The sequence below is a fragment of the Hordeum vulgare genome, chromosome 4H, assembly GCF_904849725.1.
Source record: "Hordeum vulgare subsp. vulgare chromosome 4H, MorexV3_pseudomolecules_assembly, whole genome shotgun sequence".
In the NCBI taxonomy this organism is placed as follows: domain Eukaryota; kingdom Viridiplantae; phylum Streptophyta; class Magnoliopsida; order Poales; family Poaceae; genus Hordeum; species Hordeum vulgare.
In genome coordinates, this window is record NC_058521.1 from 182,563,624 (window position 1) to 182,635,712 (window position 72,089).

Sequence of the window (72,089 nt, forward strand, 5' to 3'; positions counted from 1 at the left end):
GAGTGCGACGTTTAGTGCACACTCGGAGAAAGTTTGTACTTAGGCGATTCTGGATCGCAGCTAAGTCCCGGATGTGACATTTAGTGCACACTCGGAGAAAATTAGTACTTAGGCGATTCTGGATCGCAGCTAAGTCCCCGAGTGCGACGTTTAGTGCACACTCGGAGAAAGTTTGTACTTAGGCGATTCTGGATCGCAGCTAAGTCCCCGTGTGCGACGTTTAGTGCACACTCGAAGAAAGTTTTTTTTAAGACCGGAGTCTGCCAACGCGGAAGAATTTTGAATCTGCAAAAACTCAATCTGCTCTGTATTACTTCAACGATACTTGTTCTTTACATTGCTTCAGTGGACGGTCACGTGTAGAAACGCTTCAGGAGATCTCCGTTCCATGATCGTGGCTCATCCGTTTCCCTGTCGAGGTTGTATAGTCTATATGCACCGTTGTTCAGCACCTTGGAGATGATGAAGGGTCCTTCCCAGACGGGAGCCAACTTGTGAGGTCTCTGCTGATCCACTCGGAGCACTAGGTCGCCTGCTTGGAATGTACGACTCCTGACGTGCCGCGCGTGAAATCGCCGCAGATCTTGTTGATAAATGGTTGAGCGAGTCAGTGCCATCTCGCGCTCTTCTTCTAGAAGATCCACTCCGTCTTGCCTGGCTTGCTCTGCTTCGGCTTCAGAGAAGAGTTTGACTCGTGGAGCGTTGTGAAGCAAGTCACTCGGAAGGACTGCCTCTGCTCCGTAAACGAGGAAGAACGGGGATCGCCCTGTAGATCTATTTGGGGTTGTGCGGAGACCCCACAGCACCGAAGGTAGCTCGGTGACCCATGCGCCGGCAGCATGTCCCACTTCTCACAGGAGTCGAGGCTTCAACCCTTGAAGAATAAGTCCATTCGCCCGCTCTGCTTGCCCGTTTGTTTGGGGATGCGCCACAGATGCAAAATCCACTCGGATACCTTGGTCTGTACAGAAAACTTTGAATCTGTCCGAGTCAAAGTTTGTGCCATTGTCAGTGATTATGCTATGCGGTATCCCGAATCTGGAGATGATGTCCCTGACAAACTTGATGGCCGTAAGGGCGTCGAGCTTCTTGATGGGTTTGGCTTCAATCCACTTGGTGAACTTGTCGACTGCCACCAACAGATGAGGGAATCCTCCTTGGCATGTCCTGAATGGACCGACTGTATCTAATCCCCACACTGCAAACGGCCAAACAAGAGGGATTGTCTTCAACGCAGATGTTGGCTTGTGGGACTTGTTTGAGTAGAACTGACAGCCTTCGCATCGGTCGACTATATCCTTCACCATTTCATTCGCCTGCAACCAGAAGAAGCCAGCTCTGAATGCTTTGGCGACGATTGCCCTTGAGGAGGCATGATGACCGCAGGTTCCCGAGTGAATTTCTTCCAGGATTAACTGTCCCTCCTCAGGGGAGATGCATCGTTGAAGGACGCCTGAAACACTTTCTTTGTACAACTGGCCATCAATGACGGTGAACGACTTCGACCTACGGACGATCTGTCTGGCTTGGACTTCGTCTTCTGGTAATTCTTGCCTCAGGATGTACGCAATGAACGACACAGCCCAATGGGGGATGATAGCAAGAATCTCCATGATCAAATCAACCATAGCAGGGACTTCGACTTCAGTCGGATCTGTCGAGATCTTTGCTTGTACTGGTTCCTCTGTGAAAGGATCTTCTTTAACTGAGGGAAGGTGAAGGTGCTCGAGGCAGACGTCACTCGGGACTGGTCTCCGAGTGGATCCAAGTTTCGCCAATTCATCAGCTGCTTGGTTTTTCAGTCGCGGAACATGGTGGAGTTCCAGACCTTCAAACTTTTTCTCGAGCTTCCTCACCGCGTTCCAGTATGTGGTCATGGTGGGGTTCCTTACGTCCCACTCCTTCATCACTTGATTAACCACCAAATCTGAATCGCCATAGACCATCAGGCGACGGACGCCGAGTGTGATGGCCATGCGCAATCCATAAAGGAGAGCTTCATACTCTGCCTCGTTGTTGGAGGAATCGAAATGTATATGCAACACATACTTGAGTTTGTCACCTTTTGGCGATATGATCACAACGCCAGCGCCGGAGCCATTCAACATCTTGGACCCATCGAAGAACATTGTCCAATGAGCCGAGTAGATGTGAGTCGGTTGCTGTTGTTCTACCCATTCTGCTATGAAGTCAGCCAGAGCTTGAGACTTTATAGCTTTCTTGGCCTCGAACTTGATGTCGCAGTATAACATCTCCATTGCCCACTTTGCCACTCGGCCCGATGCGTCCCGATTGTGGAGGATTTCCGACAACGGAGCATCAGAAATGACAGACACCGAGTAGTCTTGGAAATAATGAGCCACCTTCTTCGCAGTCATGTAAATCCCGTAAATAAGTTTTTGATAATGGGGATACCTCTGCTTGGAAGGAGTCAGGACTTCGGAGACATAGTACACTGGCCGCTAAACCTTGTATGCTTTGCCTTCTTCTTCGCGTTCGACTGTGATAACAGTGCTGACGACTTGATTGTACCCGCGATATACAGAAGAAGGGGTTCTTTACTGAGCGGAGCAGTAAGAACCGGCTGGGTGGAAAGTAGGACTTTGAGGTCGTAGAATGCGATTTGGGCTTTGTCTGTCCACTCGAAAGTATCTGATTTCTTCATGAGTCGGTACAGAGGTAGCGCCTTCTCGCCGAGTCGACTGATAAACCTGCTCAAAGCCGCTAGGCAACCCGTGAGCCTTTGAACATCGTGTATTCTGACCGGCCGCTCCATTCGGACGATGGTCCCGATGTTTTCGGGGTTGACATCGATCCCTCGTTCAGAAACGAAAAAACCGAGTAACTTTCCGCTGGGAACACCGAATGAACACTTGGCTCGGTTGAGCTTGATATCGTACCTACAAAGGTTGGCGAATGTTTCTGCCAAGTCAGTCAGCAGGTCTGAACCTTTGCGTGACTTGACTATGATATCATCCATATACGCCTCCACATTTCGACCGATCTGGTCAAGGAGGCATTTTTGGATCATGCGCATAAAAGTTGCTCCTGCATTCTTCAAACCGAATGGCATAGTGATGTAGTAGAAGCACCCGAATGGGGTGATGAAGGCTGTTTTTAATTCATCGGGGCCATACAGACGGATCTGATGATAGCCCGAGTAGGCATCAAGGAATGACAAACGCTCGCAACCCGCAGTCGAATCGACAATTTGATCAATGCGGGGGAGCGGAAAATGGTCTTTCGGGCAGACCTTGTTGAGATGCTTGAAGTCGATGCACATTCGGAGAGACTTGTCCTTCTTGGGCACCATAACAACATTGGCGAGCCACTCGGAGTGGTGTACCTCGCGAATGAAGTTGGCTGCCAAACGTTTAGCCACCTCCTCTCCGATTGCCTTCTGTTGTGCGCGGCGGATCGACGAGCGTTCTCGGACAGGCCGAGCAGCAGGATCCACATGCAGTCGGTGCTCAGCCAACTCCCTGGGTACACCTGGCATGTCAGCGGGCTTCCATGTGAAAATGTCCCAGTTCTCAGGAGGAATTGGATGAGCTCGGCTTCCTATTTTGGATCGAGGGTGGTGGAGATGTTCGTCGGGGCAGCGATATCGTTCGTCGGATGGATGTTGACCTTCTTCGTTTCTCCCGCCGACTGGGATGCGGATTCCGAAGCTGGCTTCTTCGAACGCATCAAGTCAGCGGGGTCGGCTGTCTTCTTGTACTCGTCGAGCTCGAGGACAGCCATCTGCTGATCGGCGATCCTCGACCCCTGCTGTAGACACTCCTCAGCCCGCTGCCGATTGCATGTGACAGTGATCACACCTTTGGGACCTGGCATCTTCAGCTTCAGGTACACGTAACATGGACGGGCCATGAAACGCGCATACGCCGGACGTCCCAGAATCGCGTGGTATGCACTCTGGAAGTCCACCACCTCGAACGTCAGCTTTTCCTTGCGGAAGTTCTCGTCGGAGCCGAAAACGACGTCCAACGCGATCTGGCCGAGTGACTTGGCCTTTCGTCCAGGGACGACTCCGTGGAACTGCATGCTGCTCTCGCTAAGTTTGGACATCGGAATGCCCATCCCCTTGAGAGTGTCGGCGTACATGATGTTCAAGCCGCTGCCGCCGTCCATGAGGACTTTGCGCAGTCGGACTCCTTCCACCACCGGGTCGATGACCAGAGCCTGCCTCCCTGGGGTGGGTACGTGTGCTGGATGATCCGACTGGTCAAAGGTGATCGCAGTCTGAGACCATTTGAGGAACGTGGGGTTGGTTGGGGTGGCCATGTTCACCTCCCTGTTCACCAGCTTCAGTCGACTCTTGCTTTCCACGTCGGCAAAAATCATCAGTGTTGCATGGACTTGGGGAACGGATCCTCCTTGTCCTTCTCATCCTGCTCATTGTCCTTTTCACTCGGCTGCCCTTCGCCGAACCCCTGGATTAGGAGACGACATTGCCGAGTGGTATGCTTCAGAAATATGGTGTTGCCTTCTTCATCCATCTTCATGTGGATTGGACATGGCTGGTCCAGGATGTGGTTTCCGAACTGCTTCTTCTTGGGGGTGAACTGAGCCTTCCCCTTGCCCTTGAACTTGGCATTGGTAACGGCTGCGGCCTCTGCCTGCGGAGTGGACGGTGCTTTCTGCTTCTGCTTCCGAGTGTTGTTCCCATCTCCATCGGCGACTGCTTTATGCTTGCCGCTACGAATGCGGTCTTCTTCTTCGCCATTTGCATAGCGTGCCGCTATCTCCATCATCTTGCTCATGGATAGGTCGCATGTCCGACTGAACTTCAGGTACAGATCTCTGTACCGCACGCCTGCCTTGAAGGCGCAGACTGCTTGGTGCTCTGTGACGTTCTCCACCGTGTGGTAGAGGGTCGTCCAACGCTGGATGAAATCGCGCAGGGGCTCATTCTGCTTCTGGACACAGTGTTGGAGCTCCACGAGACCAGCCGGGCATTTGCATGTCCCCTCGAAGGCCCTGATGAAGACTCGGGCCAGATCTGCCCAGCTGTAGATGCTTGAGGGAGCCAACTGGTTCAGCCACGCTCGTGCCGAGCCGTCGAGCATCAGGGGGAGATGTTTCATGGCGACCTGGTCGTCCCCACCATCGATCTGGACTGCCACTCGGTAATCGTCCAACCATGTTTCTGGCTTGGATTCTCCTGTAAACTTGCTGATCCCCATCGCTAATCGGAAGTTGGGAAGGATGTCAGCCGAACGGATAGCTCGACTGAAACACTCGGGGCCAGAGACGATGGTCCTGCTTCCACTCGGACGGTCTCTATCGTGACCATCACGGTGGGCTCGGCTCCTGTCGACCTTCCTCTGGGCGATGTATCCTCTTGCGTCGGGCCTTGGATCATAAGTGTCACCGACCGAACGCCGATCGTCATGATGTCGGGGCCCGTAGGGCCCACCCCGCGGAGGGGTGCGTGAACGGCGACGATCTTCGGGATTCATGGAACGGCTGCCTCCTTTGCGTCACTGATGAGAATCGGGGCTGAAAACTGACCGATGCGTGTTCGCGTGAATAGAACTGTTGTGGATCCTGTTGTGCGACTGGGAGACCGCCGAATTCTGCTGCTGCGCCGTGTGCAACAGGGCACGGATCTGCTCGATCCCTCTGCCAGCCTCTGAATCAGTCGGCTAGAGGGAATCGGCTATCTTGGCGGCGGCAGCCAGGTTGAGGACGGGTGTGCGGAACACCTCCACGTTGCTCTGACGAGTGCGCCGACTGGCAGAACGGCGGGGCTGACGGCGAGCGTCGGATGTTTCGCCGACCTCGTGCTCGTTTCGACCGGTTTGGCGGGGACTTTCATGGGAATTGGCCATGTGTACTTCGGCTGCAGGCCCGCGACCCAAGTACTCGAAAGGCAACTCAGTCGGAACTGAGTCCGAGCGCTGGGACGGCAGCGCAACTACAACCGATTCGAGGACCGCCACTTGTGAAGACGTGTTCTGGCGCGCCTGGGCGTGTTGCACCCAACGCTGGAGCCGCGGATGGCGAGACCGCTTGTTGCGGCGCGTGACGGGGGCGTAGATCGACATCGGAGCCAACTGCTGGAGAAGAAGGATGCTGCGGGCACCGGCACGGAAGTGCGTAGCCCCGCGACTGGGGAGCGCCTCGACGTCGAGAGGGGCATCCCGAAGCCATGCCGAATCATCGACGATGAAGGAGAGAGCGCCGAAGAGGATCTCATGACCCATGCACAAATCTCCACCGAATGACATGATGAAAAGATGTAGTCGCAAACTCGCCGGAAGTCGCTTAGACGCCTGCCCCAAGGTGGGCGCCAACTGTCGTGGGTATAAGTCCGACAGTAGATGTGTAGGGTACGAAAGGATGGGCATAGCCTTAGCTACGACGAGGTTGTATGAGTTCAGGCCCCTCTACGGTGGAGGTAAAAGCCCTACGTCTCAGTGCTCTTGGGAGCTTGATATCGAGTGGAATGTGGATTACAGTGAAATGCCAACCCCTGCACCAGTGGAAAAGGGCGGCTTATATAGAGTGCGCTGCCCTTCACAACGGTTCGGTGCACAGGGGTGGTGTAGTGGCGAATAAATGCCTACGTTACAGGTAACGTATGCCTTAAATGCTAATAATGGTACATGAAAACGTATGACCGTTGCCCTCCAGGGGGGTTACGATGTACAGAGTGGAATCCAGTCGGTAAGTTTGATACGTTCCGAATGCTCATCTCCGACTAGATGATGGGAAGTCCTTAATTCAGTCGGAATTGACTAAGGGCCTTGTCCCTTATGAAGGGTAGTCCTTGGGTAGGACCTATAGGGCAGGCCTATGACCCTATCCTGGGACTATAACCCCATCATTAATAGCTTCTCCTAATGTGATTTCCATAAAAGTACCACCCGCGATGGAATCTAAAAGATTTCTAGAAGGGAAATTCAATCCCACATAAGAATTTGTATAATCATCCATAAACTCAAACCATGCGCGAGGCAATTCCTAATCATTAGTTTCATCCTCTCTCAAGATTGTGCAACATGCTCATGATCAAGTTGCTTAAAATTAATTATATCATTCATAAGGGAGATAATCTTAGCGGGCGGAAAGTACTTGGAAATAAAAGCATCTTTACACTTATTCCATGAATCAATACTATTTTTAGGCAAAGATGAAAACCAAGTTTTAGCACGATCTCGTAGTGAGAAAAGGAAATGGCTTCAATTCAACTATTTCATTATCCACATCTTTCTTCTTTTGCATATCACACAACTCAACCAAAGTATTTAGATGGGATGCGGCATCTTCATTCGGAAGGCCAGAAAATTGTTCTTTCATAACAAGAATAAGCAAAGGGACATTAATTTCATAAGATTCCGCACTTGTGGCGGGAGAAATTAGAATACTAATAAAATCATTATTATTAGTATTGGAAAAGTCACACAACTTGGTATTATCTTGAGTCATCGTGACAAAGCAAGCAATCTAGCACACAAGCAAATAAAAAGCAAACGAAAAGACGAGCGGAAGAAGGGCGAATAAAAAGGCAAATCTTTTGGTATTATCTGAAAATCGTTTTAGAAGTGGGGGAGAGGAAAACGAGAGGTAAATGACAAATAAAGTAAATGCAAGAGATGAGTTTGTGATGGGTACTTGGTAGGCTTGATCTTACTATGTATCCTCCCCAGCAACAACGCCAGAAATCCTTCTTGCTACTTCTTGAGCTTGCGTTGATTTTCCCTTCAAGAGGAAAGGGTGATGCAGCAAAGTAAATAAGTATTTCCCTTAGTTTGTTGAGAACCAAGGTATCAATCCGGTAGGAGGAACAAGCAAGGCCCCAATCTTTGCACCTACACAAACAATCAAACACTTGCACCCAACGTTAAAAAAGGGTTGTCAATCCCTTCACGGTTATTTGCAAGGATGAGATATGATAGAGATAGATATAAAAGATTGCTAGAACGAAAATTAAACAAAAGTAAATAAATGGCAGCAATATATTTTTGGTATTTTTGATTTATAGATATGAAAGTATAATATGGAAAATAGACCCAGGGCCATAGGGTTCACTAGAGGCTTCTCTCATGAAGGAAAATAATACGGTGGGTAAACAAATTACCGTCGAGCAATTGATAGAAAAACGAATAATTATGAAGATATCCAAGACAATGATTATGCATATAAGCATCACGTCCATGTCAAGTAGACCGAAACGATTCTGCATCTATTACTATTACTCCACACATCGATTGACTCATGCTGCATCTAGAGTATTAAGTTCATGAAGAACAGAGTAACACATTAGGTAAGATGACATGATGTAGAGGGATAAATTCAAGCAATATGATGAAAACCCCATCTTTTTATCCTTGATGGCAACAATGCAACACGTGCCTCGTTGCCCCTACTTTGTCACTGGATGAGGACACCGCAAGATTGAACCCAAAACTAAGCACTTCTCCCATTGCGAGAATTATCAATCTAGTTGGCCAAACCAAAAACTCGAAGAGACTTGCTAAGATATAAAATCATGCATATAAGAATTCAGAGAAGATTCAAATAATATTCATAGATAATCTGAACATAAAACCATAATTCATCGGATCTCGACAAACACACCGCAAAAGAGTACTACATCGGATAGATCTTCATGAAGATCATGAAAAACATGGTATTAAAAACAAAGAGAGAGAAGAAGCCATCTAGCTACTAGCTATGGACCCATATGTGCGTGGTGAACTACTCACGCATCATCGAAGGGGCAATGAAGTTGATGTAGATGCCCTCCGTGATCGATTCCCCCTCCGACAGATTACCGAAAAAGGCTCCCAAATTGGATATCACGGGAATAGAGGCTCCTGGCGGCGGAAAGCTATTTTTTGTTGCTCTCTTGTCATTGGGGGAATATTTGAAAATTTATAGGAGGAGGATTAGGGTTAGGAGGCCTGCATGGGGCCACAAGCCAGGGGCGCGCCCTGCAGGCTTGTCGTCTCCCGGCAGGTCTCCTGCCTCCCTCTCCAAGTCTGGTAGGTTTCTTCTAATCTAAAAAAAATTATTTCGAAGATTTTATTTTGTTTGGACTCCGTTTAATATTCCTTATTTGCAATACTCAAAAACATGGAAAAAACACACTAGGCTCTAGATTAATAGGTTAGACCCAAAAATAATATAAAATAACATATTAATGCGTATAAAACATCCAAACACGAATAGTATAATAGCATGGAACAATAAAAAATTATAAATACATTGAAGACGTATCACGCTACAATGAAGCTCCGTCGACAGGCGATGCTTCGTTGAAGCCACGTTGTCGTCGATCATGGGATGGTTCTCCTACAGCAGCGCTGAATCGGCAATAGTGGTTGGCGGCGATGAAGAAATGATCACACGCATAGCACGCAGCTGCACGCGATATTTGGGTCTGTTGACTCGAGAGAAAAAAAATATAAGAACAAGCTGATATGTTGACCCATTTACAGCTGAATCGAAGGGCTACCGACCCAACTGATGTTTGAAAAAGATTAGTCGGTTGATTTATAGGAGCAGCCGCCGTAAATAAATCGGCCGACTAGGAATGGCAGCGCCCTTCGGTGGACCACCAGCTTCCTTCTCTTGACTCTTTCTTCCCTTTCTCGCGAACCAGCAAAACCAAGAGAGAAATCGCGTGTTGATTTGACGAGCAGACCGACGCCAACGAATTGGGCATTCGAGAGGAGGAGGACGTTTCTAGACTTAGTCCACCGGATCAAGAGAGGAGAACAGTCATCCTCGACGTTGCCGCCGTCGCCAGCAAGGTGCGTGCCCTGCTCCTCCGATCCTTTCCCATCCTTTCTCCAGCTCCGGTGAAATCTGCGGCTGCACCGGGGGACCGGTGTCGATTCGGCGTGTGGGGCATCTGTCGCCCCCCTCGCCTGCTACGGCGGTTGATTTAGAGGTTGCAGTTGTGGATGTGTGTGTTGGGGGCTGGTAGAAGCCGGCGACCTCCCCTGCTGGCAGAAAACCGTTTCGGCGAGGGCTCCGGTTCGCTCACGCCTTCACCTTCCTTCTTTGTGCAGTCTACCGGAAATCGGATTGTTCTCCACCGCCGCGTCGAATCATGCGGCGTTCGTGGACTTGGTAGTCAGGCCCTGGATTTGGTAGACAGAGTTGGGTGAGACGCCAGCCAGAGATAGGGTTTACATGACGCTCTCTAGTTGCCTGATTTTGAGTATCCCCGTTGATTTTTAAAGGGGATTTCTGTACTATTCGCATCTGCTTCCCTCCATTTTTAGGCACTGATAACCGCCGCTGCACCCTATATTGGTCACTGTTATTTGTCCCGTCACTACAATACTTGTCTTATGGCCTGCAACTGTCTCTGCTAGTATCTGAACGTCTTACGATTGATGTGGTCATTTGTTCCAGGAGTTCGATCTGTTGAGGGGAGTTTTGGATGGGCGACCATGTGGTGGTGAATGTGGACGGTTTGGCGAACACCAAGGATGATGGCGTTGCTGAGAAGCCATCTGAGGCTGTGTTGGTGGCTGCTGTTGATATGGTGGAGGATGGTGGCGAGGATGAGCCACTCATCCCGGCTGCGGAGTGCCGCATATGCCAGGAAGAGGACAGCATCAAGAATCTCGAGAAGCCGTGTACGTGCAACGGCAGTCTGAAGGTTTTGATCCTCTCCAATTTTATTCTCAAATCTCTCATATGATTCTCATGTTCCTGGAAGGCTGGAACTACTGCTAGGCGTTTTGTTGTTTGTGCACTGAAAATGTGGTTGGGGTTCTTAGTTTTTGTGCTTTATTTCAGCATGTGTTAGCCATTTCCTTTGACATGTGATATGGTTTATAAGTATGCTCCGACATGCTTTGAATGTAGTAGGCACTAGCCGATTGTGTGTATATTTAGGATAGTATCATGTGGGTATTTTCTTTTTCTTCCGTATGGCAACAATAGTTTATTGGAAGGATCCACCTATAAAGGACACTAACCGGAAAAATGCCATGTATCAAAAGTTTTGACTCATCCTATAATTATGTCTAGTTGGGCCATGTCATTTATGTTCCTCTATGGTGCGCCTGTGTGTGTCAACTCTTTTTCTCGGATATTGATGCCATGGTCAAGTTGGATGGCCTGCCACCTATTTCTTAACAAAGAACCGACTTTGATCTTGTATGGAGAAACTTACATGACAGTGAAGTTAATAGCGTTGTCGAGCTTTGAACAAAGTTGTCAAGCTTTGAACAAAGGAGCTTTAAAATCCGTTTTACATCATTAAGGGACAAGCTATGTTCATCTTCTGTACTGTATGCATAGAGTAAAAAGTGAAGAATAATGCAAATCTTGTATTGCCACTATATCGTTCCAATGTTACCTTGGCGCTAGCTTCCCAAGAAGCATGCGGCAATGAGGTATATGATAGTTTCACTAGTCAAAATTTGTACAATCTACACCAAGAATAAAGCGTGATTGTTTCACTTAAATTATTTTAAGTCTTAATACTTCATATCTTCTTCTAGTGTGAGCGTTAAAGGCTACTGAGATCATCTGACTCGGCCTTAATAATACCTACAACCTAGTGCATCTTTGTTAGTTCTCATGATCTTTCAGATCATTCACATATTAGCAGCATCGAGTTGTGTGGTTGATTTTGCATCCACATGTTCCATTATTTCACATCATTGCCTCACCAGTAATTTAGGGGCTGTTTGGTTCCTAGCCACACCTTGCCACACTTTGCCACAACTTACCTTAGGCAAGTTTGACCAAGTTAGGTGGGTGTTTGGTTCTAGCCACACCTAAGGCAAGCATTTTTTAATGAGTACTAAACCCCACATGTCACAATCCAAACAGCCCCTTAACCCTGTGTTTTCCGGTTCAGTTTATTTGAATGTATAGCTGATCATATGGGACTCATCTATCAAGTTCAATCTTTTTATATCGATTGTAATAATGATTTATTGACATTGGAACTGCTGATCCTATTTCTTTATCTTTTGCGTTGCTTATGTATGTCAATTGAATCCCATTACATGAATCGTGTATGCATGTTGTCCTTCTGTACACGCGGAGCTGCACGTCATATATGTAAAACTTAACTTGAGCTATCTATATTCTACTTCCATCCTTGTAAATCATATAAATGTTTTTATGTTTGATCTATCAAATTATGTAGTATCTAGTTGACAGTTCTATTTCTCATGTACAGTATGCTCATAGAGCGTGTGTGCAACGCTGGTGCAATGAGAAAGGAGACATTACATGTGAAATTTGCCATGAGGTTAGTATTTTTTCCAGTTCACACCATTTGTACACGTTTCATCTTTGTATTGATACAAATTTTGAATAGTATGTTAACCTGCATACAATCTAGAACGGCAACCCTGGTTTTTCTGCTTCATTTTTTTCCGTGTGTTGTGACCCGTTGACTTCATGCATCACAGTAGTTCCACCAGAATTTCCCTGCAACACCACTTAGCATTCCATGTTGCGTGCCTTATGTTATGCTCACATGAAAGCCTCACTCCATGGAGCTTTATGCCTTTATGTGCCACCACCTAGAAATGCTGTCTCATTTGCTAATGCACCATGAGTGTGCAGTTTCTGTATTGCGGACCTGGAGGAATTACTGCCATGAATGATTGTTGTCTGGAGGGGTGAAGTTATTTTTTCTTCTTCTTTTTTACTAAAGCTCGATGAGGTGGACAGGCAATAACAAAAAGAGATTTGCCGAGGGTACTTAATTGCTTCATTTCTAGTTTTCTCATATAGTGTATGCATGTTATTCTTACAGATCATTATTATTTATTTATTTCCTAAATTTTGCCGCTAATTACCATGGTAGATAATAAAAAGTCATTAAAAGAATGAGAAATTCCATGCTGTTTTCATGAATCCAAATTATTCAGATATGGTTATATTCTGGTAGAATACTCGTTGGCTTGTCCAGTGTGAACATTTATGGTGACTTTGCTACTCCTGTTTACCAATTTGAAGTTCTGACGGTACCCTGCAGCAATATAAGCCTGGGTACACAGCACCACCACGTGTTCAACCAGATGAGACCAACATAGATATAAGGCAAGTTTATTTTCAGATACCGCCTTTTGTTCTGTTAGCCAGTTCACTATTTCGTTCTATTCTATTATACTAGTAATCATGTACATGCAATGCACATATTAATTAATGCACAAAAACCTTATTATGGCTGATGCTAGTAGTTTTTCATTTTCTCTGTAACATAAACCCCATCTTTGCAAAGATTAAACCAAAAGATTTTGTTCAGTGGAATTGTGGTATCAAGTACAATTGAAGTAACACAATTCAACAGTCTGGGGAAGTCTGTCAATGTCAAAACAATGAATTCATTTGAAGTGTTTCTAGTTGCATACAAAAGAATGTCCATCGCCTCACAAAAAAATTATGCATCATGTATGGTCTTAGTCTATCTAGCGGAATCGGCAGCAAGCACCTGAAAAAAGACCACATCCCGCTCTACCAAGCATGCATTGTGGAAGACATGGGCATGGCGTGAACACGCGGCAACGCCCTCTCACGCAGCTTGAAGCAAACGGCTAACCCCTGCCCGATGACCATGAACCCTACAACAGGAAAGGAAATTATTTTAGAACTGGTCATTAGCAATATTTTGTAGAAAAATTGAAATTAAACCAATCGGATGGATTGACTTCTCTTGAGCAGAAGATACGATTGCTTTTTCTAACAACTACTGCTACATATACCAGCCTAATGCCTAGCCTAGAAGGGTACTGCATTAAAGTTCCGGAGAAGACAACCTATATAGTCCAACAAATTGGTGCAACAACTCAACATAATTGTAGATGTCATGTGAGTTTACAACAGACAAATAGCTAGTTTTGTTGGTTGTGGGTTGAGTTCAAAGTTCAACTCAGTTAAATTTGTGTCATATTTGTGTTAGAATACTATATATATAGCCATGTAACCTTCCGTTTTGAAAAAAAATGTAATCTTCCGTATTACCCCATTGTATAAGGGGTTTCTTGCATATTCTACACATGTACATGTATATATACTGGACTATGGCCTTCTGGAAATACAAGTTGCATATTTTCTAACATGGTATTAGAGCCTTGGTTCTTTTTTTTGCACGCGCAACTCGTGCTCCTCTTGATCCAGTTTCTTGCCCAGCCGCCCTCGGTGCTGTCTTGTCTTTCCCCGTCGAAGGCTGTTCCCGCCGAAGGTTTCCTCGTGGCTGCCTTTGTTCCCCGCTGAAGGCCGCCCCGTTCGCTGGATCCCGTTGCTCGGGTCGCTAGATCGATCGCTGGATCCTGTCGCTCGTCCCAGTCCGCCGTCCTGCTGCTCCCGTTGGCGGCTGATATCCTCGCCAGGCACGACTCAGTGTGGACCTAGTCGCAACCTCAACGCTTGCGCGGTCGCGAGTTGTTGTGGCTGCGAACGACGTCGCTCGCTTGGCTTTGATCACCAGAACGTCGTGGAGGCTCAAGACCTCCGCCCCCTCCGCCCACGTCCATACCGTCGCCCGTCTGTGTAGCCAGGCATACCAGACGCGAGCAGATCCAACGATCAACGAGAGGGGATTTTACCCAGGTTCGGGCCGCTGAGAAGCGTAAAACCCTACTCCTGCTTTTGGTGTATTGAGTGTTTTTGGGCTCTGGCTCCAGGAGCACTTATGTGGTACACAACAACTACGCACCTCAACTGTTCCAGAAGCCCCCCTTCTGAGAGTCTAAACCCCCCTGTAGCTATGCCTTGGTCCTCCTTGTATATGTCGAAGGGGTCACCAACAGTGGCGAACAGGGCACACACGGGATGTACAGTTGTTACAGTGTTTACTGATGTCTCAGGACAAACGCATTAAATGCTTTCGTCAGGCGTCCATGACCTTCTATGACAGGGGACAGGGACCCGTCCCACCGGCATCTCTCAACCCCCACCATTGCTAGTGCCTTGACACGTATCCAGGAGGAATGATAGCTGGTCGCTGCGCTGCAGCGGTGGCAAGTTGGTGGGATCTTGCCGGGTGCACGTCTTGTCGGGGCTCCGCCAGCTATCCCGGCAAGGACCTTGCCGGGATCCCAGCCTTTGGCCTTCTGTCTTCTTATTGTAGATTTGAACGTTTTCTTGACATCCTCGTACTTGCCTTCAGCTGTCCCCTGGCAGGCCTTGCCGCTGGTGTGGCTACAACTGCCCGTGCACAAGTATGGGGTACTAAAGACCCAAACTTTAGTACACTGACGGGAGCCCCCGGGCCTAGGCCATACACGGGTGCGAGGCGTTGTTGGGCTAGACCCAAACAGTGCACGGGTACGCGTGGCAGGAGTCTGCTGTTGTAATCATTTTAGTTATTGCGCCCCTCCCCCCACGACACACATTGAATGCGCAACGTGGGATATGTGCGCGGAGTGGCCGAAATAACTGCGCGCTTGCAAAAGCGTTTTCTGGCTAGCCAAGAGACAACCCCGTGTCTTCCCCATAAAGAGGAGACCGCAAAGGCGCTTACCTATCACCTCCTGCCCTTTCCAATCTCGGAACTGTCGTCGCCTTCTCCCTCGAGCGGGAAACAGATCTTCCCTATCCATCCGCCGCTTCCAAGCCCCCATTCTTGTCGGACTCTGCTCCCATCGCCGCCATGCCGCCGAGGGCAAGCAAGGGCAAGGAGGGGAAGGCGTCGTCCTGGAGAACGAATCGGCGAAGATGCGGAAGGAGCGTGTTGTCTTCCCCCAGCGCTTGATGCGAAAGCTTTGAGGGATCGGGCAAATTTCCCTTTTTTGGTTTTCAGGTCTCCCTCCGATGGAACACATGGATGTCGATTGCGTCATCGAGGAGACCGCCATGGATGCTGCCGCCGAGGCCGACAACGTTGCCGTTGGTGAGGCCGCCAAGGATGTACATGGAGAAATCGCCAAGGAGTTCGCGGAGAGGGTCGACAAGGAGTCCAGTGACCATACTGACGGCATTCCTGCCGTAGGAGCGCCAGGCGCTACGCCGGCCACAGAGCCCTCAGTAGAGCCCTTAGTTGCCGGTGGGGCGGATGCTGAGGATCAACCGACAACATCCGAAGCCCCCTCTTCAAGCAGATACCTCGAAGTTGGCGAGAACCTGTTCATCAGCATACTAGGAACGACAAGTGCTGGGGTGCCAACTGAAGGAGAAACCTTCGACGAGGAAATCACCATCGCTGTTGGGCTCAAAATTGTTGGCGAACCAAGAGGTAGCAGCAGCAAATCCAAGGAAGAACAACTCCAAACTATGAGCGATAACTTCCATCAGCTCCAGGCGCTCCACCATGCACGAAAGGAGAAGTTAGACTCTAGGGCAACAGTTGTCGAAGCAGCAGCGGAGGCGGATTTCTAGAAGCGCCTCGGGGAAACGCAAGTCTGGTTCACCAAAGCATTCCATGCCAAAGACAATTTTATCTTAAGTTAGAATCGCGACAACTATTAATGTAATATAATTGGCTGTGTTTTGAATGAATGCACGCTATCCTTCTTGTCTGATCTCTTCTTGTATGGTACATGCCCTTCGCTTTACTAGAAACTTGCCGGTGCGCACAGCCCTGCTGCGAGCGCTTCGAGGAACGGATCCTTAGCAGCCTGTCGGAGGTGTCGCTATCGGCAAGATACCTTGGCGCAATCAGTGCAGCCACTTAAGTTGTTGAGCGGGCTCGAAACAAAGTAAGGGCGCAATCGATCATGACAAGGTTCCTTCGCTCGCGGGTTTTCCATACGAAAGTCGAAATCGTCCAAGGAAAATAATTTTACAGTTTAAAATTTACTTAAGAGTTTTTGCAACTTAGCTTTTTGTTGCTGTACTCCTTTCTGTTGGACATCACCTGATCATCGCCTGTTGGTGTCCATACCATCATCCCCCTGACAAACTCGTATGCGAGGGAACCTTCTATCCTTTGAGAAAAAGAAAGAAGAGAAAATAGGGATATGGAACCTTGGCGGTTCGTTAGTACTTGCTGGAAATAAGCGTAATACAATATCTCAGACAAACATGCATATAAATAAACATGAAAATCGACAAGAATTGTGAAACACTTAATTTTATTCAACTACGCACAGGGTCTGCGCATGGCTTTGCACAAAGGATTACATGCCTTACCGGCAAGACTTGTGCAAAAGGTGGTTGCCGGGAGACCCGACAACCGCGCCTTATGGATAGAACTTACGAAGATGCTTGATATTCCAGGAGTTGCTCACCGGAACGCCATCTTCGGCCTCCAGGCAGACTGCTCCAGGCCTGGTGACTCGTACTACCCGATAAGGGCCTTCCCACTTTGGTGTCAACTTGTTGCAATTCTTGGCCGACTGAACGTGCGAAGAACAAGGTCGCCTTCCTCAAGACTTCAGGCTTGAACCTTGCGGCTATGGTAGCGGCGCAAGGCTTGCTGGTAGCGTGCAGCTCGTAGAGCAGCCTGAAGACGGTCTTCCTCAAGGAGTGTAGCATCATCTTGCCGCAACTGCTCTTGCTCAAGCTCGTCGTAGGCGAGCACTCGAGGCGACCCGTATATGAGTTCCGTGGGGAGAACTGCCTCCGCCTCGTACACTAGGGAGAAGGGTGTCTGGCCGATGGCTCGATTTGGTGTCGTCCTGATTGACCAAAGAACCGCCGACAGCTCGTCAATCCAGGGTCTTCCAGACATGCACAACTTGTCGAAAGTTCTTGTCTTGAGGCCTCGCAACACTTCAACATTTGCCCTTTCCGCCTGGCCGTTGCTCCTTGGATGAGCAACAGAAGCAAAACAGATCTTGCCGCCAAGGTCTTGGACGTATTGCATGAAGGCGTGGCTCGTGAACTATGTGCCATTGTCAGTGATGATCCTGTTTGGTACACCAGAACGACAAACTAGTCCCTTGAAGAACTTGACGGCTGATTGTGCTGTCACCTTCCTCACTGGTTCTACTTCCGGCCACTGTGAATTTGTCGATTGCAACGTACAAGTACTCAAAGCCCCCGATAGCGCGGGGGAAAGGGCCCACAATGTCGAGCCCCCAGACCGAAAATGGCCAGGAAAAAGGGATTGTCTGAAGAGCTTGGGCTGGTTGATGCAATTTCTTTGAATGGAACTGGCACGCTTCACACTTGGTTACTAGTGCAGTTGCGTCCTGGAGGGTGGTGGGCCAAAAGAAACCTTGCCGGAATGCTTTACCAACAAGAGCTCTCTATCCTATGTGGGAGCCACATATGCCTCCATGTATCTCTGCCAACAGCTCCAGTCCATCTCCCCGAGGAATGCACTTCAATTTCACACTGTTTGGTCGTATTCTGTACAGGACATTGTCCACAAATTGGTACATATTGGACCCACGGGCTACTTTCTCTGCTTCTTCCTGTTCTTCAGTGAGCTCTCCTGTCTGGAGGAACTGAACAATGTGTTGTGCCCATGCTGAAGCCTGAGGCTCGACGACAAGGACTAAAGGCGTGTCCTCTGCTGCGGGAGCGTTTGTCTCTACGGCAAGGACTCGAGGTCCTGCCGGAGCTTGTTGCTCCCCGACAGGCTTGGTGTTGTTCCCGGCAACTTCCTTGCCCGCAAGGTTCTTGCCGACAGCTTCTGGTGGCTTTGCGGGGAAGTACTGGCCGGAATTCAACTTCCTTTTCTTATCTGGCTTTGCGGGAAAGCACAACTTCAACAACTGCTGCCCTGGAGTCTAACTTCTCCTTCCGTGCTCGTGCCAATGCTTCCGCAGGGCCAGCAGGAAGAAAGTCCAGGAGTAGCTGTGCTCGTGCCAATGCTTCTGCTGGTGTAGGCGGCGGCGAGAGGTGTGAGGAACGTGAGGTGCTCTTACTCCTAACCGTGTTAGAAGGAGCTCCATCACGGTCCCGTGATCGCGCACCGCTTCCACCAGCCTCTTGACGTGCATGCTGGCCCTGCGCATCTTGAGAGTGATGCTCATTAGCCTTTCCTCAGGGATGCTTAGAACCGCCAACGTCGCGGCACCGCTCGTCGCGTGCGACCCGGGAAGGCCGCAATGTATGCCCCGGCGTGGGTGCCTTTGAAGGCACATTTCCGTACTTGGAGTTCGCCACGCCGCCTATAGGCAGCGCAGTTCCGTCCTTAGACCCAGCGGCCGCGAGTTGTTGTTTGTGGCTGCGAACGACGTCGCTCGCTTGGCTTTGATCACCAGAACGTCGTGGAGGTTCAAGACATCCGCCCCCTCTGCCCACGTCCATACCGTCACCCCTCTGTGTAGTCAGGCATACCGGACGCGAATGGATCAGCCGCCGTTGCACCCCTCTTCTTGGGAGCCATGGTGATGAAGATGATCAAGAAACTGACACGCTGATTGCTAGATCAGGTTGGCGCAACCTATCCCCTACCTGGCGCGCCAAAGATGTCGGGGTACGACACCTATGGGATCGCGTGGATCCCTTTACGGTTTGGTAGGGAGAGAGGGGTGCACCAAGACCAGATCCAACGATCAACGGGAGGGGATTTTACCCAGGTTCGGGCCGCTGAGAAGCGTAAAACCCTACTCCTGCTTTTGGTGTATTGAGTGTTTTTGGGCTCTGGCTCCAGGAGCACTATGTGGTACACAACAGCTACGCACCTCAACTGTTCCAGAAGCCCCCCCTTCCGAGAGTCTAAACCCCCCTGTAGCTACGCCTTGGTCCTCCTTGTATATGTCGAAGGGGTCACTAACAGTGGCGAACAGGGCACACACGGGATGTACAGTTGTTACAGTGTTTCCTGATGTCTCAGGACAAATGCATTAAATGCTTTCATCAGGCGTCCATGGCCTTCTATGACACGGGACAGGGACCCATCCCATCGGCACCGCTCAACCCCCACCATTGCTAGTGCCTTGGCACGTATCCAGGAGGAATGACAGCTGGTCGCTGATCTGGAGCGGCGGCAGTTTTGCCGGGTGCACGTCTTGTCGGGGCTCCGCCAGCGATCCTTGCCGGGATCCCAGCCTTTGGTCTTCTGTCTTCTGATTGTAGATTTGAACGTTTTCTTGACATCCTCGTACTTGCCTTCAGCTGTCCCCTGGCAGGCCTTGCCGCTGGTGTGGCTACAACTACCCGTGCACAAGTATGGGGTACTAAAGACCCAAACTTTAGTACACCAACACTTCTTCCCCTGGCGCTTGGTATTTGTCTGCATATGGCCTCGTCTTCACCACCGGCCTTTGCAGACAATACTGGTCATGCTGCATCGCCACACTTAGCGGCTTCCACAGGTGGTGGTGTCCGCTTCTCTCGGTGCCACCATGTCGCCTACTTCTGCTGTGTACTTCACCGAGGAGGAGATTGCGTGACTTTGCACCTTGCTGATTGCCTCCGACTCTCTGTTGTCGGGTGCATCTACATCGACATCTTCAGTTACGCCCTTGACTGAGCAGGAGATTGTGCGATTTCGATGCTTGAGCTCCATCTTCTGTTTTTCCTTGACAGGGTTGTTGATTCTACTACAGACTCTTTTGGCATTGTGAGCCCACCTTGTACACAAGCAGGTACATCTTCATGGATTCTTGATACTGGAGCATCTTTTCATTTGACTCATGATTCATCAACTCTGTCATCTACTTGACCTCTCGATTCTCTTGTTCATGTTCTTACTGCTGATGGTACTTCTCTCCCGGTTTTTACTGGCCGAGCACACTTAGCACTTCATCTTTTTATGTTCCCCATGTTGCTCATGTTCCTTGGCTTACCATGCAGCTCATTTTTGGTTGTCAGATTGTTGATTCTGCTTGCAGGGTCATTCTCGACTTTGACTCATGTTTAGTTCTGGACCGTCAAACTGGTGCTCTTCTTGGTGCTGGCCCCCGACGCCGTGACTCTCAGGGTCTCTGGGAGCTTGACTGGCTTTACCTTCCATCCGCTGCCACCGCAGCCAGTCTCTCCACCTCTGTTGCCTTGTCTACTAGCTCTTTTCAGTAGTGGTATCATCGCCTTGGTTATTTATGTGGCTCTCGTCTCTCATCCTTAGTTCGGCGTGGTCTTCTTGGATCCGTCTCCGGCGGTGTGTCTTTAGACTGTCAGGGTTGTCGGCTAGGTTGCCGGCTTGGTAAACAGGTTCAATTACCTTATCCTCATAGCGGGACTATGTCTGAGCGTCCTTTTCACCTTGTTCACTTTGATGTCTGGGGTCCATCGCCCTTTCCTTCGAAGGGAGGCCATAGATACTATGTTATCTTTATAGATGATTTCTCTCGACACATGTGGATATATTTCATGTCTTCTTGTAGTGAGGTCTTATCTATCTATAAGCGTTTTGCTGCCATGGTTCACACTCAGTTCTTTATGCCTATTCGTGTGTTTCGTGCTAACTTTGTTGGAGAGTATATCTCCAAGATGTTGAGTGGATTTCTTGCTGAGCAGGGTACTCTTGCTCAGTTCTCTTGTCCTAGTGCTCATGCTCAGAATGGCGTGGCTGAGCGCAAGCATCATCACTTTCTTGAGACGGCTCGTGTGATGATGATCACTGCCTCTCTTCCGCCTCACTTTTGGGTTGATGCTGTCTCCACTTCCACCTATCTCATCAACCTTCAGCCGTCCATTGCTTTGCAGGGCGGCGTTCGTTTCGAGCGACTTTTTGATTGTTTTCCTGATTACTCGACGCTTCATTTGTGTGGTTGTGTTTGCTATGTTCTTGTCCCTCGTGAACGCACCAAACTTTTCGCTCAGTCAGTTGAGTGTGTCTTCTTAGGTTATAGTGATGAGCATGAGTGTGTCTTCTTAGGTTATAGTGATGAGCATAAGGGATATCGTTGTTGGGATCCTGTCGGTCGTTGGATGCGTATTTCTCGCGATGTGACTTTTGATGAGTCTCGTCCCTTCTACCCGCGCCAATCTTCCTCGACCTTTGCAGTGGAGGATATATCTTTCCTCACTTTTTCTGACACACCTATCACTCCTGTTGAGCCCATGCCCGTCCGTCCTACTGTCCCTGCTTCTTCGATTGTTGCAGATTCGACGCCATCATCTCCCATGGTTTTCACTCCCTCCCTTATCGCAGGATTCTGCACCTTCATCCTCGATGTCTTCTCCGTCACCCTTGCCTATTTCGGAGATTCCTCCTTGTATTCTCCCACCTTTTCCTCAGTATTATACTCGTCGTTCACGTAACGTGGTTGCATCTACTAATGTGTCGTCCACCTCGTCTCAGCCTACCTATGACTTGTGTCCTCGTCCGCTTCCGCTTGTTGATCGCCTTGGTTTTTCAACCGCTGGTGCTGCTGTTCTTGAACCAACTTCTTATCGCCAGGCTATTGTTCTTGAGCCAACAAGTGTGTGTGTGTGTGTGTGTTAGAATTATATACATTTAGCGGTGTACCCTTTGTATTTTCTCTGTTCTATAAGGTGCTTTTTGCACACAAGTGCTATCAGTATTGGACGTGTCCCTGTGAAGGATGAGCTCACCAAGCATATTGGTGTTGATGCTTGTTTCAGGTTGTTGCTCTTCAGTATGTGCCTTTCGAGTTACGGTTGGCGGATTTCTTTACGAAGGCCCAAATTAGAACACAACACGACTTCTGTCTAATTAAACTCAGTTTGTTGATCCACCCCGCGACGAGGGGGAGGGGAAGGGGGTGTTAGAATTATACTCCCTCTGCCCCAAAATAAGTGATTCAACTTTGTATAAAGTTTTTTTTGGAGAAAATGCAAAAGTCATTTGCGTTTCTTTGCATTGAAAAGGAGTTTAGGTACAATCGTCCTAGGACACGAATTACATTACGATTAGTGGACATCCCAGGTTTGTGGAATCACAAGCCGGAGGCCAGGTGCCCCGGCGGTCGCCCAAGAACGGGCCTCGTCCTTGATCCTATCTAGAAGCGTATTCATGGATGGTGTTGCATTGTCGAAGACCCAGCTGTTTATGTGCTTCCAAACCATCCAAGGAACGAGCAGCGCCGCTGATTTCAGGGCTTTGTGGAGGATTCACGGCGTGTTCTCCTTGGCATGCATCCACCAGTCCATGAGCGAGGGCTCGCAGCTGGTATAGGTGCTGGAATGCGTAGCCAGGCCAGGGTCTCATGCCACGCCTCGCGAGTGAATGGGCATTCGAGCAGCAGGTGTAGTAAGGTTTTCGGCTCTTGATTGCATAGGAGGCAGCGTGGATGGTGCTGCAGTCCATGGCGGGCCAACCTCTCGGCAGTCCAGTAACGATCTTGTTTGGCCAGCCAATGGAAGAATTTCACCCTCGGCGGCGCCCAACTTTTCCATATGAGCTTCCAGGAGTAGTACGTCGGCGATCCATGGAATGTGGCCAAGTAACAGGACTTCGCAGAGTAGGTGCCGCTTGCTGTCCACTTCCAGATCAACTGGTCCAGGGCAGCCGAGAGCTCGATGTGTTGCATGATCTGCCAGAGCTGCAGGTACTGAGCTGCAGGTACTGACCGATCTCGTGCAAGCCTAATGCGCCGTGGATGTCGCGTGCGCAGGAGTTGCCATTGAGTGGGCATGAGCTCACGGACGGACCGATCGTTGATCCACCGGTCCTCCCAGAGCAGGGCGGTCATGCCGTTCCTGACGACCATGTAAGAGGATGTCTAGAACAGCGCATGCTCCACACGCGAGAACTGGAGGTCAAGCCCTTGCCATGCACGCTGAAAACCATAACCAGCGAAGCCGCAGTGCGAGTCTGGCACGTTCAAGATCGCGTACGCCCAGGCCCCCAAACTCGATGGGGCAACAGACGAGGTTCCAGTTCACGTGGCAGTGCCCACCGTTGGCTGCAGCGCGCCGGGCCCAGAGGAATCCACGTTGTATCTTCTCAAGCTGCTTGAGGGTCTTTTTTTTGGGAGGGGGGGGGGTGCGAACGCTAGCAGTTGGTGCACTGGGATGGCGCTTATGATAGATTTTACCAAGGCCAGGCGCCCGGTTTTTGACGTCAGCCATGCCTTCCAAGTTGGGAGCCGCGCGGCAACAGAATCAACCATGGGCGGCCGACGGGCGACACGTAGACAGGGGGATGCCGACGGAGGTGATGGGCAGTGTCACCATCTGGCAGCCGAGGTGCGCAATCGTCTCCGTGGCCGTCTGGTCGCCATGCAAGACCGTCTGGTCGCCATGCAAGACGGTGGCGGAGCTCTTGGCAAAGTTCCCCTGGAGGCCGGAGGCCCTGCCGAACAAGACGAGGATCTCCTTGACCGCTGTGATGTCGCCAGCCGGAGGCCTTGCTGAACAAGGCGTGAATCTCCTTGTATAAATTCGAGTCACTTATTTTGGGACAGAGGAAGTATACCCTTTGTATTTTCTATGTTCTATAAGGTGCTTTCTGCATATTGTATGATAAATTAAGTGTGTTATTATCCGTGCTTCGCTTGCTAATCCAATTAGAGATAAATAAAATGGCTGTTATAGGGAGAAAGTTATCAGCTAAAGTTCTAAATGTTGTATGCCCAGTTATCAAAAACTGAAAAACATATTTCCTCCATTTTTAAATATAAGTCCTTTTAGAGATTTCAATATGGAGTACATACGGATGTATATAGACGTATTATCAAAAGCTGAAAAACATATTTCCTCCGTTTCTAAATATAAGTCCTTTTAGAGATTTCAATATGGACTACATACGGATGTATATACACGTATTTTAGAGTGTCGATTCACTCATTTTGCTTCGTATGTAGTCCATACTGAAATCTCTAAAAGGTCTTATATTTAGGAACAGAGAGAGTAGCAAATTGTTCACCCAAGTACAAGTGCAAAAATATCCTGGAACAACTATGATCTGATCGCCACTTTGCTCTCCTTCCACTGACCTAAGGCACTCAGGCACCTAACTACCAATAAAATTGTAAGAACGACGGAAATATTGATACACATTGTCAAGAATATACATCTAAAAGAACGACGGCGAGCTGCGGGGAAGTCCGGTCGGAGCGGCGCGAGGCTCAATGGTGTGCGCACGGGGTTGCGGGGCTCTCGTGCGGGCGTAGACGCTCCGCAGCGGTTGCGTGAGTGCATGGAGGTTGGCCTTCATCCACGGCGTCGAGCGGCGCTGGGCGTCCCCGATAGACGGCCGAGGCCCAGCCACGACATTTCGGCGGGCGCCGCCATGGCTTGAAGGCCGAGCTCCCGGCGGATGCCTCTGCGAAGTCCATGCTGCGGATGCTGCACCGGAGCTCCGGCTCCCCGGTGGCGTTAGATTCCAACCACACAAAGAGACACAAGGAGGGTTTGATTGCGTTATTTTGTTTGATCTAGGGTTGTCTATGTAAAGATACTGGAGAAGGCTATTCCGACGATTTGGTCCCATCTGTCATAAACACGTTTAAACGAGCCAAAGCGGATGATATTAGTGCTCTCTGCAAAAAGTTTACTGAATACACGGTGGCTTTTGCAAATAATTAGAGACTAGGTAGTTTTTCGCAAAAGAAGCCCCAAATGTGGTGGTTTCTTGCATTTAACTCGCTGCATGGAGAGATCTCAAGAGGCGACTGCTCTGCAATTCACCAGTTATTGATTGTGATCTACCAGCCCTAAATGGAGACATAGCGACCTCACAAATGGGGTGGAGCCCGAGGCATGTTGTCCTGCACCGGGATGGAGGATTGGAGCCTTATATTTAGCCATCCTGAGTTGGGATGCATGGAGGAGGCTTAGTGGGCGGGTCCTTCGCCGGAGTGGAGGGTTGAGTTGGACGAGGGGAGCGCACCGTGGAGGGGGCGGGGGGGGGGGGGGGGGATCAATGGAGGTGTGCCTGCCGTTTGATATGGCATCGATCTCCGTCAAGGATTTGCGATGACGCAGGGGAGAATGTGGCGTTAGGGTCCTCGATCCTGAGTGTGCGGTGGTCGTGCGAGCGAGGGGTGTTTTTTTAGGGGCGAGTGGGAGACGTGCGTTCGGGAGTTATAGTGCTAATTGCAGCTTATTGCAATTAGCGGTAAACATTGGAGGATTTTGGGCTGTAGGATTTGTTGTATGGATGAACATGAAAGATTTGGATCTCTGCCCTTCATGCTTTTATAGGGGTAGTAGACTGTGCATTAGAAATTCAAATATATCTAAGTGAGGACTATTGATTTGCAGTGGGGATTGGACCATTACAGGAGCTCCTCTGGATTTGCGTGACCCAAGAATTCTTGCTGTAGCAGCTGCACAGCGTCGTCTTCTTGAAGCAGAGTACGACGAATACGGTGGTACTGATGCAAATGGTGCTGCATTCTGCCGTTCTGCTGCACTCATTGTAAGTATTTACTGTTTCCAGGTCCTATTGTACACTTTCTAATGTTCAGTGCTTTTAGATATCTTTCATACCTCTTTTACAGTTTGGTTTATGGATTGAGCACCTGTTGTTCTTATAGTTGGTTACAAATCAGAATCAGCCTGCTTCCTTGACATTCGTATCATATTTCTGGTATTTTCAAGAGAAGAATATCTGAAAATTGCTACTTTTTTTGCAGCTAATGGCTCTGTTGCTTCTGAGACATGCATTGTCGATCTCGGACAATGAAGGAGATGATGACGCTTCTACCATGTTCTCTGTGAGTCACATGGTCTTATTTCCCTTTTTCTTCCTGTTAATCTCATTACATGAATTCTCATCCGATGTTTTGCAGCTTTTTCTTCTCCGAGCCGCTGGATTCCTGCTGCCATGCTATATAATGGCATGGATCTTCAGTATTTTGCATCGCCGGCGACAAAATGAGGTATTTTTTTAATCCAATATCATTGGTGTCTCTCTCCATTAGTTCATGTGAACCTTTTTGTTGAAATCATTATATGTATTAGATTGTATCCTCTTAACCATTGAGAAGCATCTAACCTTTCAGTTTTTTTATTATTGGCAGGAAGCGGCCTCAATTGCCACGGCAGAGGTGGCATTCATCCTGCAATCAGCCCAGGGCCGTGCCCTTCAGTTTACCATCGCTCCAGACCCCCCAACCACTCCACAGCATGAGCCACACCAGCAGCAACAGCAATAGTTCAACAACCCAGTAGTTCCCCAAGTACCTGGCACTATGTGCGCTTGAAGATGTAGGTCCGGGTGCCTATTCTGTTGTTGGTACTGGCTCATCAGGAATGCTAGGAAGCCTTCCTGTGGCCAAGTAAAAACCTCGTACGATGTCACTGTCTTATTTGTCTCGAGCAATGCGACTAAATCTGTCTGTCTGAATGTAATTTAAGCATTGATTTAATGTAAATTTAATATGTATTACCTTACTATTTTGGTGCAACCCGTGTCATGTGCTCTGAGCGAAATATGTGTGTGCTGCGCAATGCTTTATATGGGTAACCTGTACCTAAATAATTATTATTGGAGAGAACTAACTAGTTTTTTCTAACTATAATTATTTAGGTAAATAGAAAGTATATTATAAGGATCATAGTACAAGTCATGTACACACCCATTTGATAAAATTGAACAAATAGCAGAACACTAACCTTTGCACAAAGAAACATTAAGCAAGAAGTAAAATTACAAACAAAACCGAAGAAACCTCTGAGTTTGATACCGACACTCTCACTCGCCTTTGGCACTATTGAAGAATAAAATGGTGGATCACCTTCATACTTGAGCTCGTCGTGACTTCATTGTTGACATGGAGTTCATTATCGTTGAACTAATCAGACCCAAACTCCAGATTTGGCACCTAAGATGTCGTTGGTGGAGGAAACCATAGCTTGTGGACCTTCAATGTGGCGGTGTAAATGGGCCTGAAGCAGTGTTGGCGTGTGTAGCAGGTGCATGTGGAGAAGTGACATCTTCGGCTTCGTCATCTGTGAGGTTGGCATGGACTATTTGTGCCGAAGACGAGTAGTCATTGTCTTTGAGAGATGGCGGCTTAGGCCAGTTCTCCGTTGCAGGCGGAGGAGAGCAACATCTGAACTTCTTTGTGAAGCCATACTCATGAAGATCGTCTTCAGGTGCCATAAGAGTGAGTGTTTACCATGTATGCTTGCATGGCTCATGGGCCACGAATGCCTTCTTGGTGGAGAGGTTTCGGATGCCATTGATGTTAGTCATTAAGTTTTGCATATGCCTCTTTGTCCACTCATGATGCCAATCCTGATTTAGGTGAAGAGAAACAAGAAGCTCCCTACCACTCATAATCTGAACCTTTCTGTGCTCAGGCCCTTGAGGCACACTGCTAGCAGTGGCTTCGGTTGCGGTGGCACTTGGCTGAGGCTAGGGAAAATCACCAAACAATCTGGCCTAGGCTGGATCATTTGGAATGTGAATCTCTTCAACATTGGCAATGCCACTAGAGCCTTACACAATTGGATTCTTGCCCTTTGAAGGATAGATGTCTTGGTGAATGACTTGAACTTCGGTAAGAAAAACAATGTGGTTGCATGCAGAAGGCAAGTGATACGTCTCCAACGTATCTATAATTTTTGATTGTTCCATGCTATTATATTATCAATCTTGGATGCTTTATATGCATCTATATGTTGTTTTATATTATTTTTGGGAACTAACATATTAACCTAGTGCCAAGTGCGAGTTGCTGTTTTGTGTGTTTTTTTGGCTTTTCAGTTAACCAATACCAAATGGAGTCCAAACACGATGAAACTTCCTTATGATTTTTTCTATACAAAAATAAGACCTGGAAGCTTCGGAGGGACACTAGACAACACACGAGGAGACAACAAGGCAACATGTCGATCCCTCTTGCCTTGTGGGCCCCTCATAGCTATGTTGGACCTAATTCCACCCCTATAAATTCTAAAATATTGGGAAAACATCAGAGAGCCACCCAAAACACTTTTTCCGCCGCTAAAAGTTTTTTTCCGATGGGAGGCCATCTCAAGACCTTTTCCGATGACGTGTTGGAGGGGGAATCGATCACAGAGACCCTCTATATCAACCTTGCCGCCTCCATTATGTTGTGTGAGTAGTCCACCACAGACCTACGGGTCCATAGGTAGTACCTAGATGGCTTTTCCGTCTCTCTATGATCTTCAATACAAAGTTCACCGCGATTCCCGCGGTAATCTATTCGATGTAATATTCTTTGTACTGTGTTTTTTGGGATCTGATGAACCGTGGGCTTATGATCAGATTATCCATGAATATTAACTGAGTTTGGTCTGAATTCTTTTATGCATGATTATTATAGCTTCGTATTTCTCTTCGATCTATTGGCTTGGTTTGGCCAACTAGAATGATTTATGTTTAGTGGGAGTGGTGCGCTGCGATGGGTTCAATCTTGCGTGCTCATCCCAGTGACAGAAAGGGACATAACATGTATTTGTATTGCTTCCATTAAGGATAAAATGATGGGATTTATTCATATTGCTTGAGTTTACTTTGTCTACATCATGTCACCTTGCTCCAAGCATTACTATGTTTCATACTTAATACTCTAGATGCATGCTGGATAGCGGTCGATGAGTGGAGTAATAGTAGTAGATACAGGCACGAGTCGGTCTATTTGTTTATGGACATGATACCTATATAGATGATTATTGCCTTGAATAAGATGTCATAACTATGCGCTATTCTATCAATTTCCCAACAGTAATTTGTTTACCCAGCGTAAACTATTTTCAAGAGAGTAGGCTCTAGCGAAAACTATGGTCCTCGTGTATACTCAAATTATATTACAAAAACTTCAAAAATATTGCTGCCATTTATTTTTACTTATTTTCTTTTATAATTATATTATCTATGTATGAGTATTTAATCCTTGCAAGTAACGAGTTCAAGGGGCTTGACAACCCTCTTGCCCACGTTGGATGCAAGTGTTTGGTTTTGTGTGTGTAGGTGCTACAAAAGGAGGTTTGCATGATACTCCTTGTTTGATAACCCTGATTTTCATCGAGGTAAATACTTATCTTTACTGTGCTGCATCTTCCCTCCTCTTCAGGGAAATCCCAACGAAGTTTACAAGTAGGAGGAAGAATTTCTGGTGCCGTTGCTGGGGAGTATAATCAAATCTTTGTCAGGTCCCTTCACACAAATTATAATTCACTTGTTCTACTTTTTATTTGCATTTATATTTGCTTTCTTAAAATATCAAAAACACAAAAATATTTATCTTTGCTAGTTTACTTGTTTGCTTGTTTCGCTTGTTAGTTTGCTTGGTCACTATGTCTCAAGAAATTACCAAACCATGAGATTTCTCAAATATAATAATAATAATAATTTTATTAGTACTCCTATACCACCTACCACTAGTGTGGAGTTTTATGATATTAAGGTTGCATTGCTAAATCTTGTTATGAAAGAACAATTTGCTGGAAGTCCTAATGGGGATCCTACTTTACATCTTAATACCTTTGTTGAAGTATGTGATATGCAAAAGAGAAAGGATTTGGTAGTTATGTGGTTAAGTTGAAATCATTTCCTTTCTCACTAAGAGATAAAGGTAAATCATGCTTTTCATCCTTACCTCATAATAGTATTGGAACATGAGATAAATGTAAGGATGGTTTTCTTTCTATGTATTTTACTCCTGCTAAGATTATTTCTCTCTAAAACAAAATTATGAACTTTAAACAACATGAGCAATAACATGGTGCCCAAGCATGGGTCAGAATGAAATTTATGATTAGGAATTGTCTCGCTCATGGCTTAAGTTTATGGATGATAATAATAATATTCTATGCGAGACTCAACTTTGTGTATAGAGATCTTCTAGATTCTGCTGGAGGTGGTACATTCATTGAAGTTACATTGGGTGAAGCTATAAAACTTCTAGCCAAAATCATGACAAATTATTCTCAATGGCACATTGAGCTCCAAGTGGTAAGAAGGTAAATTTTATAGAATAAATAGCTACTTTCAGTGATAAGGTGGATGCTCTTATGAATATGGTTACTAATAAACATGCTCGTGTTGATCCCAATGATGTGCCACAATCTAATTTTGTTGAGAAAAATAATGATGCTATTGATGTGAATTTTATCTCTAAATATAATTTCAACAACAATGCTTATATAGGAAATTTCAATGCTAGACCGTATCCCGATAATTCCTCTAATTATTATGGCAATCCCTATGGAAATTCTTATAATAACAATAATAGAATTGATCTTGAGAACATCATTAAAGAATTTCTTAGTTCTCAAAAGATTTTCAACACTATGATTGTGGGGACCTCGACTCATAAATCGTGATCACCGATTGCACGTCTACAAGGATCCCACAGATCAATGCTCACTGAACACACAAAAGCTGATTAATAAGAGCGTTACGTCCATACATACCATTTGATACAAATAAGGACCACTGAGGTTAAGTCTTACATAGATAGGGCCTCGAAGGCGAACACACCAAACTTAACTAGCAGCGGAAATCTTGAACGAAAGCGTGAACCCGTGCCATGTGCCTTTACCCTACAAGTATTCTGACTAGGAAGGGTCCCAGTTCGCATGTTCGTCTCCAACGAACTCTTCGTCATACTCATGTTCTTCCATGCCCGGCCAATTAAATAACTAGTGGCAAGCCAATGAGTACTTTGAATGTACTCGCAAGCAGCCCATGTTTCGGAACGAGGTAACAACAATGCATGATATATCACCAACAGGTAAGTTGCAGAAAACTAATTTTTAAGTGCAACAAAATGATCAATATCTTATGAAGGCATGCATCATGAGGTAACCGATATCCATATGAACAAGTTACATATACTAATATAAACATGGGTTGAACTTCTCATGTTCAGTCATCATGCCAAGTGATCCGACTTAGCTCAAGTATCACACCATCATCTTTCTCACACACTCACACCAACTTGTGAAAACTTATGGACGTTGCCCAAGAGCGGTAGTCCAACTGTCCTTGACCATGCACACGACTATTCGAATAGTTTTACACTTTGCAGAGGTTGCACACTTTACCCACAAGACTCCGGAAACTTCCGTGTCAATCCACGGCTCGCAGTATTTTCCATACCCGAGGTAAGTACCCGAACAATGCCTTTCCCATGACGATACTAACCAAGAGTCCACTCGTTGGTGCCATCCCTCGTGATGTACATCACAAGTATCATCCACGAGGGCATGCAAAAGTGTTCCCGATGTCTGTGAAAACAACCCATGGTCGTCCTTTCCGGCACAACAACGACCACTTCACTCCTGCCACTAGTATTGCGGGCTCTCAGCTAGTACCATCCATAGTGATCAACAAAGCCCCATCCCATAAGGTGTATTGTGGTCGTACAAGTAACGTTGGAGTAACAGTTGCAACTTAAACCAATCCGTTTTCGAAAACAACACACTCACTTGCCTCGTTACCCCACTTCTTTTTCAAGTGGTTACCTAGCTGAACACCATCTCCCTCGGGCATTAGTGGCATCCGACGGGGTTTTCAAAGGGTCTTTGAAATCATTTCCATCCCGACACCATACATGTTTCCCATCCCATCTGCGTAGCAATTACTTTAGCATCTTATCTACTTCCCACCCGCACAACCTTCATAGGATGGTAGGGTCATTCTCAATGCAAGTATAAACGAGGAAATATCGGAGACAGCCCACCAAGGTGGTCACTGATTCAACATTATTCAAATGCAACGAAGTAAAGTGCCATATGACATGCATAAAAAGGTTTCAAGTCACGGTCAAGGGGCTGCTTGCCTGACTCAACAAAGCCCTCGGGGTCTTCAAAATCTTCTGGTCCAACTCCTTCGTCAACAGTGCAATCTATGTTCGCAAGTTTAACGGGCAAAAATAAGAGCACCGAAAAACAGAGAAGATGAATAACTTAGAAAAATGTAAACTTATGTTTGTAAAATACTAGGGTGAGTATTAGTATTGTGAAAATTATTAGGTTTTAGTTTGAAAGTGTAAAGAGTGGCGAAAATAAATTTAAGAGAGAGTTAAAATGCTTTAAACAAGGTTTTTAAATAAAACAATGTCTAAAGCTCTTTTTAAACATTTCACAAGTGGCACTATTAAATAGGTTGCAATATTACAAATTTTAAGTAATTAAATCACTAGATTTGGATTATTATTTTAGCCACATGGATTCTTGGAAATATTGACAAAAAGGAAAATGGAAAAAGGCTACTATACCTTGGGGCCAGAGCCAGCCCAGCGAGCGAACCTGGCCCGAGCGAGCGAGGCACGCACGCGCCGTCAGGTTTAAACCCGACGCGCGAGGCCCAACGGTCAACGACACGAGGAGAGAGGGAGAGAGACGAGAGGCTGACGAGTGGCCCCATTGGCAGGCCATCATAAACATCCAGCGAGGGAGGTGGCGGTGCTCACCAGTGGTGCTCCGGGGCACGTAGAGGAGAGGTGGGTGTAGGAATGGGCTCAGGAGGTCACCGCCGTTTTTGTGGAGGTCGAGGGAGGTGCTGGGGTGGCCGGAGTCGCCGACGACGAAGGGACTGCGGTGAAGGAGATTCAAGCGAGCTCCAAGCCCACCTTCCCTGCGACAATCCACGTGGGAGAGAGAGAGAAAACGTTAGGGAGGCAAGGGAGACTCGTAGGAGAAGAAAGGAGGGTCGGAGAGCGGTCATATTCGGTGATCGATGTGGGCCGACGTAGAAGAGCTCAGGTCGATCCCGAGCACACAGAGCTCGAGAGGAGGCTTGGGTGGTTATGGCGCATGATTGGGAGGTGGAGAGGGAGTCCACAGGGAAGAGAGGGTCTCGGGGAAGGCATAAATAGTGGGGCCGCCGGTGCAACATGGACAGGGGACTCAGCCTCCCTGGAAATGGTGGTGGCGACTACCAGAAGAGGTGGGAGCATCTTGGGGGCATTTGTGGACATCGTGCATGACCAAAGGAAAAGAGAGTGGAAGGTAAAGGAGTTAGCGGCGTCACACGTGTGAGCTCATGCATTGGCCGAGCGGGGCAACATCCGGCGTGCGTTGTAGAGGGTGTGTGTGTGTGTGTGAGAGAGAGATAGATAGATAGAGAGAGAGAGAGAGAGGCGGCTCTCGACACACCAGCGTGTCACGGACACCAAGGCACCTCGAATAGTGCAAGGGGAGGGGCTCAAGGCAGCCAGGGGATGGGCATGGATCAAAGTCCACTCTCGGGCGTCCTCTAGGACGATCTAGAGAGCGCTTTTGGCTGACATGATAATGCCCTTGACGCGCTCTCCCGCAGCCACTGACATCCACCAGTCGAAGGAGGATTAAACAAAAGGGGAGGAGGCATGTGATTCTCTGGAGGCTAGCCAGGAGAGAGAGCAGAGAGAGAGAGATAGAGAGAGAGAGGAGAAAAGATGCTATCCAGAGAGGTGCAAGTGAGGTTTCACCCCCTCAATCATGGAGCTAGGCATTGGGGTTGGTCCTGGAGGTGTTGTGGGTCTGTGTGAGGTTGTGGTGAAAATTTGGGGGCAAGGGGAATAACTTTGGAGGTCAAGAAAGTAGTTTTAGGATTGTGCTTGAAGGTGTTTGATGGGGTTTTGGGCAAGATAACCTTGGCCACTTACAGTGATATTTAATAGGATTAAATAGTGGGAATAATTGAGCTTTATCACCAAGTTTGGGCTCATTTGGAGAAAGTTGGCAATTCAAACTTTGGAAACCCTAAAAATTAATAGAGTTAGGTTTTGGTAGATCTAGCTAAGCAAACCTACTCCCACAAATGCACAACTTGGTGTATCACCCTTATTTGGGGACTAGATCACTCCTGCAAAGTTTTTTTTGACCGGCTACTTTAGGGAAACACCGCATAGTCTTTTCTCTTTATTTAATAAGGATTTAATATGCACAAAGGAGGGTAAGAATGTACAAGAGATGTAGGGGAGATACAAACCTCAAGGAGGTAAAAATGCTATCCATCTAAGGAGATCATCCCTAAAACTAGGTTTAATCCTGTGTGCTAGGAGTGAAATCTCCAAAATAAAGCCAACCCTCCATTTTCTGAACCTGGGTTGCTAATGATGAAAAACTTTGGCATTTCTTACAGTCCATATGTTCATGCAAAGTTTGAGAACAATTGGAGAAGCTTGGCAGTGTAGAGTTGCTTAAATATGGTTCTGGAGAGAGAGGGTTTTGGAATATTTTGGTGAACCAAATCAATTTGGATTGAGAAGAAACTTGGCAAGATCATCACATATATCATGTGTGGCTTGCTAGAATTTTCGTGTAATTTATTGAAAATATTTCCTATGGAAACATTTTAAAAGCTTGGAATATGGATAAAAGGGTTTTGAGGGGTTTTGTCCAATACTTTGAACATGACCATGTGTTGAAACTCTCATATATGGAAACTATTTGTACACTCAGTTTCACTATTTTTTCTCAAATATTTTTGAAGCAAGAAGATAATTTTCCTTCACAAAAGACCATTTTTGGCCTCAAAAAGAGGTATTTAACTAAAATAGGAAAATGAATTTTAAAATAATAAGTTTGTGGTTTTGGGAAGTATTTTTTGATAATAGGATCCAAATTAAACATTTGGGGCAAAAAATTTCTCCTAAATTGAGGACTTGTAGTACAAATCTCAACTCAAGGTTTTTTTTGAAGGCTTAAAATAAATAAATGCCTTTCGGTAAAAGTAAGTTTTAATAAAAATAGTTTTTGGTCCTATTCACATGTTATGGTCACATGGTATGGTCATTGGGCAAGGATTTGGAGCAAGAAGATGAGTACTGGGAGAAGATAGAATTTTTGTGAATGAGAACCCAAATAGGCAAACAAACATATATCAACCAATTCAATCATCACATGCACAGAAAAAGTTTTAAATGGTTCCAAATTTTATAAAAACATATTGTGGCAAAGTGGTAGAACCACATGGTGTAACAATGATAGAGGAAAAAATACATAAAGTTGATGATATTGCTAGAAACATGGATAAGATTGCTCTTGATGTGGATACTCTTAAAAGTAAAGTTCTTCCAAGTAAACATAATATTAGAAAGTCAATCAAATCTAGTCAAATATCTATTAACGAAAGTAAGGAGAGGACTCCTAGGCTGAGAGCTAAGTGGGAATTCTTAGAAAAGGCTCTTCCACCTGGTTTTTATCATAATCATGATGAAGATTTAAAAGGATTGGTGTTTCCACTATTAAATATTTGTTTACTAATATGAAAATTTGTGATAAAGGGATTGGAGACAAGTCAACTTTAGATAGAAGGCCCCCGCTTGTTCGGAGGGTGATGATCCTAATGATAAAAATGAAAAAGTGGGTTTGGAGAGGTCAAAACTTTAGCTAGTGATGTGCCCACTATTTTGGATTACAAGGACTTTAATTATGATTTTTTATTTAGGTGAATGTATTTACTTGTTGCAATCCATAACTATCTCACCTAATGCCTATGAACAAAACAAGGCTTTTACTAAACATACCGTAGAAGCGATGGTAAAAGCTCATGATGAGAAATTTGAACTAGAGGTTCCAATACCTAGAAAACTGCATGATGAATGGGAACCTACTATTAAATTTAATCTTAAACATTATGATATAATGCTTTGTGTGACCTTGGTGCTAGTGTTTCTACTATACCTAAATCTCCAGGTGATGTGCTAGGTCTCATCGATATACATGAATGTTCCTTGAACTTGCATCTTGGGTATTCCACCATTAAAACACCTTTGGATAGAATAAATTATGTTCTTATTCTTTCTAATATAATTATGTTCCTTTAGATTTTATTGTGCTTGATATTTAATGCAACCCGTCCTATCCAATAATACTTGGTAGGCCTTTCTTATGAACTATATGTGCTATTATTGATATGAAGGAGGGAAACATAACATTCCAATTCCCATTAAAGAAAGGGATGGAAGACTTCCCTAGAAAGATAATTAAATCACCTTATGAATGAATCATGAGGGACACCTATGGACTTAATGTCAAGGATGACAACACTTGATACTATGCATTATGCCTAGCTAGGTGCATAAAATGATAACGCTTGTTGGGAGGCAACCCAATAGTTATCTTATTTTTTAGTTTTAATTTCTATTTTGGTGTGTTTACATGATTATTGCTAGTGTAATGATTGTATTGGTGCCAAGAAAAGCCTTTGGGGTGATTTGGATGATAGTAGGATTTATCATGTGCAAAAACGGAGACTTTTACATCCAATGCAGATTTTATCAGATTTTATTAGAAAGTTCTTTTGATATGATTTTTAAACAACATTTGTACAAAATCTCCCACGTTGTCCTATTTTTAAGAATTTTTGGAGTTACAGAAGTATGGTTTTAGTGTTGATCACTACAGATTGTTGTCTTTTAGACAAATTCTGTTTTTTGCTTGCATAGATTGCTTGTTTTGATGATGCTATGAGTTATATCGGGGGGGGGGGGTGGTGGTGGTGTTAGAATATGGTACCTTATGCAATAACTAAATATGAATCAATTTATAATAGTACCTAAAGTCTAGGATTTTCCTATTGTACTAACATATCTCATAAGGTTTCTGTTGAGTTTTGTGTGCAAATTTTTCCAAGTTTTGGGTGAGACAATGATAGATGAGGGAATAAGGAGCGGCAAGACCATAAGCTTGGGGATGCCCAAGGCACCCCAAGATAATATTCAAGGAAGACCCAAGCATCTAATCTTGGGGATGCCCCGGAAGGCAGCCCCTCTTTTGTCTCCATTCTATCAGTATGTCACTTGGAGCTAATTTTTATTCATCACATGATATGTGTTTTGTTTGGAGCGTCGTGGATTATACTTTGCTTTGTTTTTAGTTTGCCACAATCATTGTTCTATGTACACACCTATTTGAGATAGATGCATGTTCATTAATTTTTTTAGAATAATCTATGTTCTTCACTTACACCTTTTGATCTAGGGATTTTCTATAGTGCTTCACTTATATCTTTTAGAGCACGACGCCATGTAAATTTTATAGACATAATTGTACTCTTAGCCTTCAACTAAATCTTGCTGAGAGTCTAAGGAATAGTAATGGCAATATTCATGGGTTATAATACTATTCCAATAAGGATAGGTATTCTAGTAGGATATAGTAAAAACTTTCATGTAGCTCACTAAAAGAGAACCGTGGGTTAAATATATTGATGTAGTAATATTAATGGACAGGAAAAGATGATTGTTTGTTAGTAGAGATATCGGTTTTAAGGCATGTTGTTAATTACTCATATAAATATTGGTTATGGCATGATGATGATTGATTACCCACAAATATAGGGGATAAAACATAGTCCTTTCAATAAGTAAGAGTGTTGAACTCAACAAGGAGCAAAAGGAAATGATAAACGGGTTTCACTAACAGTGATAGATAGTTTTGTAGCAAGGTAATTCTTAACAAGTGACAAGTATAAATAGTAGCAAAGGTGCAGCAAGGTATCCCAATCCTTTTTGTATCAAAGGACATGCCTGAAAGTACTCTTATATAAAGCAAGCGCTCCCAACGACACATGGGAATTTCTTCCTAGTCATATTCATCATATTGAGTTCATTCACATTCACTACTTTGATAATTTGATATGTTGGTGGACCGGTGCCAAGGTGCTATTCTTACTTGGACATAAAACCAACTTATGATTACCCTTCCTCACACGCATTGACAACTACGAAAGAAGAATTAAGATAAATCTAACCATAGCATTAAACGCGTGAATCCAAACTAGCCCCTCAGGAAGCAACGCATAAACTAGGGTTTAAGCTTCTGTCACTCTCGCAACCCATAATCTCCTGTTACTCCACAATGGCTTCCCTTAGGCCCATAACATGGTGAAGTGTCATGTAGACGATGTTCACATGACACCACTAAGAGAAGTAACAACATACATATCATCAAAATATCAAACAAATACCACCTTTATATGATTACTTATAATAAGACTTCTCCGGTGTCCCCAGGAACAATAGTTACTACTCACACCTCATCAACATGTTCAAGATCAGAGGTGTAATAATGATAATTAAGGATCTGAACATAATATCTTCCACCAAGTAATCCAACAAGCATCAACTACAAGATGTAATCAACACAACTAGTGACTCACAGGTACCAATCTGAGGTTTTGGGACAAATATTGAATACGAGAGATGAACTAGGGTTGGGGATGATATGGTGCTTGTGAAGATGTTGATGAAGACCGGTCCTTCCATGAAGGAGGAAGCGCTAGTAATGACGATGTATTCTATTTCCCCCTCTAAGAGGGAAGTTTCCTCGGTAGAATGTCTCTACCGAAGAACAAAAGGGCCTCTGCCTTGGTTTCCGCCTCGAGACGGCGGTGCTTCGTACGAAAAGGTTTCTTATGATTTTTTCTAGATCAAAACATGCCATATAGGAGAAAAGGGACGTTAGAGGGCCAACACGGTGCCCACAAGGCATGAGGGTGCGACCGGTGGGGGGGGGGGTGGCCACGCCTTGTTGCCTTATGGACAACAGGTGCTCCCCCATGTGGTATATTTTTGGCGCGTTAATTCTCAAATATTCTAGAAAAATTCTCCATGAAATTTTAGGTCATTTGGAGCAAGTTGATTTTTTTTTGCCTTTTTCTCGGTTTCTCAGTCTAGAATTCTTGTTTTGAGATATTTCCCTCTTAATAATGTACCTTGCATATTCAGAGAGAAAGGACATATGAATTGTATTATAATTGGGAATAATGGAAAAGAATAACACATATATTAGTAATAATTGATGATGCAAAATGGATGTATCAACTCCCCCAAGCTTAGACCTTGCTTGTCCTCAAGCGAAAGACGAGCTCAAAAATAATGACCACATGATTGAGAGAGAGGTGTCAATAAAAATAGAATACGAACATGAGAGAATCATGAATATTAGCATAGCAGCAAGTATGTTATAATATAGCTCCTCATAAACAAGTAACAATCCATTCAGAACTGTTGGAGTAAGAAGCATAAAATTTATTGACAATCAACAAACTATGTTATGAGTCATTGGGACAATTATAATTCATCATATTTCACAGGAGAGTCTATGTAAGATCTTTCTTTTTGGTAAGTTCCCATACTCAACTATCATTTAATCTTCTATAATTTCTCACGCTCAAGACATATTTTTGGAGCTCAGGTTTCCATTGGAGAAATAGGAAGATAAGGGCTCAAAGGATTTGCCACCCAACTTATTTACCTCAAGGATAATGTCAACAATAATAAATCATGATCATGTACATCCACTTTGGCGTATAAGTCTGGGTCTTCCTTCAACACATGGTGCTTGCCACTATAGAGTTAATAGGTGGGAAGAGGGATAAACTTTATTGACTCACACACAAGATTGAACTCCTGAAGATAAAACATAGGCCCTTCATAGAGGGAAGCACAGGTTGTCATGCGCTTTTAAGTTTTTGGATGTGCAAACTCTTAATGCAAAGGAACATTACTTTATATTTCCCCTTATGATAGCAAACTTTATTATGCAGTCCGTCGCTTTTATTTCTTTACAATCACAAGATCGTACAAAGCTTATCTTCTCTTATAATAAAAGATCACACAAGTTTTAGGAGCAATTTTTATTTCTCGATGCACCGATGACAACTTACTTGAAGGATCTTAATCAATCCATAGTTAGGTATGGTGGACTCACATGGCAAGAGACTGGGTTTCATGGTTATGGGTGCACAAATAATATCTCTACTTAGTGCGGAATTTTTGGGCTAGAAAGGATCTAAAGCAAGCAACACATATTAAAGGATCCACGACCATATAACTTCTATGTGAATGTAGACTACCATGATCATTATGTTGTTTTCCATGTCCAATATCAACACTTGATCATTATATAATATTTGGCGAGGGCTCATGATACTTGTGATCTGCGTTGAGTTTTTCGTGAAGACGAACGTGTTATTGAAAACAATGTGGGTAAGTATTTCCCTCAGTTATGAAACCAAGGTTTATTGAACCAATAGGAATATCAACAACAACCGTCTTCAGCAGCTGCACACAAAAGAACAAACAACTAGCACCCAACGCACACAAGATGGTTGTTAACCCCTTGGTCTTGTTATTTGCAAGAAAGTGAGATGTGTAGATGATTATAAATTTCAAAATAAAATGAAAACAAGTAAATGGCAGCAATGTATTGAAGGTTTTGTATATGTATGGTGAATAGACGGCCATAGTTTTCCCTAGTGGCATCTCTCATGAAAACAACATACAGTGGGTAAACAAATTAATGTTGGGCAATTGATATAAAGGCAGATAGTTATGCGATATTCACGACAATGATGATGTGCATATGGGCATGACATCCATAAACAAATAGACTGACTCCTACCTGCACCTATTACTATTATTCCACTCATCGACCGCTATCCAGCATGCATCTAGAGTATTAAGTAAACCAGAGTATGCATGGAGAACGAGGACATGGTGTAGACAAAGTAAACTCAAGAAATTTGAATAAATCCCATCGTGTTATCCTTAGTAGCAGCAACACAAAGACACATCTTATCCCCTTCTGTCACTGGGATATAGAAATGTTCTAGGTTGAACCTACTACAACGTATCTCTCTCAAGAAAGAAATATCAATCTAGTCGGCCAAACAATTTCAATAGATCGGAAATAATTACGAAGCTATCATAATCATGAACATAAGAATCATATTAGAATTAAGAAAAGACTCAAATATTTACCATGAATATTGTGAACATATACCCACAATTCATCGGATCCCAACAAATGCACTGCACAAAAGTATTACATCATATGGATCAAAGCGAAGATGCGATGAACATTGTATTGAAGATTAAGAGAGAGAGAGAGAGAGAGAGAGAGAGATTGCCATCTAGGTACCAGCCATGGAACCGTAGGTGTGTGGTAAACTACTCACACATCATCACCAGGGCAACAAGGCTCATGAAGAGGCCCTCCGTGATTGCTCACCCCTCCGATAGGGTGCCAGACCGGAGCTTGAGATGGCGTCTGTTGGAGCAGAGACTTGTGATGCCGTAAAAAGTGTTTTCGGACTGCCTCTAGGGTTTTTGGCATATATGAGAATTTATAAGTCAGAGAACGGAGTGAGGAGAGCCTTGAGGGGCCCACAAGCCATCACGGCGCACCCAAGGCCACACCATGTTGGCTTGTGGGGCCCTCGGGTGGACTCAAGCCTTCTTCCGATACTCACTGGTCTTCTTTTGATCCAGACAAAATCTCCAAAAAGTTTCAGGTCAATTGGACTTCGTTTGATATTGAAAACTTGAAAAGTGAAAAACATGTAGAAAACATCAACCTGCATTGGGCACTGGATCAATAGGTTAGTGCCCCTAAGTTATATAAATTGGTAAATAAATACCAAAAGCTATCATGGAACGATAATATATCAACATGGAGCAATAAAAAATATATAAATACGTTGGAGACGTATCAAGCATCCCAAGCTTAATTCTTGCTAGTCCTCGAGTAGGTAAATGATGAAAATAGAATTTTTGATGTGACATGCTACCCATTATGTAACCTTATGCATGTATGCTCATTGAGAAACGATGAATTAACAAACATTAACGTACCAATACTTATAAGTATAAGCAACAAAATCATTAATATTTCAAAGTATACGATCCTCAAATATTGTTTTACCCCCATTCATCTTAGTATATTAGAAAGGCATGGCTCCATCTTCACCTCATTAGTACAAATATCAAGCACCACAATGCTCAAGTCATGCAATTGGATCATACTTTTGCAATATGCATCAACTTTTTATTCTTCACGCAATACATGAGCGTGAACCATTGGATATAGCATATAGGTGGAATACAATATGGTGGTAGGTATCAAAGGGGTAAATGGTGGAGAATATATTCTCACATCAACTTGGCATACCAAATGGCTATGGATATGCTCGTCGATGGATATCGATGCAAGGAGTAGGGATTGCCATACAAATGATGCATTAGAGCTATAAGTGTAGGAAATCTAAACTGAAGCTAAGTGGGTGTGTGCATCCAAATTGCTTGCTCATGAACACCTCGGGCATTAGAGGAAGCCCATCATTGGAATATAAAAATCAAGTTTATGAGAAAGTGATCCCCACTAGCATATGAATGGTATAACATGAGACTCTCTATATGAAGAACAAGGTGCCACTTTGAGGCAGAAGTATGTTAAATGATAGTAGCAAAGTCCCTTCTCTCTTTTTCTCTCATTTATTTTTATTATGGTTGGCTCATTTCCCCCCCCCCCCCCATTTTTATTTCCTCACAAGGACAATGCTCTAACAATGATGCTCATCACACTTTTATTTACTTACAACTCAATATGAAGGCTGATAGGATGGTATGACTCTATATGATTGGCTCTGGCAGTGTACCAGGATGTGCAAAGATCTAGCATGGCATGTAACAAAAATATTATGAACGGTGGCTTTGCCACAAATACTATGTCAGCTCTATGTGATCATCCAAAGTAATATTATGATGAATGAACTAGTCATGTGAAGTGACGATGGAATTTGCATGGCAATATATCTCGGAATGGCTATGGAAATGCCATGATAGGAAGGTATGGTGTCTGTTTTCAGGAAGATATAATGAGGCTTATGTGCAATAGAGCATGTCATGTCACGGGGTTTGGATGCACCAGCAAAAGTTGCACCGATCCTCGAGGTGAGAATGGGCAATGCACGACACCGAAGAGGCTAGGGAATATGAGGAGGTGAGATTTCGCATGTCCATGGTATCACATTAGTCATAAAGAAATCATATAGTTATTGCAAAGTTTTATTAGTTTTATCACAAATCAAAGTACTAATCGCATGCCCCGAGGGAGGAGGTTGGTAGGAGTTAACCATCGCGCCCCCCGGACCCGAAACAACACTAGGATTTCAACGAGGAATAGAAATGCGCATGAACCCAACAATAGGAGGTTGGTAGGAGTTAACCATCACCATGTCTTTTTATTTTTTAGACGAACAAGAAGTTAACATGTCTTAATATCGACACCTCTCTGAATTAATAATAATGCACTCACACCTTTTTCATATTACCACATCAATATCATTAACCCATAATTTCTCTATATGTGCTACATGATGGTTTTAATTATTACTCATTGAACACCTATCATCTTTGGTCTAGTATTATGACCCATACGAATTACCATCACTATTTATTTAAATCGCATACAAATATAAGTGAAGAACGAGAGCATAATATTTCTACAAAATCTACATTCCACCGTGCTCAAAAATATATAAGTGAAGTACTAGAGAACTGCTAAGCTCAAAGATATAAGTGAAGCACATAGAGTATTATAAAAAACATGCTGATGGTGTGTCTCTCTCAAATAGGCGTGTCCAGCAAACGATGATTATGGCAAACTTAAAGTAAAAGTAAACAAAAGCAAAAGACGCTCCAAGCAAAACTCATATCATGTGATGATTAAAAATGTAGCTCCAAGTGACATAGCAATGAATTGAGACGAAAGAGGGGGTGCCTTCTGGGGCATCCCCAAGCTTAACGCTTGATTATTCCTAGAATATTACCTTGGGGTGCCTTGGAAACCCCCAAGCTTAGGCTTTTTCTGCTTCTCATTCCTTTGTCCATCAGGATAATACCCAAAACTTGAAAACTTCAATCACTTATAACTTAACAAAAGTTCGTGAGATCCATTAGTATAAGCAACATAGAAAATACTTTAGGTACTATTATAAGTTTATTCTTATTTTATTTTAGCATAAGGTACTATATTCTAACTTCTCCATGGCTTATTACCACCGATACAGTCCATAGCATAATCAAAACAAGCAAACTATGCAAGCGAAAACAAATTTTACCGAAAACAGAACAATGTGTAAAGATACATTTAATTGCCATACTTATAAAAATTCCGAAAAATTAGGATTACCTGAATAATTTGTCTGTAAGTATTGTGTAAACAATTCAGCTTAAAAATATGTTCAAGTAAAATCATAGAAATTCTGCACCGGACGTCAAAGTTTCTGTTTTTGCATCGTATCAATTCTACTCATCATACAAATCACCCCAAAGGCTTTACTTGGCAAAAACACTAACTAAAACATAAATACACAATCATTATAGTAGAAACAATCATGTATCACAAAAAAACATAAATACATGATAACTATTGGGTTGTCTCCCAAAAATCTCTTTCTTTATAGCCATCAAGATAGGCTTGATATTTGAATGATGCTCACATAAAAGACAACAATTGAATCACAAAGAGAGCATCGTAAAACGTGTGACAAGAACATTTAAGTCTAACATACTTCCTATGCATAGACATTTTAAATAAAACAATTTATCAAGACAAGAAGTGTCTATCATAAGCAAGTAGGGAGAATGAAGTTTATAATTTGAATATCAAGAGAGGTAAGTGAGTAACATGAAAATATCTATAACCATATTTGCCTCTCTCATAATGATAACATGTAGGATAATATTCAAATTCAACAATATAGCAATCATGCTTTTCATTCAAGGAACTATCATGAATCACTTTATAAATTTCACAATTTTTGGATTCATGATTTTCAAGCAAGACCTCATAAAGGTAATCTAGTGCACTCTTAATAGCAATTGTCTCAACATAACTGGGTCTTTTGAAAATATTAGCTAGTGGACGAGGATCCAGTTATCTTAGTCTTTGCATTTTCCTTTCTGTTTTGGTGTGACAAAGATAAAGATAGCATAGCTAGGGAAGTAAACTAGAGAGCAAAGTTGCAAACTAGTGACAAGAAAAGGTTAATAATTTAGTATTTTTGATTTTTTTGGAGCATGGAAAATATAACAACAAATAAAAAGTGGAAGAGGTGAATGAAAATTTGTGTGAAGTTACATGTTAGTTGATGATGAAATTCCCTAGCAACCACGCCAAAAATCCTTCCTAATACTTGTGATCTACGTTGGGTTTTCTATGAAGAGGAACGGGTTATCGGGGACAATGTGGGTAAGTATTTTCCTCAGTTATGAAACCAAGGTTTATCAAACCAATAGGAGTATCAACAAAAACCGTCTTCAGCGGGTGCACATAAAAGAACAAATAACTTGCACCCAATGCGGGCAAGACGGTTGTTAATCGCCTTGGTCTCGTTATTTGCAAGCAAGTGAGATGTGTAGATAATTGTAAATTTGTTGTCGGGACCCCGATCCTAAGCCACACAATTCCAGCTTGTAACACATCATATCACTTTGTGGCCACACGGACGGTAATCCCCATGGCTACCAACTTACCTTGGCCGGGACCGTTTGCGCCTTTTGGCTCACGTATATGACTATGTCGCCAGCAATCATATGTCACAGAACCCGGGTCGACATGACTAGTTATGAACCCAAGTGGTACATCCGTACAGGGACAGGCATACATAACCCAACAAAGCAGGTGTTGGTCAACAATGTGTGTAGATGAGTCGTAGCAAGCTACAAGGACTCCATTACACCGCGTGACATTTCCCCGAGGGGAGAGACACAACAGCTAAGAAGGATACATGCCGGTCAATCAATGTGTCCGGAGCAGTAGCAAGCTACCAAGAGCAAGCACAAAGAGGCATTTCCCTGTAAAGAGTACTACTAGAGGCACACAACTAGGTGTCGAATACCACACATACCAATGCATTTGAAACATACACACAATATGCATGTTATGTGTAGATACAACAATGGCATCATAACATAACTCTATGACTCATCATTTATTTAATAGGCTCTGAAGAGACAACATAGCATAACGTTACAAACAGAGGGGTCACATGGCCCAACATTCAGAGCGTACAAGCATCAAGCGGAAGTTACATGTCTGGGTACACACATCAATTAAAAGCGGAAGTTACCATAGGAGCCAGACCACTATCTGGGTTCCCAAGCTATTCCATCGATGTTAATGTCAACAGGAAAACGTAGAGAGAACAACGTCTATTGATGACCCACAAGTATAGGGGATCAATCATAGTCCTTTCGATAAGTAAGAGTGTCGAACCCAACGAGGAGCAGAAGGCTCTGATAAACGTATTTCAGCAAGGTAATAACTGCAAGCACTCAAAGTAGCGGTAACAAGTGATTGTGTAGCGAGGTGAAACGTAGGAAGCAAAGAGTAACAAGTAACAAGTAGTAGCAACGGTGCAGCAAGTGGCCCAATCCCTTTTGTAGCAAGGGACAATCCTGAACAAAGTCTTATAGGAGGAAAAACGCTCCCGAGGACACACGGGAATTTCTTTCATGCTAGTTTCATCATGTTCATATGATTCGCGTTCGTTACTTTGATAGTTTGATATGTGGGTGGACCGGCGCTTGGGTACTGCCATTACTTGGACAAGCATCCCACTTATGATTAACCTCTCTCGCAAGCATCCGCAACTACAAAAGAAGAATTAAGACAAAGTCTAACCATAACATTAAACTAGTGGATCCAAATCAGCCCCTCACGAAGCAATGCATAGACTGGGGTTTAAGCTTCTGTCACTCCAGCAACCCATCATCTACTTACTACTTTCCAATGCCTTCCTCTAGGCCCAAATATGGTGAAGTGTTATGTAGTTGACGTTCACATAACACCACTAGAGGAAAAACAACATACAACATATCAAAATACCGAACGAATATCAAATTCACATGACTATTATTAACATGACTTATCCCATGTCCTTAGGAACAAAAGTAACTACTCACAAGACATAATCATAATCATGACCAGAGGTGTAATGAATAGCATCAATGATCTGAACATAAAATCTTCCACCAAATAATCGAACTAGCATCAACTACAAAGAGTAATCAACACTACTAGCAACCTTACAAGTACCAATCGGAGTTGTGAGACGGAGATTGGTTACGAGAGATGAACTAGGGATTGGAGAGGAGATGGTGCTGATGAAGATGTTGATGAAGATGCCTCCCCTCCGACGAGAGGAGTGTTGGTGATGACGATGGCGATGATTTCCCCCTCCGGGAGGCAAGTTTCCCGACAGGATCGCCGGAGCTCTAGATTGGATCTGCTCAAGTTCCGCCTCGTGGCGGCGGCGAAACCACGAAAAAGCTCCCGATTGATTTTTTCCAGACCAGGACGCTTCATATAGCAAAAGAGGGGGCTAGTGGGCCTTCAGGCAGCCCACAAGCTTGCCCACCGCCACCAGGGGGTGGCGGAGTGGGGGCTTGTGGGGCCCTGGTGGCCCCCCTCCCTTAGTTCTTTCGCCCAGTATTTTTAATATAATCTAGAAAAAATCCACATAAATTTTCAGGGCATTTGGAGATGTGCAGAATAGTGGACTAGGATTTGCTCCTTTTCCATCCAGTATTCCAGCTGCCTGAATTCTCCCTCTTCAAATAAACCTTGCAAAGTAAGAGACAAAAGGCATAAATATGGTACCACAAGTAATATAACAACCCAAAAAGCAATAAATATCAATATGAAAGCATGATGCAAAATGGACGTATCAACTCCCCCAAGGTTAGACCTCGCTTGTCCTCAAGCGAAAACCAAGTTCCATAAACATGTCCACATGTTGAGGGACGAAGGTGTCGATAAAACATAATACGGACATGAGGGCATCATGATCACACATAGAACAACAATATATCATAAAGATTCTTATGGTAAAGTAACAATTCCTTCACAAAGCAAAGCATGAAGCAAAAACCTTACCGAGAAGTAACCAACAATAGTCCATAGTCATTGAAGCAATTGCAATTTATCACAACATCAGAAAGAGTCAAATAAGAGCTTGTAAGGCAAACCCACATACTCAATCATCTCTTTTGTTTTCCACAATTGTTACAACTCACGTGGTACTCATGGTGTCAAAGTTTTAGCTGGACACAGAGGAAGATAGGGGCTTATAGTTTGCCTCCCAACCATTTACCTCAAGGGTAAAGTCAACAACAATAAAGCATAAGTACTGAACTCCAAGTTGATATATGAATATAGATCTTTCCCAAGCATGTGATGGTAGCCAAGACAAAGGAAAAAAGGGAATTGGTGATGATCACCATGACTCTTACAAGGGTAAAAAGTAAAGGTACAAGATAGGCCCTTCGCAGAGGGAAGCAAAGGTTGTCATGCGCTTTTGAGGTTTGAATGCTTGTCGTCTTAGTGCGGAGGAACGTCACTTTATATTGCCTCTTGTGATAAAGAACTTTATTATGCAGTCTGTCGGTTTTATGTCTTCCTCATCACAGGTTCGTACAAAGCTTATTTTCCACACACTAATAGATCATACATATTAGAGAGCAATTTTTATTGCTTGCATCGATGAAAACTTACTTGAAGGATCTTATTCAATCCATAGGTAGGTATGGTGGACTCTCATGGCAAAAACTGGTTGGAGGTTTATGGATGCACAAGTAGTATTTCTACCTGGTGCGGGAGTTTTGGATAATATGAGGTGGAAGCAATCGTCACATGCTAAGGGATCTCTAATCATATAACATTGTTTGGAACCAAGCAAACACAATTCATTATGTTGTCTTCCTTGTCCAACATCTACTCCTAGGCATGTAATAGTTTGGTGAGTGCTCACAACTGTAAAAAGTGTCTAAGATGATATATTTATATGTGAACCTCTCTTTCCTTATTACTTCTTATTAATTGCAACAATGACCGAGGTCTATGTTGATTTATTATCAACAAGTTTCAATCATCATACTTGTCCTAAGTGAAGTTATCACTTTCCATAAGACCGTCTCATGATCTTTCATGCTATCGTTCTTTTCATACTTTTGATCATGGCACAAAGCAAAGCCCTTTGACTAAGAAACTCTTTATTATATAGCTCATAAGCTCGAATACATCGGGGGAGAGACAAAAGAAAAAGACTCAAACTAAAAACTAAAGACTTATTCCTCTAAAAGAAGAAATAAAAACTGAAAAGGAAAGAACTAAAACAAAGGTAAAAGCAAACGACATAAAGGTGATACGATACCAGGGCAACTCCCCCAAGCTTGGCAGAAGCTAAGGGGATTACCCGCACCAATGCTTAGTTGTCTTCCTTTGGTGGTGATGGTGTTGTTGTTGTCGGAGTAGTCTGATCCTCCGTCTTCCAAGGCATAGGTGCTCCATCATGGCAGGATGAACGAGTCGTCGGAATCCTCAAATCTGCAGCCAACCTTATTGATTTAAATCTGTACTCATACTCACAGTTTTGATTCTGCAGGTCATAGATCTGGCCCTGAAGTTGGTCAACCCTATCGTAAAGCCTGGAGAGGTGTTTCCCAATATCAATGGCATCCATCTTGTGATTGCTAGTGAACTCCGTGATCATCATGGGGTTGCCGTTGAGTCCACGCTCAACCATACTTTGGCACTTGAAGACTTGTTGCTCCATTGCTTCGAGACCCGTCTCCACGCTTCCCGTCTTCTTAGGCCCCTCAACATCATGGATGTGCAACATCCCCTCACTCATCTTGATAGATTGAGGGTGTTTCAGCACTTCCGTGAGGTAGGGATTGATGACCTTCTCGAAGATCTTGTCCTTAGGAGCGTTTGGGGAAGTCATGATGATCTAGATCTACGGCAGAAACAAGATCGAAACGAAAACAGAGGAAAACTGCGCGATACGGAGATCAAAACCTTCGGGCAACTATATATTGATTTTTTTCTGGGCCAGAAGGAGTCCTCCGCAAGAAAACGGAGTCCGGGAGGCACACGAGGTGTCCACGAGCTTGCCCACCGCCACCAGGGTGGTGGTGGCGGAGTTGGGGCTTGTGGCCGCCTCGTTCGCTCTCCGGACTGCTTTTGATTTTTCTAATTTGCCAAAAATTCCAAAACTGAGGAAATTTCCTATTGGAAAAGTATCGGAGTCCAATTTCTTGCCAAAACAGATACATCTTCGTTTTCAAGGTCTGAAACAGGCTGATAAACATCCCTTATGTACTCTTCTGGAGTTATGACATTGATGATATTGGTCTCAACATTTATGGGAGTACCAGAGATGTAATGCTTGATTCTTTGCCCATTTACCACTCTAGGAAAATTTCCTTCCGTGTTATTGATTTTGATTGCACCGAAACGATATACTTCCTCGACAACATAGGGACCTTCCCATTTAGAGAGAAGCTTGCCTGCAAAGAATCTCAAACAAGAATTGTATAGCAAGACATAATTACCTACATTGAACTATCGTTTCTGTATTCGTTTGTCGTGCCATCTCATAACCTTTTCCTTGAACAACCTGGCATTCTCTTATGCCTGGGCTCTCCATTCATCTAACGAGCTGATATGAAACAACCGCTTCTCACCGACAAGTTTGAAATCAAAGTTGAGCTCTTTGATTGCCCAATAAGCTTTGTGTTCCAGCTCAAGAGGTAAATGACAGGCTTTACCGTAAACCATTTTATATGGTGACATGCCCATGGGATTCTTATAAGCAGTCCTATAAGCCCATAGTGCATCGTCAAGTTTGCTTGACCAGTTCTTTCGAGATCTATTGACGGTCTTTTGTAGGATCAACTTGATCTCCCTATTACTCAACTCAACTTGACCACTAGACTGAGGATGATAAGGAGGTGCAACTCTATGGTTGACATCATACTTAGCTAGCATCTTGCGGAAAACACCATGAATGAAGTGTGAACCGCCATTAGTCATCAAATATCTAGGGACTCCAAATCTTGGGAATATGACTTCTTTAAGCATCTTAATAGAGGTGTGGTGATCAGCATTTTTAGTGGGGATAGCTTCTACCCACTTAGTAACGTAATCCACAGCAACTAAGATGTGAGTGTACCCATTGGAATTCGGGAAGGGTCCCATATAATCAAAGCCCCATACATCAAATGGTTCAATGACAAGTGAATAGTTCATAGGCATTTCCCGACGCTTACTGATGTTCCCCATCCTTTGGCATTCGTCACAAGACAAGACAAAATTACGAGCATCCTTGAAGAGAATGGGCCAATAGAAACCTGATTGCAATACCTTATGGGCAGTTCTATCTCCAGCATGGTGTCCTCCGTAGGCTTCAGAATGACACTTTTGCAGGATCTGTCCCTGTTCATGTTCAGGCACACAACGTCTAATAACACCATCTACTCCTTCCTTATAAAGGTGAGGATCATCCCAAAAGTAGTGTCTCAAATCAAAGAAGAATTTCTTCTTTTGTTGATAGGTGAAACTGGGTGGTATGTATTTGGCTACGATATAGTTTGCATAATCGGCATACCACGGTGCACTAAGTGAAGTGCGGATAACATTTAATTGCTCATCAAGAAAGCTGTCATCAATAGGTAGTGGGTCATCAAGGACATTCTCTAGCCTAGACAAGTTATCTGCTACAGGGTTATCAGCACCCTTTCGGTCAACGACGTGCAAATCAAATTCCTGTAGCAGGAGAACCCATCTGATCATCCTAGGCTTAGCGTCCTTCTTCTGCATGAGGTACTTAATAGCAGCATGATCAGAGTGAATAGTGACTTTGGAGTCAACTATGTAAGATCTGAACTTTTCACATGCAAACACGACTGCTAAAAATTCCTTCTCCGTAGTGGCATAGTTTCTTTGGGCACTGTCTAGAGTTTTACTAGCATAGTGAATGACATTCAACTTCTTGTCAACTCTTTGTCCTAGAACAGCACCAACAGCATAATCAATAGCGTCACACATGATTTCAAAGGGCAAGTTCCAGTCAGGTGGTTGAACAATAGGTGCGGTTATCAAAGCCTTCTTAAGTATTTCAAAGGCTTCCTCACAATCCTCATTAAAAACAAAAGGAATATCCTTCTGCAAGAGGTTGGTAAGAGGCCTAGAAATCTTAGAGAAGTCTTTAATGAACCTTCTATAGAAACCAGCATGACCTAGGAAACTTCGTATACCTCTGATATCTGTGGGGAATGCATTTTCTCAATTGCATCAACCTTAGACTTATCAACTTCAATGCCTCTCTCAAAAATTTTGTGTCCTAAGACGATACCTTCATTAACCATAAAGTGGCACTTCTCCCAATTCTAGACGAGGTTGGTTTCTTCGCATCTCTGTAAGACTCGATCAAGGTTGTTGAGGAAATCATCAAAGGAAGACCCGTAAACGGAGAAGTCATCCATGAAAACCTCGACAATCTTTTCACAAAAGTCAGAGAATATAGCCATCATACATCTTTGGAAGGTGGCAGGTGCATTACATAAGCCAAAAGGCATACGTCTATAGGCAAAGGTACCAAAAGGGCAGGTGAAAGTGGTTTTCTCTTGATCAGATTGTGCAACAAGTATTTGCGAGAAACCTGAATAACCGTCTAGAAAGCAGAAGTGTGTGTGCATTGATAGCCTTTCTAGCATTTGGTCGATGAATGACAAAGGATAATGATCTTTCCTGGTTGCCTTGTTTAGTTTCCGGAAGTCTATCACCATTCTATAGCCGGTAATAATCCTTTGTGGGATTAGTTCATCCTTATCATTAGGAACGACGGTGATACCTCCCTTCTTAGGTACGCAATGTACTGGACTTACCCAATCACTATGAGCAACAGGATAAATGATTCCTGCTTCCAGAAGCTTTAATATTTCTTTTCTAGCGACCTCTTTCATCTTAGGATTTAATCTCCTTTGATGATCAGCAACTGGTTTAAAGTCACGATCAGTTTTAATCTTGTGCTGGCATAGAGTAGGACTAATACCCTTAAGATCATCAAGAGTATATCCAATAGCAGCGCGATGATTCCTCAAAGTTTTTAGTAACTTCTTCTCTTTGCGGTCTGAGAGGAGAGCACTAATAATGACATGATATATCTCCTTCTCATCAAGATAGGCATACTTAAGAGTATCAGGCAACTGTTTAAGCTCGAACACAGGATCATCCTTTGGTGGGGGAGGATCCCCAAGCAGTTCAACAGGCAGATTATTCTTGAGAATAGGATGTTGTTCTAAGACAATTGTATCTATCTCATCTGTCTCCTTCATATGCATATCATTTTCATGCTCAAGCAGATATTGCTCTACAGGATCCGTAGGAGGTACGGCAATCGAGGCAAGAGCAATGATTTCATCTCTACCAGACGACTCTCTTTCATGGGGCTGTCTTCCAAACTTGGAGAAGTTAAATTCATGAGACACACCCTCGAAACTTACTGTGACAGTCTGCTTAATGCAATCAATGTGAGCATTGACAGTGTTGAGAAAGGGTCTACCGAATATGATGGGACAAAAGCTATCTTGTGCAGTACGAAGGACGAGGAAATCAGTAGGATACTTCGTCTTACCACACAGGACTTCTACGTCTCTCACAATTCCCAGAGGGCAGATAGTGTCTCTATTGGCTAGCGTAATAGTGACATCAATGGGTTCTAACTCAGCACGTGCAATCTCATCTTTGATTTCATCATATAGAGAACGGGGTATTGCACTAGCACTAGCTCCGATATCACATAAACCATGGTAACATTGATCTCCTATCTTAACAGAAATAACGGGCAGGCCAACTACAGGTCTGTGTTTGTCTTTCGCGTGAGGTTTGGCAATTCTAGCGGAGTCCTCACAGAATTTGATAACATGCCCATCTATGTCCTCGGCTAAGAGATCTTTGATAATAGCAATACTAGGTTCAACTCTAATCTCCTCAGGGGGTGCAAGTGCTCTAATGTAACCCCTACATATCACAGTTGGAGCTTTAGAATAATCCTTCATCCTAGCAGGGTATGGTGGTTTCTCAGTGTAAGCACAAGGAACAACATCATCACTAAAAGCTATGATTTTCTCCTCAACTAGATTGGTTTTGGCTATGTTGCTTTCTATAGGAGGATGATATTTAAACCACTTCTCTTTGGGAAGATCAACATGAGCAGCAAAAGATTCACATAGACAAGCTACCATCTCAGAGTCAAGTCCATACTTAGCGCTAAAATCTCTAGAAGTGTTTGTCTCAACAAAAGATTTAACGCAATCAAACTGGAAATTCATACCTGACTCCTTACCTTCCTCCAGCTCCCAATCTTCAGAGTTGCGTTTGATTCTCTCCAATAAATTCCATTTGTGAACAATATCCTTCTTCATAAAAGAACCGGCACAAGAAGTGTCAAGCATGGTACGATCTTCATGAGAAAGCCGAGCATAAACATTTTGAGTGATGATTTCTCTCGAGAGCTCATGATTGGGGCATGAATATAGCATTGATTTAAGCCTCCCCCAAGCTTGAGCTATGCTTTCCCTGTCACGAGGCCAAAAGTTATAAATAAAGTTCCGATCACGATGTACTAAATGCATAGGATATAACTTTTGATGAAATTCCAATTTCAACCGATTGTAGCCCCATGATCCAGCATCATCACATAGTCTATACCATGTCAACGCCTTATCCTTAAAAGATAAAGGAAAGACTTTCTTCTTTACCTCATCCTCGGGCAAACCTACAAGCTTAAATAAACCACAAACTTCATCTACATAGATTAGATGAAAGTCTGGATGTGAAGATCCATCTCCTATAAAAGGATTAGCCAGCAGTTTCTCAAGCATACCCAAAGGAATTTCATAAAAGATATTTTCAGTAGGAACCTCAGGTTGAGGAGCAACTCCTCGTGCTTCCGTTCATGGTGAAGATACCCCGAACAAACTCCTCAAAGGAAGAGTTTCCATAGTGACAAGTGACAACAAATTTCAGCACAATATATAAATGTTTCCTTACCAATTTCCACTTACCAAAGGCGCTTCACTCCCCGGCAACGGCGCCAGAAAAGAGTCTTGATGACCCACAAGTATAGGGGATCAATCATAGTCCTTTCGATAAGTAAGAGTTTCGAACCCAACGAGGAGCAGAAGGCTCTGATAAACAGATTTCAGCAAGGTAATAACTGCAAGCACTGAAAGTAGCGGTAACAAGTGATTGTGTAGCGAGGTGAAACATAGCAAGCAAAGAGTAACAAGTAACAAGTAGTAGCAATGGTGCAGCAGGTGGCCCAATCCCTTTTGTGGCAAGGGACAAGCCTGAACAAAGTCTTATAGGAGGAAAAACGCTCCCGAGGACACACGGGAATTTCTGTCATGCTAGTTTCATCATGTTCATATGATTCGCGTTCGTTACTTTGATAGTTTGATATGTGGGTGGACCGACGCTTGGGTACTGCCCTTACTTGGACAAGAATACCACATATGATTAACCTCTCTCGCAAGCATCCACAATTACAAAAGAAGAATTAAGACAAAGTCTAACCATAGCATTAAACTAGTGGATCCAAATCAGCCCCTCACGCAGCAACGCATAGACTGGGGTTTAAGCTTCTGTCACTCCAGCAACCCATCATCTACTTACTACTTCCCAATGTCTTCCTCTAGGCCCAAATATTGTGAAGTGTTATGTAGTTTACGTTCACATAACACCACTAGAGGAAAAACAACATACAACATATCAAAATACCGAACGAATATCAAATTCACATGACTATTATTAACATGACTTATCCCATGTCCTAAGGAACAAAAGTAACTACTCACAAGACATAATCATAATCATGACCAGAGGTGTAATGAATAGCATCAAGGATCTGAACATAAACTCTTCCACCAAATAATCCAACTAGCATCAACTACAAAGAGTAGTCAACACTACTAGCAACCTTACAAGTACCAATCGGAGTTGTGAGACGGAGATTGGTTACAAGAGATGAACTAGGGATTGGAGAGGAGATGGTGTTTATGAAGATGTTGATGAAGATGCCTCCCCTCCGACGAGAGGAGTGTTGGTGATGATGATGGCGACGATTTCCCCCCTCCGGAGGGAAGTTTCCCCGACAGGATCGTCCTGCCGGAGCTCTAGATTGGATCTGCTCAAGTTCCGCCTCGTGGCGGCGGCAAAACCACGAAAAAGCTCCCGATTGATTTTTTTCCAGACCAGGACACTTCATATAGCAAAAGAGGGGGGCTAGTGGGCCTTCAGGCAGCCCACAAGCTTGCCCACCTCCACCAGGGGGGTGGTGGCGGAGTGGGGGCTTGTGGGGCCTTGGTGGCCCCCTCCAGTAGTTCTTTCGCCCAGTATTTTTAATATAATCCAGAAAAAATCCACGTAAACTTTCAGGGCATTTGGAGATGTGCAGAATAGTGGACTAGGATTTGCTCCTTTTCCAGTCCAGAATTCCAGCTGCCTAAATTCTCCCTCTTCAAATAAACCTTGCAAAATAAGAGAGAAAAGGCATAAATATGGTACCACAAGTAATATAACAGCCCCAAAAGCAATAAATATCAACATGAAAGCATGATGCAAAATGGACGTATCATCTATCTCTGCAAAAATGAAAATAAGCAATAGTGAGTACGAAGGTACTCAACAAGACTTACATCAGAACTAACTACATATGCATCTTGTATCAATGAACGGGGTTGTGGGGTTTACTGCAGAAAAGCCAGCTTTGACCTTTGGCTAACATAAACTACAACAATGTTTTATACCTCTCTCGTCTCCCTATGAGGGAGCGCACACGAGTCCACATATCCACCACATTAATACACCACCATGGATCCTCTCTCATCATCCTACGAGAAGGCCATCCATAACACTCACACTTATCTGGACCATTTTAAAGTATCCGTTAAAGTTATCTATGAACCATGTAAGTATCCAAGTAGTCCATATCCGAGGACGCGGCTATTCGGATAGATAATTACCCTGCAGGGGTGTACTTCGTCACACATGCTTCCACCACTTATCGCCAAGTGCACATAAAAACAAGCACGTCGGCAACCTTCAAGCGGAATCCCAGCGAGGGAGTCGGCCGCAGACGTTAACCTACAATGACTCACGCCCAAGGCAGTCGCCTATCTGAGTTGGAAGCCGTGACGGAAGTCCGGCCGGGGTTTGCAACATGGCCTCAAACGATGTGAGCAGGGCCCCAAGCCGGTCCCGATTGGGCCGTTCATCCACTTAGCAGGCCGTGCCACAACTTATGAACATTTCAAACTACTGTGACACCTAGACTGAGAACAAAGTAGTTAATAGGCTGAGAGGGGTCGAGTTACCGGAACCGAATGTGAGGTAGTATCTAGTCTTGGAACACCAACACAAGATCTCAGGTCCTAAGTGCGGTATCAATGAGACAACCCACCATGTACTCCTACATGGCCTCTCATCGCGACCTTTACCAAATAGGTTCACACACTTAACTCCCATCAGTAGGAAATGATCATTCCAATTCATCATCCAGATGATTAGACCAGCTCAACTCTAAGCATAGCAAGCATATCAGGCTAATGGCACAACATGGCTCAAGCATCTACCAGGTATGCTAGGTTGCTTGGTTTAGCTATTTACTGTGACAAAGGCAGGTCATGCAAAGGAAAGGGTTCATCTACCAAAACATAAGTAGCAGTTGAATCTTATGTCCTAATGCATTGAAATGAGAGCAATAGCGAGAGAGTGGGATTGTATCGGAATGCTCAAGGGGGTTTGCTTGCCTGTTGATCAGAAGAACTCAACTGTTCTTCGATGTCGGTGATAACTACATCTCGCAAGGTCTATCAACAAGACCAACACAGAATAAATTAAGCACGACAAATGCTTCACAATGATGCATGAGAATGGCATGTTATCATGATGCTGGTTTTATCTAATGCAAGAGATCACAAGTTAATTGGGGTTTATTTGATCAATATAGATCAATTCTATAATCCAAATATAGGCATTTATATGCCTATTGTGTAATTGTCCTATTCAGCAGGTTTAAATTGTTTAAACATGCATTAAAATGGTACCATTGGATTCCTTGCATTTTGTTGATAATTTTTTATATATAAATTATTTTCATCCGAGTTATAATTTAATTTCTATGAATTTTTGAAGTTTTGCTATTTTTCTGGAATTACTTAAAACTAAGAATTGAATTATTGCGTCACACTGATTTCATCCCTGCTTGAGTAGGTCAACTGACCTGGCCAAAGTCAACCCTGACGTGTGGGATCCACACGTCAGTGTCATATCTACTTTACAGAGTTTAATTTACCTTTAATTCCTAACTTGGAGGCGTTGGGGCCCACTGACAGTGTTTGTGGGGAGCTAATTAGTGCCTAAGCTAATCCCTAACCGGCCAGGCCCACATGGCAGTGGCTCAGGCCGGCGAGGTCGACGCCGGCGACCATTAGGTTGACGGAGGCTCGCCGGAATCGCGGCTCCGGTGACCAACCGACGTGCGGAGGGGAGTAAAGGATCGGCCCCTCACCCGCGAGTCCGAAAATAAACATCTTAGGGGCTAGGGTGGACCGGAGCATCGCCGGCGGCGGCGTGCGATCAACAAGGGGGCAACAGCTAAGGCGAGGGCAGGCCACAGGGAGAGGGGGAATGGAACTGGTGGCTCACCACGAGGAGGTTGGGGCCAACGGCGACCTCGGGGAGGCTCTCTAGCCGGCGAATCGCGATGACGAGCTCCGGCGACCGGAGGTTGAAGACGACGATGGCAGCGGCGCTTCAGGGGCTTTGGCTCGATTCCTTCGGTGAGGAGGAGCTGCTCATGGTGGCGGAGACGACAGGCTACTAGAGGAGGCGATGCAGTGGCTGGAGGGGCGACGGTGACGTTGGTCCCGAGCTCGGCAATGGCGGCGAGAAGGAGAGAAAATAGGGGAAATGGAGAGAGGAGGAGGAGATAAGGGAGAGAGGGGGTCTTGCTGGCGCGGTGGAGGCTGCTAGCGCGAAGCAGGAGCTGGCGCGGCCAGCCGCCCTGCTCATGTTCCCGTTTGCCTATTGGCAAGAGGAGGAAGACGACACAAGAGGTGCCCTGGTGGGTTTGGCCTGCCCCTGGGCGCCACGTAAGCTTCTGTTCTTTTTTTATTTTGTTTCTTTTATTTGTTTCTGGCATTTGTTTTGATTTGAAAATAAATTCAAATCATTTTTATAAAATCCTGATAATATTTTTAGGTGGCATAATATAAATATCTAATGCCACACATTTATTTCCAGGAATTATGGAACTATATTTTATATATAGCAAATATAATTCCATTGCAAATAATTGTTTGATTAAATCGAAAGTCCAAAATAAAATGTTTCTGTGATCCAAAAATATTGGTTGACATTTTTATATCATGCTAATAATTTATTGGAAAACGAGGGACATTTTCTTGGATCATTTTGAAACAATTTTTATATTTCTTATTTCTCAAATATTTGGTTCCTGAGGCTTGATCACTTCCCCATTTCAAATTCAAAAGAATTTAAATATGCATGCATGAATGCTTGGCAAGCAAAGTAAAACTAGGGTTTTCACAACTCACCCGCACTAAACAAGAATCTCGTTCCGAGATTCAGGCGTAGTCGAGAAGTGATGAGGGTACTCAAGTCGAAGACGATCTTCGCTTTCTCAGGTTGCTTCATCCTCGGACTGATGAACCACTGAACCTTGAGAAACTTGATGTTGCGATGTCGAGTGCTGAGCTCGGTTTCATCAAGAATATGAATGGGATATTCTCGATATGAAAGGTCATCTTGGAGATCAAGCGTTTGTGGTCCACTTCACGGATAGGATCCTTGAAGCAACGCCTGAGTTGAGAAACGTCGAGCACATCATGAACTTTGCAAAACTGAGGGGGTAGTTCCAATTGGTAGGCAACTTCTCCTTGTTTAACAAGAATGCGGAAAGGACCAATGTAACGAGGAGCCAATTTGCCTTTGATACCGAAACGATGGGTACCCTTGAGAGGTGAAACCCGAAGGTAAGACTTCTCATCAACTTCATAACTTACTTCCTTATGACGACGGTCATATTGGCTCTTTTGACGAGATTGGGCGGTTTTTAAATTCTCACGAATGATGCGAACTTGCGCTTCTGCATCCTGGATCATATCCGGTCCAAATAATTGTCTTTCACCAGTTTCTGACCAGTTTAATGGTGTTCGACATCTTCGTCCATACAGAACTTCGAAAGGAGCTTTGCCGAGACTAGACTGGAAACTGTTGTTATAAGCAAACTCGGCGAATGGAAGACATTTCTCCCAGTTCATTCCGAATGAGATAACACAAGCTCTGAGCATATCCTCGAGAATTTGATTGACTCTTTCTACTTGACCACTTGACTGAGGGTGATAAGCAGTGCTAAAGGAGAGATGAGTTCCCATAGCATTTTGGAAACTTTCCCAAAATAGAGAGGTGAAAAGACTTCCACGGTCTGAATTGATTTCTAGAGGAACACCATGAAGAGAAACTATTCGAGAAATATATAGGTCTGCTAACTGACTAGCAGTTATACTCTCTCGAACTGGAAGGAAATGAGCAACTTTCGAAAGACGATCGATGACCACGAAGATGGCATCATTCCCTTTCTTAGTCTTTGGAAAGCTAGTGATGAAATCCATGCCGACCTTGTCCCATTTCCACTCGGGAATAGCCAAGGGTTGAAGGGTGCCAGCAGGCCATTGATGCTCATCCTTCACGGGCGACAACAAACATCATAGTTAGCAATAAATTGAGCAATTTCTCTCTTCATCCGGGTCCACCAGAACCTCTGGCATAGGTCCTGATACATCTTAGTACTACCGGGATGAATCATGAGAGGAGATTCATGAGGTTCCTTGAGGTTCAATTCTCGAAGCTGTTGCTTCTTGGGAACCACTAAACGATTCTCAAAGAATACAATACCTTTATCATTTACCAAGAAACATGAGCAACTGCTTTGGCAATGTTGCTCTTGACCCGGGAAATTCCTGTATCATGCTTCTGAGCTGCTATGATGTGATCCTCAAGAGTCGGTTTCGCCACCAAGGTGGAAAGGAATCCTTGAGGAACAATGTGAAGATTAAGCTTACGAAATTTCTCATGGAGAAGTGGTTGACTTCGCAGCAACATGAGGTTGTTACAATAGGATTTACGACTTTGTGCATCAGCCATGACATTGGCTTTGCATGGGGTGTAAGATATTCCTAAGTCATAGTCCGTGGTCAACTCAACCCAACGTCTTTGCCTGAGATTCAAATCCGGTTGGGTGAATATATACTTGAGACTCTGGTGATGGGTGTATATTTCACATTGATTACCCAGAAGATAATGTCATCAGGTTAACAGTGCATAAACTACAACGGCAAGTTCCAGATCATGTGTTGGATAATTCTCCACATGTGGACGCAACTGTCGAGATGCGTAGGCAATCACATGATGATCTTGCATAAGAATGCATCCAAGTCCTTGACGCGAGGCATCACAGTAGATAATAAAGTCCTTTGTGAAATCCGGGGGCACAAGTACCGGGGCAGTAGTCAGTCGTCTTTTCAACTCTTGAAAACTTTCCTGACACTATGGGGTCCACTCGAACTTCTTATCTTTCTTGGGGAGTTCAGTTAGAGGTTTGGCAACTTTGGAGAAGCTCTCAACGAAACGGCGGCAATAGCTCGCTAAGTCAAGGAAACTCCTAACTTGCTTAACTGATTCAGGTGGAGTCCAATCAAGAACGGCCTGAATTCTCTCGGGATTGACAACAATACCCTTCACAAAAATTACGTGGCCTAGATAGGTCACTTTTGGCAACTAGAATTCACATTTAGAGAATTTGGTGTAAAGGCGGTGCTCTCGAAGTTTCATCTATACCAACCTAAGATGCTCGGCATGTTCTTCTTCGTTCTTCGAGTAAATCAGAATATCATCGAGGTAAACCACGACGAATTTGTCCAAGTACTCCGTGAAGATCGAATTCATTAAGCGAGAGAAGGTGGCTGGGGAATTGGTTAGACCGAAGGACATGACGGTCTACTTGTATTGGCCATAACTAGTGACAAAGGCCGTCTTAGGAATGTCCCCGTTCCTAATTTTGATTTGATGATAACCTAATCTCAAATCCATCTTGGAAAAGACTGCAGATCCAGCGAGCTGATCATACAGATCGTTGATCCTGGGGAGCGGATATTTGTTCTTTATCATGACGAGATTAACCGGTCGATAACTACAACCATCCGATCCGTACCATCCTTCTTCTTGACGAAGAAGACACGAGAATCCCAAGGAGAAGAACTAGGACGGATGAAACCTTTCTTCAAAGATTCATCGAGTTGGATCTTAAGCTCAACTAATTCTTGGGGAGACATCTTGTAGGGTCTTCTAGCAATTGGAGCGGTTCCTGGAACAAGTTCTATAACAAACTCTACTTCTCTGTCAGGTGGAACACTTGGCAGTTCCCCTGGAAAGACATCTGAGAAGTCACGGACTACCGGGATGTTTTCAAGGTTTGGAATAGGATTGGCATTGAGAGCATAAATCTAAGATTTTGAAATACGAGCTGAGACATTGACTATCTGGCCAGAAGGATGGGTAAGCTGAATAGTCCTAGAGAAACAATCAATTTTGGCATGATGAGCTGACATCCAGCCCATCCCCAAAACGATATTGATACCTGAAGTCTTGAGGGCTATCAGAGAAGCAAGGAATACTAAACCATCGACAAGGATTTGGTTCCCATGGCTTACTGCATTAGTTTGCCATTTGGAACCTGGAGCCTGAATTACTAATGGGATGGGCATATCTTCAAAAGCAATGTTATGCAAGGAGGCATAACATTCAGAGATGAAGGAGTGGGATGCTCCTGAGTCAAATAGGACTGAAGCTGGATGAGAATTGACAAGAAGCGTCTTAAGCACGACATCATCATCATCTTGAGCTTCTTCTGCAGATACATGGTGCACACATCCACGAGTTGGAGCAACTAACCTTTTATTAAGCTTATTTGTTGGCGGCTTGCAACGAACAATGCCCATTACTGATGGGGTGGAACATCACCACACAGAGGACAATCCCTTGAATAGTGTCCTGGTCGGCTACACTTGAAGCATGCTCCATAAATAGGACGTGGATCTGGGTTGAACACTTGGTTGATGAGGTTGTTCTGGGGAACACATGGGATCAGCACATGAGGCGCCACATAGGATGGCCTCGGTACATATCTCGGAGGAAGAGCTGCATTCAGGATCCATATCCTGCGCTTCTGGGACATAGAAATTCAAGATGATCCAACATCACGGTTGTGCTTGCAAGATTCCTCGTAGGTCATTCTGCTTGTTTCTGCTTGGATGTCTTTGTTCACCGGAACCTCGAAACTGATGAAATCATGCAGACTGAGATCATGGAGAAGCTTTAGGTTAAGACCTTTCCTGAATCTAGCTTGCTTCTTAGCATCTCTGGATACTTTTTCTGGTGCATTACGCGCAAGGCGTCCAAACTCAGAACTATAAGCAACCACATCCATCTTGGCTTGAGTCAAAATGCAAAACTCCTCTTGCTTCTGATCTATCAGGGCTTGCACAATATGATGCTCACGAAAAGCTTCACAGAACTCCTTCCACAAAGTAACTTGGTCTGCAGGACGCATGGCCTCAAAGTTCTCCCACCATAGGCTAGCAGAACCTTCAAGTTGATATGTGGCATAAGTAACCTTGTCTCCTTCATCCATGTTTGCATAACGCAGCTTGTTGTTGATACTTCGGAGCCGATCATCTGCATCTAGTGGCTCATTAGAATGATGGAAGGTGAGCGGATTCAATTTGATGAAGTCTCTGATGGATGCTTGCACATTGCGGTGATGGGCTGTATTCTGTTCAATGTGATCCAATAGACGGTTGGTGGCATGCTTGTTCCTCTGAATTTCTAACATAACCTCTGTCATCAAAGGCGGATCGAGAGGACCTTCTTCATCCCTACCATCTCCATGGTTTTGACCACGACGAGCAGATTTCTGGATTACTGGCGACATCCTGAAGGAAACAACCAGGGTTCAGAAACAAGGAAGAACACTATATCACCACGATCCTAGGGAAAATCGGACAGCATAAAGGCTGTACCGGCATGAAATATGAGGCAATCTGCAAGAGATTTGGGCAACATAACAACTCAACATCATGAGTTCAAGGTGCAGCAAGAACATAGGCAACACTTCTCACAAAATGGATGGAAATAGAATTGACACCCGACCATCCTAGAAGTCTATGGTTCAGTAACTCGTCATCCTAGTAGATAGGTAAGAAGCCTAGTCCTTAATCCCCGTAGAAGAAAAGAGGGTGACTCAGAATAGAGTGACTTGAGGAAAGAAGTAAAAAGAATCTACGTTCCCTTTCCACAATCAATTCCCTTATATAACTATAGTGTTACTAGACTCAACATCGACCAGTTTGGCTTGGTAATCCTACAGACAATCAAACTTTGATACCAACATTGTCGGGACCCCGATCCTAAGCCACACAATTCCAGCTTGTAGCACATCATATCACTTTGTGGCCTCACGCACGGTAATCCCCACGGCTACCACCTTACCTTGGTCGGGACCGTTTGCGCCTTTTGGCTCACGTATATGACTATGTCGCTAGCAATCATATGTCAGAGAACCCGGGTCGACATGACTAGTTATGAACCCAAGTGGTACATCCGTACAGGGACAGGAATACATAACCCAACAAAGCAGGTATCGGTCAACAACGTGTGTAGATGAGTCGTAGCAAGCTACAAGGACCCCATTACACCGTGTGACATTTCCCCGAGGGGACAGACATATCAGCTAAGAAGGATACATGCCGGTCAATCAATGTGTCCGGAGCAGTAGCAAGCTACCAAGAGGAAGCACAAAGAGGCATTTCCCTATAAAGAGTACTACTAGAGGCACACAACTAGGTGTCGAATCCCACACATACCAATGCATTTCAAACATACACACAATATGCATGATATGTGTAGATACAACAATGGCATCACAACATAACTCTATGACTCATCATTTATTTAATAGGCTCCGAAGAGATAACATAGCATAATGTTACAAACAGAGGGGTCACATGACCCAACATTCAGAGCGTACAAGCATAAAGCAGAAGTTACATGTCTGGGTACATACATCTATTAAAAGCGGCTATAAGAGCCAGAAAAGCTACAACGACCCTACCATAGGAGCCAGACCACTATCTGGGTTCCCAAGCTATTCCATCGATGTTAACGTCAACATGAAAACATAGAGAGAACAACGTCTATCTCTTCAAAAATGAAAATAAGCAACAGTGAGTACGAAGGTACTCAGCAGGACTTACATCAGAACTAACTACATATGCAAAATGTATCAATGAACGGGGTTGTGGGGTTTACTGTAGAAAAGCCAGCTTTGAACTTTGGCTAACCTAAACTACAACAATGTTTTATACCTCTCTCGTCTCCGTACGAGAGAGCGCACACGAGTCCACATATCAACCACATCAATACACCACCATGTATCCTCTCTCGTCATCCTACGAGAAGGCCATCCATAGCACTCACACTTATCTAGACCATTTTAAAGTAGTCGTTAAAGTTATCTATGAACCATGTAAGTATCCAAGTAGTCCATATCCGAGAACGCGGCTATTCGAATATATAATTACCCTACTGGGTGTACTTCGTTACACATGCTTCCGCCACTTATCGCCAAGTGCACATAAAAACAAGCACCTCGGCAACCTTCAAGCGGAAGCCCATCGAGGGAGTCAGCCACAAACGTTAACCTACAATGACTCACTCCCAAGGCAGTCGCCTACCTGAGTTGGAACCCATGATGGAAGTCCGGCCGGGGTTTGCAACATGGCCTCAAACGATGTGAGCACGGCCCCAAGCCGGTCCCAATTGGGTCGTTCATCCACTTAGCAGGCCGTGCCACAACCTATGAACATTTCGAACTACCACGACTCCTGGACTGAGAACAAAGTAGTTAATAGGCTGAGAGGGGTCGAGTTACTGGAACCCAATGTGCAGTAGTATCTAGTCATGGAACACCAACACAAGATCTCATGTCTTAAGTGCGGTATCAATGAGACAACCCACCATGTACTCTGACATGGCCTCTCATCGCTACCTTTACCAAAACAGGTTCACACACTTAACTCCTATCAATAGGACATGATCATTCCAATTCATCATCCAGGTGATCAGACCAGCTCAACTCTAAGCATAGCAAGCATATCAGGGTAATGGCACAACATGGCTCAAGCATCTACCAGGTATGCTAGGTTGCTTGGTTTAGCTATTTAATGTGACAAAGGCAAGTCATGCAAAGGAATGGGTTCATTGACCGAAACATAAGTAGCAGTTGAATCTTATGTCCTAATGCATCGAAATGAGAGCACGAGCGATAGAGTGAGATTGTATCGGAATGCTCAAGGGGGTTTGCTTGCCTGTTGATCACAAGAACTCAGCTGTTCTTCGATGTCGGTGATAACTACATCTCGGAAGGTCTATCAACAAGATCAACAGAGAACAAATTAAGCACGAAAAATGCTTCACAATGATGCATGAGCATGGCATGTTATCATGATGCTGGTTTTATCTAATGCAAGAGATCACAAGTTAATTGGGATTTATTTGATCAATATAGATCAATTCTAAACTCCAAATATAAGCATTTATATTCCTATTGTGTAATTTTCATATTCAGCAGGTTTAAATTGTTCAAACATGCATGAAAATGGTACCATTGGATTCCTTGCATTTTTCTGATCATTTTTCATATATTAATTATTTTCATCCGAGTTATAATTTAATTTCTATGAATTTTTGAAGTTTTGCTATTTTCTGGAATTATTTAAAACTAAGAACGAAATTATTGCGTCACGCTGATGTTATCCCTGCATCAGCAGGTCAAATGACGTGGTCAAAGAGAACCCTTATGTGTGGGATCCACACGTCAGTGTCATATGTACTTAACAGACTTTAATTTATCTTTAATTCCTAATTTGGAGGCGTTGGGGCCCACTAATAGTGTCTTTGGGGGGCTAATTTGTGTCTAAGCTAATCCCTGACCGACGAGGCCCACATGGCAGTGGCTCAGGCCGGCGAGGTCGACACCGACGACCATCAGGGTGACGAAGGCTCGCCGGAATCGCGGCTCCGTTGACCAACCGACGTGCGGACGGGCGGAATTGATCGGCCCCTCACCCGCGAGTCCGAGAATAAACATCTTAGGGGCTCGGGTGGACCGGAGCACCGCCAGCGGTGAGATCCAGCGGCGGCGGCGCTCGGTCAACAAGGGGGCGACGGCTACAGCGAGGGACATGCTATGAGGAGGTTGGGGCCAACGGCGATCTCGGGGAGGCTCTCTAGCCGGCGAATCGCGACGACGAGCTCCGACGACCGGAGGTTGAAGACGACGATGGCGACGGTGCTTCAAGGTGTTGCGACTCGATTCCTTTGGCGTGGATGAGCTGCTCGTGGTGGTGGAGACGACATGCTGCTAGAGGAGGCGATGAGGTGGCCGGAGGGGCGACGGTGACCTTGAGCCCGAGCTTGGCAATGGCGGCGAGAAGGAGGAGATAAAACAGGGGAAATGGAGAGAGGAGGAGGAGATAGGGGAGAGAGGGGGTCTTGCCGACGCGGTGGAGGAGAGGGAATGCTGCTAGCGCGAAGCAGGAGCTCGCGCGGCCAACCACCGTGCTTATCTTCCCCTCTGCCTATTGGAAAGAGGAGGAAGACGACACAGGAGGTGGCCTGGTGGGCTGGGCCTGCCCCTTGGCGCCAGATAAGCTTCTGTTCTTTTTTTATTCTGTTTCTTTTCTTTCTTTCTGGCATTTGTTTTGATTTGAAAATAAATTCGAATCATTTTTATAAAATCCTGATAATATTTTTTGGTGGCATAATATAAATATCTAATGCCACACATTTATTTTCAGGAATTATGGAACTATATTTTATATATAGCAAATATAATTCCATTACAAATAATTGTTTGATTAAATCAAAAGTCCAAAATAAAATGTTTCTGTGATCCAAAAATATTGGCTGACATTTTTATATCATGCTAATAATTTATTGCAAAACCAGGGACATTTTCTTTGATCATTTTGAAACAATTTTTATATTGCTTATTTCACAAATTTTTGCTTCATGAGGCTTGATCACTTCCCCATTTCAAATTCAAAAGAATTTAAATATGCATGCATGATTGCTTGGCAAGCAAAGTAAAACTAGGGCTATGACAATTGTGACATCCTGGGATTAGGCTATAGTAATCACACGCTAATGGTGCCATGTCATCAAGATTAACTAAGCCAAATTGCCAATTGAAAAACCAAAACTAAATTAAAATAAAATTAAAATTATTTCTTCAAACTGTAAAATAAAAATCATGTTTGGGTTACAAATACTCTCCTAGTATTTATAAAATTGAAATCAACATTTTTCAAAGTAATTTGGTGCCTCTAAATCATTTGTAAGAGAGTCCAAAATAATTAAATAATTACCTTTTCAATTATAAAATAAATTTCAAATAGTTTATGTTGCTCCAAAATATTTTTATGGAACTGTCTATTATTGCCTTTGGTAACAATGGGCAAGTTCCCCAAAATTTTGACATATAACAAGGATGGCTTAATATAATAAAAAATCAGAAATTTTTATTAAAAACATATTAATCAAATATGCAAAAGGCCCCTTCGCTCCCGCCACTGGGCCTTTTCCCACCCATCGGCCCATTAAAGCCCATTAACCGGGGTGGGGGGGGGGGTATATAAACCCCTGTGACCTAGCCCACCCGAGCCTCACCCTCACTCCCTCACCCCGCCGCGAGGATCCCCACGAGGGAGCGAGCCCTCGCCCGGTCTCCCTATCTCTCTCTCTCTCGCTCGCACCAACCGCTCCCCCCACACGCTACCACCAGCCCCTCCTGACCCCACTCTCCCCCCGTTTACCTCTCGCTCCCCTCGCCCCGTTACCCCATGTCCCAGATCCCATCGCCCCAGCCCCCATGGCTCCTCCCCAGACCGGGCCCCCTCTCCCTCCCGCTCCTCTCCCCTGGTGCGCTCGCCAGCCACCGTCTCTCGCCGGTGCTCCCCTCGCCGACCGCCACCGAGCCGCCCCGCCTACACCGGAACGCCCCGCCCTCTCTCCCTCCCGCTCGATCCAGGAGGGATCGAGCAGGGAGGCCTCTCCCCCAGCGCCGACCCCGCCCTGCACCGGCAGGCAGTTCCCCCGTCGCCCTTGTGCCTCCTCCTCGCCGGCTCCCTATTCCCCCACCTTAGGTCACCTCGGGCGCCACCGCCTACGGCCTCCCTCACCGGATTCACCATCGGCAGGTGCCGACCGCCGTTGCCAGGACCGCCCATCGCGCCTCCTCACCTTGTCCTCGACGGATCCATCGAGCCTCGCCGCCCCGATCCCCGGCAACGCCGGTGAGCTCCGGGCCCCGGCCACCCTCTCTTCCTCTCCCCCTCCGTTTTCGTTCCGGTGTTCTCCGCATCGTTCCAGTGTCGTTTTCATCTCCTGTAAGTTGAGAAGAGGATGAGGTGGAGTATTGCCTCCTGTCTGTCAGTTGAGAGAGAGAGAGAGAGAGAGATGAGCACAGAGATAGAATTGGGATGGAAAGGAGAAAATAAAAGAAAAGAAAAGAAAGAACGAAAAGGGATGAATAGGTGATAACATGATGAGATTTATATATTTATGTATAGTCATGTATGTATGCATATGTTTATATGTAGATGTATGTGTATTGTGGATGTGTGTAAAAATGTGTATAAGTGTGTATGTGAGATATTTTGTACACGGTGCGTCGTGTGAGTGGTGTGGCCGATGGGCCACTCCCATGTGGGGCCAACCCCCCACTGCCACTGACACGGAGGCCCCACACACCCCTTTGTTAAAAAAATAAAATAAAATAAATAATTATATAAAATTAATACTTAATAATAAGTTTAATTAATTGAATAATTAGTTAGTGAATCAATTAATTAATGAATTTATTAGTTAATATATGATTAAGAGTAAATAGATAAACTAGTTATGTGTTAATTAGGTAATTGAATTATCCTATTAGAGTATGACACATGGGTCCCCCACTAAATTAATCTCATTAATTAATAATTAACCCTAATTAAAAATCATGTCTATGACACATGGGACCCGTTGGTCAGAGATGACCAGTCAACTATTGATGTCACCATGGCATCATGCTGATGTCATAAATAGTTTATTGATTAAATATTTGAAAATTAATATAAAATAAACCGTAGCTCAGATGCAAATATTTTGAACATGAAAGTTCATCAGCAGAACGAGACGAACTCGGATACCCTATCCGTTCGTGTGTCACACGTCCCTAGCATAGCAAACATGGAACTTTTCCATCGGGTTTCGTCTGACCGGTAGTAGCCAGAGACCCGGGAAATATCGTCAGATATTCTTCTGACCTGTCTGCGACATGTGTTGCCGCATTAGCTCATGCCTAGCCTGCATATTGCCATGTGTTGCACCTGTTGCTGTTATTTATTGTTTCTTCTCCCTCTTCTTACCGGTAGACCCCAAGACAGACACTGCTGTCGGGTACATCTACGATCCCAACGACCAGCCCTTTGCTGCAGAGCAACAAGGCAAGCAAACCCCCTTGATCATCCCTATATCGCCTATGTCTTTCTTCCTCCTGCTTGCATTAGAATTTTGCTACTGTTGTAGTTAGCTCCTATATCTGATGCATAGGCTAATTTTGATGAACTGCTACTTTCAGTACCGCACTTTAAATTGCTTAGTATAGGTGGCTCAGTCATCCCCTCTGACCCCTTAGTCCAGTTGACCCGCTTTGTCATCAAGTCTCGATCCCTGATCGACGAGCCAGAACCGACACATCACTTACACGCCCCTTAGTTGTACGATGCTACAGAGATACTATCGGGTACCGAGGGTGACACCTCGCGAAGTACTCATGATGATATCTCTGTAGTGCAGCTAGTCGGTCGTGGTTATCGAGTGTGATTCCTCCTTCACCACTCTTGATGATGGCTCTGTCGTGCAAACCCTCAAGTGTGAGACCCTCGAGGATGATTCCTCTAACCTTGACAGATACATCGTTTGGAATCCAACGAGGGTGATACCTCGGATTCCCCCTGATGTTACAACCACACGGTTACTTGACCATGTTACTGGGATATTTGATGAATAGATGTTAGGCGGGTGGATTCCCTTGTGGATGTGTCGATGGCTTAAATATAATGATAATGGATTTGGGTATTTGATCTGGGTTGGTCGGGTGGCCTTATTACGCACTAACGGTTTGCATAGGAAGAATTATGGGTACTGGACGGTGTGGTATCAGCCGAAGCTCTTCAGACGTCAGCAATGGAGCGGCGCGCGCCCGAGTGGTCCCGAGATGTATCGTGCTTGTAGTAAGGGATGCTAGGACTCACATCGGCCGCCCTTGCATCGTGCAGGAGCGCAGAGGGCAAGTGGGCACATGAATCCTTTGTGCTTAGGAGTTAGACCGGCGGGTTGGCCTCTTTGTTGAGCTTAGGTGGGGCTGCGACGTGTCGATATTCCGAGGTCGGGCATGACCCAGAAAATTGTGTACGACCAGAGTGTTATCGAGCATGACAGGGAATATGTTGTGCACCCCTGCAGGGAAGAAATGAGCTATTCTAATAGCCGTGTCCACGGTTATAGGACGACTTGGAGTTGTGCCGTGATCTTATACATCTACAACTCTTACTTAACTGGAATTAGTTGCCCCAGGATTGTTTCCTCGCAGGGAGTCGAGGGAGGATCTTTGG

The 72,089-nt window shown here is 44.5% G+C and overlaps 1 protein-coding gene across 1 annotated transcript; it reads left to right on the top strand.

Moving 5' to 3' along the window:
- The first annotated feature begins 9,450 nt into the window (after nucleotides 1-9,450).
- On the top strand, nucleotides 9,451-27,120 carry LOC123448344. The gene is made up of 8 exons (XM_045125183.1): nucleotides 9,451-9,767; nucleotides 10,378-10,627; nucleotides 12,167-12,238; nucleotides 12,974-13,038; nucleotides 25,948-26,104; nucleotides 26,322-26,402; nucleotides 26,478-26,567; nucleotides 26,709-27,120. The coding sequence occupies exons 2-8, from the start codon at nucleotides 10,406-10,408 to the stop codon at nucleotides 26,841-26,843; spliced, it is 822 nt and encodes a 273-aa protein (XP_044981118.1). The 5' UTR covers nucleotides 9,451-9,767; nucleotides 10,378-10,405; the 3' UTR covers nucleotides 26,844-27,120.
- Nucleotides 27,121-72,089: the final 44,969 nt, after the last annotated feature.

Bases quoted from the DNA above. Each gene is read 5' to 3' on its own strand.
- LOC123448344 (XM_045125183.1), top strand. From the start codon at position 10,406: ATGGGCGACCATGTGGTGGTGAATGTGGACGGTTTGGCGAACACCAAG. The intron at 12,239-12,973 runs GTTAGTATTTTT...GGTACCCTGCAG, and splicing joins CATGTGAAATTTGCCATGAG to CAATATAAGCCTGGGTACAC. The intron at 13,039-25,947 runs GCAAGTTTATTT...ATTGATTTGCAG, and splicing joins GAGACCAACATAGATATAAG to TGGGGATTGGACCATTACAG.